This window comes from Cyprinodon tularosa, unplaced genomic scaffold (assembly GCF_016077235.1).
Source record: "Cyprinodon tularosa strain WSP-4 unplaced genomic scaffold, ASM1607723v1 ctg146, whole genome shotgun sequence".
Taxonomy (NCBI): Eukaryota; Metazoa; Chordata; class Actinopteri; order Cyprinodontiformes; family Cyprinodontidae; genus Cyprinodon; species Cyprinodon tularosa.
In genome coordinates, this window is record NW_024038287.1 from 644,989 (window position 1) to 711,628 (window position 66,640).

General features: G+C 37.9%; 5 protein-coding genes across 6 annotated transcripts in view; 2 read left to right on the forward strand and 3 right to left on the reverse strand.

Annotated features, from left to right (window-relative positions):
- psmb3 (proteasome 20S subunit beta 3) overlaps positions 1–502 on the forward strand; it is a 6,021-nt gene extending 5,519 nt beyond the window's left edge. The window contains exon 6 of the mRNA XM_038278971.1: positions 333–502. Coding sequence (XP_038134899.1) covers positions 333–381 — 49 coding nt within the window. The 3' untranslated portion in view covers positions 382–502. The remainder of the gene's footprint in view (positions 1–332) is intronic.
- A 2,788-nt stretch (positions 503–3,290) lies between these two features.
- LOC119779354 (phosphatidylinositol 5-phosphate 4-kinase type-2 beta) lies at positions 3,291–19,810 on the reverse strand. Its single transcript, XM_038278972.1, has 10 exons — positions 19,151–19,810; positions 14,031–14,128; positions 12,540–12,636; positions 12,277–12,429; positions 11,889–12,035; positions 11,083–11,121; positions 10,667–10,780; positions 10,255–10,516; positions 8,258–8,361; positions 3,291–3,469 (listed from the first exon to the last, which is right to left on the reverse strand). The coding sequence occupies exons 1-10, from the start codon at positions 19,292–19,294 to the stop codon at positions 3,389–3,391; spliced, it is 1,239 nt and encodes a 412-aa protein (XP_038134900.1). The 5' UTR covers positions 19,295–19,810; the 3' UTR covers positions 3,291–3,388.
- A 6,377-nt stretch (positions 19,811–26,187) lies between these two features.
- On the forward strand, positions 26,188–45,828 carry LOC119779355 (polycomb group RING finger protein 2-like). Of its 2 annotated transcripts, none has more exons than XM_038278973.1 (9): positions 26,188–26,545; positions 27,117–27,244; positions 34,416–34,512; positions 34,613–34,668; positions 34,754–34,883; positions 35,406–35,445; positions 35,544–35,642; positions 41,636–41,716; positions 44,671–45,828. In XM_038278973.1, the coding sequence occupies exons 2-9, from the start codon at positions 27,127–27,129 to the stop codon at positions 45,043–45,045; spliced, it is 996 nt and encodes a 331-aa protein (XP_038134901.1). In that variant the 5' UTR covers positions 26,188–26,545; positions 27,117–27,126; the 3' UTR covers positions 45,046–45,828. The 2 variants fall into 2 exon arrangements, with proteins under 2 accessions (XP_038134901.1, XP_038134902.1); XM_038278974.1 differs by lacking the exon at positions 26,188–26,545 and adding an exon at positions 26,663–26,932.
- Positions 45,829–49,394: 3,566 nt separating this feature from the next.
- On the reverse strand, positions 49,395–52,283 carry LOC119779370 (CDGSH iron-sulfur domain-containing protein 3, mitochondrial-like). Its single transcript, XM_038279004.1, has 3 exons — positions 52,083–52,283; positions 49,992–50,108; positions 49,395–49,904 (listed from the first exon to the last, which is right to left on the reverse strand). Exons 1-3 carry the CDS (start codon positions 52,167–52,169, stop codon positions 49,722–49,724), a joined length of 387 nt encoding a protein of 128 aa, XP_038134932.1. The 5' UTR covers positions 52,170–52,283; the 3' UTR covers positions 49,395–49,721.
- Positions 52,284–56,859: 4,576 nt separating this feature from the next.
- On the reverse strand, positions 56,860–59,882 carry LOC119779368 (CDGSH iron-sulfur domain-containing protein 3, mitochondrial-like). The gene is made up of 3 exons (XM_038279000.1): positions 59,659–59,882; positions 57,908–58,024; positions 56,860–57,136 (listed from the first exon to the last, which is right to left on the reverse strand). The coding sequence occupies exons 1-3, from the start codon at positions 59,740–59,742 to the stop codon at positions 56,948–56,950; spliced, it is 390 nt and encodes a 129-aa protein (XP_038134928.1). The 5' UTR covers positions 59,743–59,882; the 3' UTR covers positions 56,860–56,947.
- Between the last annotated feature and the right edge of the window lie 6,758 nt (positions 59,883–66,640).

Here is a 66,640-nt window from a genome sequence, read left to right on the forward strand (position 1 = left end):
TGTTTTCAGGTTTAGACAACTGAGTTTTCGTTAAACCTGCCTTGTGAAACGGAGCCCTGGTTGTCAGGAAGGACATTCAGCATTAAAGCTCTGCTGAGTCTGTGAGCAAGTACTAATGACTCACTGTGGCAGCCCCTGAATATTTGAGGAGCTAATAATAAAAAATAAAAAAAACTTTTATATAGAGAAAACAAAGGTGCTTTTTTATTTTTTCCACGATTAAGTTTACAATACCATTAATTACTGCTATGACAGCAAATAGTTTGGTGAAAATGGGAAACAGCAGATCTGATGATTTAATGTTTTGTTTCTGTGTTCTTAATCTTTCACAGAGAGAAAGACAAGATCACCACACGAACCCTGAAAGCCAGGATGGATTAGAGCTTGTTTCTCGCTGCACTTCCTCCATGCAGTTGTTTTGTATAAAACTGATTCAAACACACCTGTTTTGTTTTCTTACTGATGCTGTCCAATAAATAAAAAAATGGGTTTAAACAATCAACATTTGTCATGTGCTCATGCCGTGTCCACTGTGGTCTTGAAGGGGGTTGCTGTTATCCAGAGGATTTTGTTCCACCCCATTCTCTGTACAGCGAACAGAAGAATGCATCAATGCAATTAGTTATTTAGACATCTGCTTATGTGTTGTAGGTAATATCCCAAAAAGGTCAATAGGTTGCTCTACCAATGACTTTTTTTTTTTTGCAGGATAACTTGTTATAGATGGAATGTTTAACAGAAGCATCACTTAACATTATTTCCTGATGCATTGCAATACATCAAGAAAATAACTTCTTTAAACCAATGCATCAAATGTACTTTAGTAACGTATTATGTTAAATAGTAAAACTGCTTTTTAAATGGAATATTTTAACCTGCATGATTAAGTAAATATTAGCTTGCACATCCTGAACTTAATGATCTAATTGAACTAAAAATGGAGGATCTCTTTTCATCAGTGATCATAGGGATTATAAGTGCTGGATTAAGTTAATTTGATCAATCAAATTGGGATTATTCTTTTTAATCTACACAGGACCATTTGTTTAAATACTGTACCTTCCAACAGGCAGCTTTTCAGCACAAACCTGGATTTTAAACAGTTCAGAAATGTCTAATATATTTAGACAGCAAAGTGTTCTTCATTTAGGAAACCTCACCTCAACCACAAACTGGCTTAAATTGGAGGAACATAGTCACCATGACCTGGATGACAGAATTTTCACACTTACCCTTCCATTTATTCTAGCTGGTTTTTTAGGATTTTCCTCCAGAATGTGTTTATCCATGTTGGAAGCTGTGAGGCTGATTTTATTAATAGGTTCTAATCCATGCAGACATCTTAAGAATTTATATTTCACCCATTTATGACTAGCTTAAATAACCAGTCTCCTCCCTTTACGCAGACAAGATCAGGTGGTTAAAACTTTGACACATTTGGTCGGTCCAACTTGATGGATCCAAAACCAGAGGTCAGTAGAGTATCCAAGAACGGTATTTTAGAGTAGCACTACTTCATCGTGCCTTCTTGGTTAAAAAAAAAAAAAAAAAAAGACTACTCAAGTACTGAGTATCTGATCTACTTATAACCCATTACAACAGCTGATTTTATATTTTTTGAGACATCTTATTAATAGTTACAGCATGTTAGAATTGATTAAAGTAACTTTTTACTGTAATTTCCCTCAAATTCCATGAAATATTTTTTTTAACCAAATAGCTTTGTAAAACATGCTTGTATTCATTAAGCAAAGTTATAATGAAGTAGCCAGAAAGTTTACACAAGAGTAGTGATACTTTATTTTACTCAAAAGTAAAAACTACAACACTGTAAAACTACTCCTAAAAATACATTTGAAAAAAAAAAAGCTCCTCAAGTAAATTTAACCATTTACTACCCACCTCTGCCCAAAACAGGCCCCAACCCATTGAACACAGAGGGAGTGTGTTTAAAGGCAGGGCCTGAGCTTGAAAAGGATTTCTAATGAACTCTACTAAATCTGCCAAATAAAGTGGTCAGAGGAAAAGCAGGACAATGTTAACACCAGCAAAGAGGGAACAACGGATCTAAATTAATCTGTGTTTATTCAAGTCTTTCTAATGGGTGCAGGTAAAATTCAGAAAGGCATTGTGCAAATGGGAGCTCTAAAAAACAAGTAACTTTAACCCTAAATGTTTAATTATCTACAAAGTGGTTGACTCGTCTTGCATATTTACTAATTTCCCCAAACTCCACAGTTTGAAGTAACTATGTGGAGATGCAACTCATTAAATAAGGAAGACTATATTTTGTGTTCAATAAGCTTTCAACTTGATCTGTTAAGTATTTGGATAATTCCCTTATGGGATCACACAAAAATTTTAGTGTGATTTATCTCCCAAAGTTTATGAATTTATAAAAACATGCACACAGAGGGCAAGAAAAGAACGAGGACAACAAAAACAAGATAAAACTCCCTTTAATATGCAATGAGTCATTTTTTTCAAGTAACCTTTTTTCCTAATGTCTGTTGGTAACAAAACAATACTGTATACAAACACAAAATTGCTACATTAATGTAAACAAGATATAAAAATGATCATTATGGTAATAAAACAAGTATTTGCTGCAGAATTCCCCTTTTTTTCTTTTGTGAGTTTGTGTTTCCTTATTCCAACCAACCTCCACCCAACTTCTGGGTTAAAATTTTAAAAACATCCAGAGAAATTATGGCAACATAACATTTCAACTTTTTTTTTTTTCCATATTAATCCTTTTAGTCATAACACTCCGATGTTTAGTGGTTTGATGTTACAACTGGTACTGGAGTCTCATGTACATGTCAGCCATGCATTTTTTTTTTTTTGACACTGCATTCGTTTAGTCTATACACTGATATATTAATGTGCTAATCTCCAATTTGTCAGCAGTACATGTAAATCTTAGGAGAAGCCTGGTGGCGACTGTCTGAGAAGTTTGTCATGCAATTTGGTCATTCTGCACCTGTTTGTCTAAAAGAAAAACAGCATGAACAGTGACTGAGGAGACTCTACTGACTGACATAACTGCTGAAGCTGATGCTCTCGTTCAAGGCATTAGTGAGACAGTTTTCGTGCTGGCATGAGGAGCAATTGAAGTGTTAAGGAGTGTAGATTTAAAAAAGAAAATAAAACAGGAGGAGGATACTGGGATTTGATTTCACAAAGTGAAGAAGGGGTGGGTGTTGCGTAACAGGCTCAAAGGATCCCCCAGCAGGACCTCTGCAGCGTTTGGGGATCTTACTGGATGCTTGTTGGATTGTTTATTTTTATTTTTTATTCGAGGGGCGAGAGACCTACACACAGAAGTGAAAGTGTGGCATCTGACTGATCTATGACTGGAGGTGACCGGCTGGACTGGAGGATAATTCTATGATAGGATGTTGGACATAAACTCGTAGAACCTTTTGGAGTACTGCTCCGGGTTCACCGTCGAGATCTCGGCCCCTGCCTGCACAAGAAAAACAGGAGAGCCTTTAAAGTCAGAACAATAACAGAACTGCAGACCAGCGTGAACAAAAGTTGACGTCGCTTTAATTCCTGCAAGATCAGAAGATCCTTAAAAACAGCAGCAATTAAATACATTATACTCAATTAAGAACATTGAAAATGATTTGTATGAAAATGCAGACGTCTTCTTCTGGTCTGCTGATGGAAGCACTTTTCAACCATACGGTTGATTTAGCAGCTGTGCTTAATGCAACAGCAGTGATTGATATTTTAGCAAAGCTTGATCCAATAAAACAATCTTCATAAACAAGACTGGAGAATTTAAGTTACCAATATACCTCATGTTGCTTGTCTTAAATCATACCTAATTATCAAAATCAAGTACATCTTTGATGGTGAAAACTATTTTATTGTAAATAAACCCTGAAAATACATAATCATCCTACAGAAAAAACATGTAGGTATACATGGTGTTTAAAAGCTGTCTCATAGAACAAGTAACATGCTTAAAAACTTTAAAAAGACATGTAGTGTATTAAATATATCAACACAAATATTTATGTAGTGAATAGGATTAATCTACTGTTTACAAACAGCAAGAATATAGATTAATGGGAACCTCTCAAATCAACTAACAATGCAAAGAGGGTGTCGGCAGCGGTGTCCGTTAACCTTTTGATTGAGCCTCTGGTTTGGTTATCAGGGAGGTTTACTGAGGATGTGGAGAACAATATATGCTGATATGCGGATAACGGTCCTCTAGCCGTGGAAAATACTGAATTTTCTATCCTACTGCTTATGAACATTCTGGAAAAGTATGGGATTTTTTTCGTTTATACACTCAATGTACAAAAACCCTAATTTTGACCTAATTTTTCAAGCCATCAAAGCAATAAATGGAATCAAATTGTGTACTTTGTGCTTTTTTAACAAAAAAAAAAAAACTTGCACAGCTCTATGAAAATTCATTTCAAACAAATAAGAAAATCTATGATGATCTGGAGAGGTGGAGCCTATGGACAATGAAGGTAAACGTTCTCCCTAGATTATTATAAATCTTTGCAGCACTCCCAGTAGAGATCCCAACAAAACAATTTAGGGAGTCTGATCTGCAATTTTTTCCATATTTATATGCAGAAATAAAAGATAAAAGACCAAGAGTAAAATACTCAAGCCTTTGACTGGCGAGGGATAGTGGATTATTACATGTGGGCCCAGATTAGACCTTTAGAATGCTGGTGTAATCCAAACTACATAGCAGAACATTCAATGAGCTCACTATATTGAACTTCCCTAAACGATCTATGCTTGGTTGCTCAGACAGGCCTCCGCAAGTATGCAATTTCCAAAACTGAAGTGCAAGTTTTCCTTAAAGAACTGATCTGAGGTGGTTAAAAAGTATAATCTGAAAAAACAGACAGGAGTGTTGAGTTGGTCGGCATACCATCTGTGCTTTCTCATGATATTTCTAATCCCTAAATACAGACTGAATCACTTCCTTCTGTAACATAACAAAAAATGGGCATCTGGAAAATTGCAAGGATTTATGCCAGATTTCTGAGATTGGAGGAGAGATTTTGATTTTGATATGCAGGTGCAGTTTTTTTAGGGGGAAACCATGACCACTGACTTAGTGATGAATCCAGGGATAATGCAAGTCATAATGTATGCAGAAACGCAGGGTTTATACAGGAAATAATAACTCAAATTTAATACTTTTTAATGCTCTTAGAAATAATTTTAATGCCACCAACAAGTACCCGTCAGGCTGCAGCCATGTACCAAATTCCTCGTTTTCCAACCAATTTTGTGGAAACTTGCTTTTTCCCTCCATTCTCTTGCTTTTTCTCCGACTCAAGCTTCTTTTCTGAACATACAGCTTTGCGATCAACCGGAAGCAGTTCCACAAAAATATATCGTGATATAATATGTCTGACGAAATTGTTTTTCTAAACATTTTTTTAATAAAGCATTTTAAATGCCACAATAAAAACATTTAATGAATCTTAATGCCAATTAAGGCCTTAATTTAAAAAATAATAATTTAATGATTTTTAATGACCCGTGGAAACCCTGAAACTGGTAGTTATTAAAAAGGTATAATTGGCAAACTTTACAGAAATTTCACATCTATGAATACGTGGCCAACAGATATCAATTAGCATTGGGTAAAGGAAGCGAAGGATTACATCTCAGTGGAAGTTTCATCTCGACTATGGAAAAGCACCTTTTCTACTATAGAATGGTGAGATTCCTGGAAGAACCTAATCAGGTTTTTTATTGCAGCAGAGCAGAAATCAATGGTTAAGTTGTGCACAGTTGCCATTCTGGAGGAGCTGGTTACTGTAGATTACTTTCATATCTTCTGGTCCAGTGCTAAGTTGAAGATGCTTTGGCATGCTGTTAAGCAAATAATCTGAAAGCCTGGAAAGAGTATTGGACTTTTCTTTCATCTTCTTGTACCTCCTAAAAATCTCTGAAGGCCATGGTTCAAGTGACACATATTTAATGAAGATCTTTTGATTGCAAGCAAGGCGGCAATCACCAAATGCTGGCTCCAGTTAAGCCCCCTGCAATGAGGCCCCCCTAAGCATTATTAACCTGATCCCCGAAATCGAGACCAGGACTTTTTCACTGCAGAAGGAGAAAGGAGAGAGACTCGGGGAAAAATTGAACAGTTACTCAAATACTCTTAACTTAACTTTTGTGAATTGGAAAATATACCTGCCTCTCTTGTCTGTAACCCTCAACTGATGCCCGGGCGCTGCACAGTGGCAGCTCACTGCGCCCCAAAGAGGATGGCTTAGATGCAGAGTTAATTTCTCCATTGGGAGATCAATAAGTTTAATTTATTTATTTTACATTTAGAAAGAATATTTAAAGGCTATTTTTAAAGATTCTGAGTCACCCAGGTCAGTCATTCCAAAAAAGTAAAAAAAACAAACAACAGGACTTTGTTTTCCAAGTTTGAAGACATTTCGCTTCCCATCCGGGCAGCTTTCTCAAATCAAATGTCTGGGTTAACGCTGAGTTTCCGGCTTATAGAGTGGCTCCAAATCTGGAAACTCAAAGCTAATCCGGACATTTTGAATTGAAAAAGTGAAACGTCTTCAAACTTGGAAAACAAATTTCAGCAGTTTGTTTTTGTTTCTTTTTTTTTTTACTTTTTTGGAATGACTGACCTGGGTGACTCAGAATCTTCACCAGCATATTTAAAGGCTCTTAATTTAAAAGTTTCCACAAAGTTAGTTTCTGCATCATTTTGACTGAAACAAACAACTGAACTGCTTCAGGCTATGGAAGCTTTGTTATTTGTTAAGACTATACTACTCCATTAAAGAGAAATTAAGTGCTAACATCAAGCTCAAGGCTAATTAACTTTTGCATCATCTGCAGCCTAAGGTAATGGAGAAGGAATGTTTAATGCATGTAACATTCTGTCTGCATGTTGTGCAGCTAGAAAAATATGTATCTGACCAAAAAAGGGACATAAAATGTCAATAATGCATGGATAAAAAAAACAAACACCAACACAAAAAATCCAAGTTAATGGTCTACACTTATATAGTGTCTTTCAAGTCAGAGGACTTGACCAAAGAGCTTTACACTACATTCACGTGCATACTCACACACAAAGCGTGGCAAAATATATAGTAGCCACAGATGCCCTCGGGCTCGCTGACACCGGGCCCTCTGACCACCATCAGTAGGCAATGCAGGTGAAGTGCATTGTCCAAGGACACAACGACACTGAAAGCCGGAGCTGGGGCTTGAACTAACAACCCTCAAGGCAAACTCCTACATCCAATGTAACAAACGTTTCAGCCCAATGCAAGATGTTTAAAAAAAAAAAAAGATTTCCTCATGGTAAAGTCTTTAAAATAAAATCCTTTCCAGTTTTCCTGAAGCAATAGCCTGACATAATGTCTGACCAAAACAATAAATGGTTTCAGAAAGTGTTCATGCTGTAGGCTAAACTACTTTGCTTTTGGCACATGAACTACATTCAACCCCTTTTATTTCACCATCTTTGGTCCAGGCATGTGACAGAGCTGCACTGCAAGCAGTACCTGCTCATCAGGTTGACATTAACCACTGTGGAGATGGGGAAGTGTTTCCATCCTCTGATTAATCGTCAGACAAACTTTTAATCAGTCCCTTTGGACTGAATTACACAGAGAGACCATAAAATCAACCCTCCAAATAGCTTGAGAAAAGTCATAATCCTCCAATTTACAATCCTTTAACCGTTTTTGTTTCTAACGAGTTTCTAACGTGCCGGCTTCCGTAGCGTCGTGAACGCGCAGGTGTGCGCTTTCAGGAAATCCTATACACTACTGTTTATGCTCTAAAAACATTCTAAATGACTTCGTTTCGAGTAAATTCTGGATGCTACCCACTCAGGACACTTGGAATACATTGGACGAGCAGTATAGAGGAATATTGACATGTTTTTTGTGGACTTTTATGGACCTTTCTGTCTCGGACACCGTAGACCTCCATTATTTGAATGTCAGCAGACAGCAAGAAGCCTCCCAGATCTCCAGATGCATTTGAGATATCAAAAAAGTACTCCAGAGTGTTGTTCAGCATATCATTACCCCTCGGCTAATCATGTTTTGGGTGTACTATTCCTTTAAGGTTGATTTCTTCAGGTTCCCTTCTAATCCACAATGACCTGCGTTTATAACAGCAGATATTTCAAAGAATGATTCCAAGTACAGTAACTCTGTGAAACCCACTGGTCTTATTTCAAAGTCCATAAAAAGAACGAGCATTCAACACTCACCCCATGTTTCACAGTTTTGGCAGCATGTGCAGCTTTTTTCTTAGCATCATAGTGCGTGAGGATGTCAATAATAGCCATAAAGTAAACCTCCTTCTTCACAGCACCTGGAAAAATAAAATAAATAAAATTACTTTACATTACAGCTGATAATACTGGAGACAACCACAAATGTTCCAGTTCTTGGTGCTGACAACCTGATAAGATGATTGACTTGGTTTTACTCAGTAGGTTGGAAAAGTGTTTATATCTTTTGAACTTTCAGATTTTGAGTCATCGCAACCTTAATTTATTTTGTTTGCATTATGTGGTTATTTAAAACTCCTCTGGGTTTAGGTCTGGGCTATAACTCCACCTTCCTAATCATAAGCTGCTCTGTTTTCAGCCCCTCAAATCCTTTAACCTGAGCTCATTCTAGTATAGTTTTCTATCAGTGCTGGATTTCTCCTTGCCTCTATTCTATAAATTTGTGGAGTATAACGCCTGATGAATTCTCCCACCTGAGCGGTGCATCTCTGCAGCTCCTGCAGACCTACCAGAGGCAGGGCTCGATGTTAAGCATCGTCCGATCTCCCGAGGCAAGTAGTTTTTATTGTTGGGAGAGTACAAATTTCATTGCATTTGCAAGTGCAATGATCACAAAAAAAAAATGTATCACTCAAAATTACTTTAAAATCACAGACATTCGATGAAAACGACCCAGAAGTGTTGCCGCCGCCATGTTTGTTGTTTTGTACACATTCTCACGTGATTTGAAAAAGCCGGGCGATTTTCCACCAGATGGTGATTTTTGTCCACCTAGCGGTTATTTTAATGTAGTTACCAAAATGACAAACGGCTGCATTTATTTTGTCACGGAAAACTGCTCCTGAGTCAGTTAAAAGTCAGAGAATTCTGAAATTATATAAGACTGTGGAGACCCTGAATAAAATAGCTATGTATAATGATTCTCTAGAAAAGTCACATATTAATATTATTATCTTGTATAAACATACCGTGACTCTAAAATAAAAGTTATTCATTTGTGACGTTGACTTCTGTCTTGTGATTTATCTTAAGTTTTAAACCTGTCATGTTTTTTTTTTTTTTTTTAACATTACAATTTATATTTTTCCAAGCACACAACAGTTTGAAGCAAATTTTAGTTTGAAAAGAATGTGCAGGAAGGATTGAAAAGCATGTTAGCACGGTAATGTAGGCTTGAGTTCATTATCTGACGCATGCATATACACACCAGGAACATGTAAACTTAAAAAATACTGAATTACAAAAAACATTCAAAAAACAAACATGTCTCATTGATATATATACAAAAATGAATATTAGGAACTATATTTATTAAACATTATACTGGGCAAGTAAAAATTGTTTCTGGGCAAATGAAATGTGAAAGTCACTTGGTGGTAAAAATGGTAAAAATCCTTAACGTCAACCCTGGAGAGGCCTCTTAACTTCCAATGAAGCCATATTTTTTTTATTTCTTGTGATAACAGAACACAGTTCTGTGAGGGTAATGTTCTATACCCAAAACCCAAACCCTGCTCTCAGTGTTTCCACAGCTTCCTCGCAGCTGTTGAGTAGTAAGCATAATAGTGAGGATGTAAAAGGTGCAGGATGGCGGACCTGGAGGAGTTTGAGACTTTTGGTCTATATAGATGCTCTTAGTTCACTTAAAAACCCTTTGACAGCTTCACAGAGCAGCCATGTTTATACTGAGATAAGTTAAGAGTTTCTTTCAGTGAGTCTTAATTAGCTGCACTTAATCTTATTTTGAGGCGTTAGTGTGAAAGTGACTGAGAACCTAATTGTAAAACTCACTTCAAAGTTATTCTTAACTCTGTTCAAGGAAGTTAAAATTAATTGCATGTAAATTTGTCGCTGTAGAAAGACAAAATCAGAATTCAAGCAGCATTAATGTATTTGCAACTTGGACCTTTAGTCAAATTCAATTCTCTTTCATTTGTGTTTTTATTTTTCTAATTTTAAATAAAATTGCTCACTATCATGGCTCTTGATTGCGTAAACATCAACAGAGGGGTCGAACTCCCCGGGGCCGAAGAATCCCCCGTAGTTGAGAGGGTTTCCAGGACTGTCAGGAGGCGTGCCGAAAGAACCAGTCAGCACGCCCCGACCCATTTCATCGTTCTCAAATTCCTCCTCGTCCCCGCCGCCCTCTACGTCCATCTCCTCCTGCTCCGCCCGCTCTATGTCATGGATGCCCACCAGCAGACTGTAGTCCATGATCTTCAGGGTGGCCAAGAACTAAAACACACATACAGAGAGGCCTCATTATTCTATAAAAATAGAATTCAGAGAAAAGTCTTTTGCACTTTAAAGAAATAAAAACTGAATCACGGAGGTAGACTAACAAATAAGCAGAGCTAACGTCCCAATAAACCAAAGTTTCTCTACCTCAACATCCCGTTTTAGCTTCTCCAAAAAGTACTTCTTGTTATCGTCTCCTATCTGCAGCTTGTGCCCTTCATTCAGGAAGTCATTGTCTTTAAAAGTAGGAAGCTCTTTAGCCTGAAGAGAGAGATGCATTATATCAGATTTCTATCAGCCATGCTTACATCACATCAGGTAACTAAACATCTAGAGAAGCTTTGAGCAAACAAACACTTTAAAACAAGCCTCAGGATGTTATGAAAGATATATTTAAATGAGGCCGTTGCACAAGGTACCAACACAGTGTATCTGCTTTCATTCTGCTTAGAACTACTTAATTTAGCTGTCATTTGACAAGTTTGCTGCTGGGGTCATCCGAGGGGGGTTATTTTTGGTCCCTTCGTGACGGCAGCCCGTCAGCACAAAGAAATGAGGCTTACCTTCTCCTTGTCACTGGCTTCCCTTGCAACTGTAGAACCCTAAAAATCAGGATAAAAAAAACAAAAACAAAAACAGAAAAAGAGGATTTAAACAAACAAACTTAATCAGAAGAACCTTTAATAAGACAATCTGTATGTAAGCATAGGAGGTAATGTAAATAAAGGGATATGAGACTGGTGTGGCACTGTTAAGACCATGGCTAGCATTAATGCTCAGCATAAACTGAGATCTAACAGCTTTCAGCAACGACCTAGACTTCTAGTCTCCTGTAAATTGGGTTATCACCAAACTGTGCTGCTGAATTAAAATATCTTCACAAGGCACCATAAAGAAAAGCTCCATAAGGTGAAGGATAAAAAGAGAAAATATCCTGGAGCAGTTAGATTTGGTTCATCGCTTCAAAACAGATACAGTGGTGAGGTGAACATCCTTTTTTTTAAATTACAGTTCTGATTCTCTTTCCACAAGAGGCAAAACAATCCAGTTAATTAGATTAACGTCTTTCGATAGCACAATTTATTTTTACTGCAAATTGCAAGGGTGCAAGTCCCAATTCCTTCTCTATTTAATAAGACTTCTCAAGTTCCTTAAGTGTTTTTTTTTCATATATTGACAGATGGGCTGCTGTAGGGACAAATGACTGGACAACTGATGGAAAAAAACAGGTAATATAATAAATGCTGAAAGTATGGCTGAGCAGACAAGTGGATGGATTAACAAAAAAGCAGGTGGGCGAAAGGATGGATGGATTATAGGCGGACTGAGAAGATGACCATGGTACAGTATATTACACTTTTTATTTTACCTTCAGGTCATATTTGCGGTGCACAGTGAGACGATGGCTGAAAACGTTCCGGGTCACCACCATGTACGTCTCTACGCCGTCCACCGTTAGCCTGTACATTCCCAGGAACTGGGGGAGCAGCGTGTTGCCATGACACTCCACTATGAACTGGAACCAAGGAGAGGAGACGAGCGATGTAACGAGGAGTGTGGGAGTGATAGAAAAAAAAGACGGGAGGCATAAAAAAAATAAAAATCACTTCCAACACTGATTAAAGCTCAGCACAGAGCTGCTTTACTGTCCTTTTAAGTTCCACAGCAGTGCATCATTTACATCAGTGTTTAAAGTCAGCTCAGAAGAAAGGGAGATAAAGGTAAGCCTGTGATTCAAACAAAAACGACAGTTCTACCTGATGATATTTCTTTAGAATGTTGTGCATCTCAGCAATGTCCTCACTGGATACTGTTTTGATTACGAAGCGATGGTCGTAGCTTGTCAGGAAGCGGTTACCGAAGCGGCCCTGGGAGTCACTGTTAAGAGGGGCGCTCCTGGTCAGAGAGTTCTGAGACACACCACAAAAAAAAAAAAAAAAAAGAAATCACTTTTTACCAGCTAATGCAGAATTTAATTTCCTCTACTGGTGTTTGCTGACTTAGTGAAAAAGTGTTTCACCTGGTAGTCCTGGTCGTCGATGGCGAAACGCTCCCTCAGGTTTCGGAACACCATGGGACAGTACTCTTTAAACTTAAAGCGACTCGGTAGATTTTCTCTGACGAGAGACACAGATGAAGGGTGAATGGCACAAAGTTCTGAGCACCATTTGGAGGAAAAATAACAAAACACACTATTTCTATTAGCTTTATCCATCAATAAAACACTGCAGTATTGATGCTAGAATAGTATAAATAACAATAAAACACTCCAAACACTAAACTAGGCATTATCAATCTCAGGTTGAAAGTTTTAAGTTTGATATATAACACATAATAGGACTTTAAAAACTTTGTTTTGTGCAGGTAGCTTACTCTGGTTGTATAAAGGCTTTCTGATTAAATTATGATGCCCTGTTGACACACATTTTATTTAATTTCAGTGTTTTACTCTAGATTTGTAGGTGATGTTAGTAAACCTAAGTGTTTTCAGTAAAGACACATATTGATATATTAGCCGGCCAATACGTGAACACGTTTGCTGATTTGAAATCACATAAACGCCTGCATTGCTGCCACTGTCATTTCCTAACCATTAATAATAAAAGCTTCCTATATAAATGTTCATTTTACTTAAATTGTGACTCGTTTCACATTTTTCATCACTATGTAAATGTAATTATAGTAACAGATGCCTGCCATTTGAGTTGTTGAGTTAGCATAGCATTAGCCCTCCACCAACTTAAATTGCTGCAGCTGAAGTAACAGTTGTCAACAGGACAACAAATGTCTAAATCAATTCAACCAAATATTCTGCAGCAGAATGTCCAGTTTGAACAAAATATCTGTTGCTTTCAAGGAAAAAAACAAAGAGGCTGCAACATCCAAAGTAACTATGATAATATAGATGGTATAGATGCTGATGTGGTGTATTTACACATTTCCATTGTGTTGTTTTTTTTTCTTCTTGTTTAGCATTGAATACCGATTCTGTATGACAACAAACCTAAGGTCAGATTGACATCAGGAATAAAAAAAGATTTTAGAAGTAAGAATTTACTTCCAAAGTGTTTTGGGGTATTTTGAATGGCTAAAAAAAGATTAGTACAAGTATTCACAATATCCAGACCCAGGTATACTGAGAAATTAGGACAAATGCTCGTCAGGGAAGATCTCTTGCCCAGAGAATAAAACAAGGTTCCTATAAAATCCTCTGTGTTACTGTAATTTTAAACCAGATTAAAAGAAGCATTTCCTGCAGTCATTGCAAGAACACGAACAGACAAAACGAAAGTCCAGAATGATTTAACAGGATGTTGAAAAACCACTGATCAGCATCATGAAAGGCTCGACTAAAAACTAATTTAGCAGACTGAGCTAATTATATCAATCATTCTTCAGGATACTTCATCTAGTGCTGTAGACCAAAGGGACGTCTCAATTCAAACAAGTCTTTTATATTTCAGTTTTGCCGTTTTAAAACTTTTCACAGCATGTGAACTGATGTACCTACTTGTTAAATAGGTGGTTGTCCACTTTGATCTTACTGTAGGCTTTAAAGTCGTCTGGCATCAGCATCACGGGTACAGGCACATTACTTAACTCATTAATCTAAAAGGAGGATGAGAAGAAAGACAAAGGAGGTCAGAAAAGTAGAGTTTAAGCAGTAGATGTCTATGCGAACGATGCACAAAGAGGTTACATGATCCAAAGGCCTTGGCAACCATGTATTAGGGTAACTAGTGTGCAAAACGTGTCACCATATCCTTCCTACAATTGTGAGTGTACTGCAGTGATGCCTGTCTGCCCCCTCATCAACCAACAGAAACATGTTTTGTTCTGTCTGGATTAGGTACTACTAACAATGCACTGGAAAAACGACCTAGAATTAAGTCAAAATTTCTTAAATTAAGTGTATTTACCCTTAATTTGAGTAGGTAAATGAGATGATTTGCCGATGGAATTAGTATTTTTACTCTTAAAATAAGATATTTAGATAAAATACACTTGAAATAAGACAATGCAATTGTGTTTTCTTATTTTAAATGTAAATTGTCTTGTTCCATTAGCATAATGTCACTTTTACCTCCTCAATCCAAGAACAAATGTACTTATTTTAAGGAGAAAATTACTTATCTAGATTTTTATTTTTTCCAGTGTGTTTATGTATCTGATGATCAACTCAGCAAGCTATACTCCTCAGAAATCTCACAGTCCTGAATTGTGGTAAAATAACACGAAAGCTGGAAAGTTAGGAACACCATATCTTTTCAGAGAATGACTACAGAGGCTGAGCAGGCAGCCTGATTAATTCAGAAATTAAATGCAACTCCATATACCCAGGCTATAAAGAGCAGGACAGGAGAAAGCTACAGGGTTCTCCCCAAAGCATTTTGACGTCAGCCGTTAAAAGTTATGCTTTAATTTGGGCCTCACCCTGACTCTCAAAGAGCATAATGGCAGCAGAAACTGATTTTGAACACATTTACATGATTATTTGCACAAACCTGTGAGAAACTTGTCTTGGACCACGAATCAGCCCTTTCACATTTACACTAGCACTTGTTTTGCTGATCTAGGTTTAGTGTTTCTCCTACCAATTTACCAGCAAGGCGCCTGCCAATCAGAAGCCTGCTCACTTGGCGTCCTACATACTCTGTGACCAACGCAGATCCTTGCCGAATCCTGCACTCACATGAAGGGGACCATGTATACTCCCACCCACAGACATGAAGGTTTAAAAGGAGTGGTGATGAAAGGGAGGTTAGGAAGGTAGCGGGTGGCTCAGTAAAGTGTAGGTGAATATGAACAGCCCATTGTTAAAGAAATCAATAATCAATTCAATAAAACAAATTTTAACTTCTTTACAGGTTTACTAATTGTAACTACAGTATAGAAGCTCTAGCTAACAGAGCAACCCACTCAGAGCAGTAAATGTACAAAAACTCTAAAAAAACAACAAAACAAAAAAAACATTGAGACATTCTGTCTTAAAGATGAGAAACCATCAATATGCTCTAACCAGAACTCCTCAAGTGAAATAGTTCAAGTTTTACCTTCTTTAAATTCTGTTGGGGAAAAAAATCTTTTGCAATCCGATTGAAAAATGACAGATTAATCGATTTGCAAAATATTTATTAGTTACAGCCCTATTAAAAAGCTTAAACTAAAACATTCTATATTTTTATAACCCTGACTGATATATTTTAGCAGTAGTAGAAATATTTTTTGCTTTTCTTTTTTGTTTACATTTTTTTAATGCAAATATTATTGCTAATGACAACCCATGGCTAACAGTGACAGTTGTTTAAAGATTATTGCTAAGATTTTAACCCAAACAAACAGACAGAACAATGATTAAAGTTTAGCATGGTTTGTAGGAGCTGTCAGCATAATCAGTTAAATGGCCTCTGGGGTTTTGCAGCACTGATTTGATTCTGCCCAAAAAAAAGCATGGCTCAAAACTAATGCTGTTCAAGTGGCGAACTTCGATCCTATCTGCAGAAACACATGGAGGAACTTCAGACAGCCTACAAGATTCCTGCAACAAACAAAAAACAGCATGCTTTCAAACACAAAAAGGACAGCACTAAATGCCAGGGCGGCTGTTTGGCAAATTATCTTGTAGCAGGAAGTAAATAATCAGCACTACCACATTCATTTTACTGTTTTTATTTCTATTCCCCATCCCTGCTAGGCAACAATTATACATGCAGGCAACTTCAGACTGAAAGGGGACAGCTTTGATGAGAAGGCTGCTAGATGTTTTGAATCGGCCCAACACCCACACCTCAAATCATCAGGCCTGTGTGCTGCACCCACACACCCCAAGTTCAACTGCTGAATACTAAAGATGCTGCAGTAATAAACATCCCCTTCACTGCCTCTTTAGTCCCCAAACAGAAAGTTTTATTCCTCTAATTCTTTATCTAAACTTTACAGTCTACAGTTTTTTGGTTTTTTTTTTTTTTGTCCTGGCACAATGAACAGTGAAATGGCAGTCTTAGCAACACTAAAGCACAGCCGACTAAAATAAAAAAAATACTTGCATATGTATTACAATTAAAAAAATAAAAAAATAAATAAACTTGATCCAAGAAACTCATGTAAAAAAACAAAAAACAAAACTGTTGCTTGCTTTCACTAAATCCTCCTTACAATCACAGCACATCTAGATCACTTTAACCATTTATAAGGTATACATTTGACACCAGTTCCTGCTTTCTAGACACTTAAAAGGTTAAATAAATAATGAATACAAAGTAAGCCTAGTGCTTAACAGGATGACATGAAAAGATTTCTCCAAATCAGTGTAGGATGGGCCTAATTAAAAAAACCTATCCTAATTTCTAAAAGGTCCGTCTCTAATCTTTTCATTTAGAAGTATTGAGGAAGATCTTTTATTTTCGGGGTGGATCATCTAAATAAGTGGTCCTCCTAACTGTCAATCATTCTGGTGATATGTTTACGTAAAGCCGTGTTACATGCTCATCCGTTTGCTATCTTTTTCTGTGCATGTGCACTTATCATATATCTGTTATGAGCTACATTTTCAGTGATTGAAGCTCACAGCATTATGGGGGCTGTCGCTACCTGACAGCGACGACTAATAACAAAGATGCTGCAGGCGCTGCATAGTGGAGGAGGAGTTATGTGACCAACGGAGCAAAAAGCAGTGATCATCTGTCCAAACGGTCAGTTAACTGAGTTTGCTATAAAGTCCATAGTATAGAAAATCTTAAACACATTTTCAATGAAAAAAATACATAAAGACAGATAGGGAGTCCTGTTTCGTATATTCAGCACAAATACTGAGCTCTAATTTGGTGACTTGTTTTCATTCAATACAGAAATGTATTGTTTATTACAATGTTTTTAATTGTCAATAAAAATAACATAACTCTGCCATACTGATTAGTACTATATGTTGATATATGGACAGGTAGTCAGGGTGTCTGCTCATCTGAGTTTGCAGTAGTCAGCCTCTTAGCAGACATGTTGTGTGCAGTGTGCCAACTATGGTTTCAAAAATGTGTTATCTTTATAAGAACTAAGGTAGACATGTACTTTAGTTTCCACTTTATAACCGTCTAAGTATTTTACAAGCTAAAATATTTCCTAAAACGTCTAAATGTGCCAGTCTTGCGAGCGTGTGAAAAGTGCAGCAGCCTTTTTTCCAGCCACTTGAAAGGCTGCTCAATATAGACATCGAACTGTAAGAGACAGAACTTTAAAACAAAAAATGTTAACATTTATAACACTGTAAATTGTTAAAAATATTTCTAAAACTTTATACTAACCCACCTCTTCTTGCACTACCTTTGTACTTTATTTTTGCCATTTTTTCTCTCAATTGCACGTCTTTAAGTCATTTTATTTTTAGCTCACCTATTTGTCATGAATCCCACAGCCAATAATTTCTACTTGATGTTTTTTTTTTTTTTTTTTACTTTTTTCTCCTCTGCAGCTGATCTTCAAACACAGATGGCCACTCATACTGAGCCTGTTCCTGTCGGAGCTTTCTTTCCCATCAAATTAAGTTTGTTTTTTAATTCCCACGTTTGTCTAAGATGAATAATGGCTGCATAAAGCTCAATGGGCTTTCCTTAGAGAAACATGTTATATGTAATAAACCTTAAATTTACATTATAATATGTAATCAGAGTTGATTCTTTTTTGTTTAAAAAGATATTTGATGTGAACTGGCACATTTATTTATTCTATTTTATTTAAGGATTGAGATGTACATTGCTCGCTGGTTTTTTTTAGCTCTTGCCAAGTCTCCTCTGTAATCCCTTCAGGTCCAAAAGGCATCTTTTCCATGCATTTATCGAACTGTGGACGACACAAGGGGGTATCCCTTCTGCTTGTGCCACACATCCATCCATCCTTCTGCCACCCCTGGATGGCACAACCTGCCCAGCATTTAATAGCCAAAAGCAGCATCAGCCAAAGGAGAATGGGAAGGATTTTCTGCTCTAATTATAGTCAGATGATGTAATGGAATAAAGCGCAGAGAAGAGAAAGAGTAGAAACCCAGGAGCGGTAAATACGAGCTTAGAACAGGTTTGTTTTGAAATCTGTGTAACCAGCTGCTCCAGCTGCCTGTCCCTGCCCCTCCCACCTCACCATGCCTGCACCACAGCAGCAGCACATCACGACTCTCCAACCAAGAAACAAATACTTTACAATCCAAAATAATCTATGATGACAGAATAATCCCCACTAAGAGAGAGAGAGAGAGAGAGAGAGAGAGAGAGAAAAAAAAACATCTATGGCAGGGATGCAGATTTTTGCAGAAGCCTACTGTGTGTATTTGGAGTTTAATTCTTCTGAACTGGTTGTAATTAATGAGGTTTATGCAATCATGTTTTTTTTTTATAAATAAAACATATGTGGTGAATATGGCCTAAAAAGTCTGCTCATAAGTACACAAATATGAATTGTTGCAAAAAGCACAGCATCCCACCCCAGAACAAGCCTTTCCATTTGACTCCAGTAGAAAATCAGCTGAATTTAAATTTTCGTGCTTTTAAGCGTGAACGCTAGTTTGACAGAAGGGGGCGGCTAGCTGAGAAGGTGCAGCTAAAATAAAAACACAGGGAGGGAGAGAAGCAGCGGTGATGTACTCACCGTGTGATTGACGCCCCACATTAACACGCTCAGAATGGGCTCGCTGGCTCGAAACAGCTTCACTTTCTGTCCTATAAAATGCTTCTTTTTCGTCTTGGTTTTGCTGGCGCTGACGGCCGCCGCGCTGGTGCAGTTGGATGACATGATGATGATGATGCCGTCTCCGGCTGGCTCTTCGATTCACGCAACAACAAAAAAATGAACAAGAAAAAGAAACCCGCAAAAGTCAACGACGTGTAAACTGAAAGCTATAAGTGCATCATGGTGGTCTTCCAACTCCCGTTGAGTCCGTGTTAACGCAGGAGGACAGAGTGTGTGTGTGTGTGTGTGTGTGTTGGTTGGGAGTCAGTCAGCGGCGGAGCATTTTGCGCCGTCACCACCCTTCCTCCTCCCGAGCAGGCCGCGGCGGAGTCCAGCGAGGAGCAAGCTAGCCGGCCATCGGGCTACAGCGCCACCGCAGCCGTTCACAAAAAAAACAGCCAGCAGCGATGAAATGTCGCTGGGCAGCACCTCTTCTTCCTCCCTGGAAGTCTAAAATATGAAACTGTCGCTCTGCTGTATTATTTGACAGTGAATAATCTCCTCATGATGAGCTGGAGACGGTTGTCAACCGCCCTATGCCAAGCAAAGCGATACGTTTGGGGGTGTCCTCAAGATGGCGGCTGCACCCCGCCCCCTGCAGGCCTAGAAGGGAACTGCAGGGGTTCCCATTTTTTTTTCCATCTACAAAACATGACTGGTACGGAAGAGGATTAGGGCCACTGAAAAAATAAAAAAGTTAAGTGATTTTTAAATATTATTTCAGTACAATATGAGAAAAAGTCAGAGATCTAAGTCAGAATTCTAAGATTAAAGTCAGAATTCTGAGAAAAGTCAGAATTCTGAGAAAAAAAGTCAGAATTCTGAGATTAAAGTAAGAATTCTGACTTTTTCCCCATATTAAACTGAAATAAAACTTAAAAATCAGTAATTGTTTTTTTTTCCAGTGGCCCTAATCTTCTTCCGCTCTGGAATCCAACAGAAAATAAAAGGAAAATAAAAGCAAATGAAGATACAAAAAACATGGTCAAGCAGATAGTAAAGAAAATTATACAGCTGGATTGCAATTTTAAACTTATGATACTTTAACAGTTTAACAGGTTTGTGGATTTTAAATTTGACTTCAAAGAACTCGGGTTTCAAGCTCCTTTATAGTCTCCTCGGAGTTTATTTCAGATCAGTGGATGGTAGGAACTAAATGGGGAACTAAATTGGGAGTTGTGGCCTAGTGGTTAGGGCATAGAGCTTGGAATCCTGACAACCTGACAACAGATCTGTTATGTATTGAGGTGCTGATCCATTCGATGATTTATAGTCTAGGATTTTAAGGTCCATTCTCTGAGTTACAGGGAGCCAATTTAAGGACTTCAGAACTGGGGTGATATACTCTACTTTCTTAGTTCTAGACTGAGAACACAGACAGCACCACTTTTGATCAGCTGCAGCTTTCTGACAGACTTTTTAGGCAAATCTATGAAGACACTGTTGCAGCACTCAATTCTACTAAAGATACATTTAGATTTATATTCAGTAATTACCGTTATGTGCCTCTGAGGGTTCAGGTCTGAGTCCATCATAACACCAAGCTTTCAGCCATAATCAATGGTTTCTAGCTGTAGTATCTGAAGCTGTGAGCTAACCCTGGATCACTCCTGCTTTGGTCCAAATGTGCTACTAGCTACTGCGAACCCCTTTGCAAGATCACAAAAACACTTGATGTAAGATTTTAAGAGTTCATTTGATAAAAACGTTTTGCTGTCCCATTTGTTCTGTCAGCGTATATCATCATAATAAATTAATTTTGTTGTACACTGCAAAAACTGATCCAAAATTGTAGCATTTCTTAAACTGTGCAGGAAAATAAGGTGGTCCTCCATAGGATTTTGATTTTGAATATAAATCATCTCATCCGTTGGTAAATTGTCTTACCTACCTGCTGAAATCAGGGAAAATTACAGTTATTTCAAGAAAAAAATAGTTCCATTTTTGTAGTGAATGCTTACAGTATAGGAGCTGTAAGATGGGGCCAGGACCAGTTCTACAGGGGTAGGGGCCCCAGTCTAGAGCTGTCTATGAAATACATTAATTTAGTGGTAGTTACTACACAAATAACAAACAGAAACTTGTTATATCCTCCTGGTGAATGAATTAATTTTTTCATTTGCATGTAGAATACATGCATGCAAGCAAATGAAATGAGTATTTTTAAATAAGTTACCAGTAGCAATATCAAAAGCTATTTCAGCTATTTTAAAAAGAGCTGATATGAAATGGCTCCATTCACACTTCCATTGTTTAAGTTTATTAACAAATCTATCTGGAATATCTCTTTTCTGTTTAAATGTTTCAAAAAAAGGTTGAACAGAGAGGTACTTTTCTCTGAATGTTTAGGTCCCCTCTTTCATCCATTTTGCTGGCTCCTTAACAGAGCCAGCTGTGGAGATAAAATACCATTGCCTTTTCTAACAGAGAGTTTTTATGGATCAGAGCTTCTAAAGTATCTTCTGTCCTCTTAAACTCACAGTCAGTATCGCCAGGCTGCTCACCCTGAGCCTGGTTCTTTACAATTAAAAGGAAGTTTATACTCTCCACTGTTGCTCCATGCATGCTCGGTGTGAGGGATTGTTGTAGAGTCAACAAAAAAAATGCGATTGCATGTCTCCTGTAACCACACCTCATTTAGGACGAGCGAATCCTGCAAGACAATGAATCAATGCAGTCATCTGGCTTTTCTTAGTTAGAAACTTTGAACCAGTCTGATGATATGATCTGATTGAAATGTCTTTGTTAAGTGCCTTAAGATGACAGGTGTTATGAATTGTTTTTATATATGTATATATTAAACAATGACTTGAAATTGTATTTAATAGTCACTATTAAACTTGAGGAACAATTATTGGTTAAGCTTTTCTATATATATAGTAAGAGCAACAATTGAAAAGTTCCGAAACTGAAAATTGAAATAAAAACACCGGAAAAGGAAACCAAGCTTCCCATCATGCGTAATGAACAGGATTGAGGTAAAGAAAAAAAAGTTTGCCATTGAAGAAATGAAGCAAAAGGTGGCATGCTTTTCTATTTTTGAGAACACAAGACCACAATACACTGATATTTATATTTATAGATGTTAGATAGATGCCTTTCAGTGCATTACAAATATAGGGCCCAAAAACATCAATGCATGAAAAAAATAATTAATAAGAGCCGATTCCAATGCCAAAATAGATATATCATGCATCCCTAGAAGTATAATTTCAATTCCATCCAGGAAAAAATGGATATGCTGCATTTTAAATATAGCATAGCATATTTTTTTTCTTGTAAAATTTCTGGTAAACTTGGAGATATATTTTATTGCATGTTGCATATCCAAGTAAATCTGTTTCACCTTTAAATCTGCAGCTCTCCCTGCTTCTCTCTGTTTAAAAAGATTTATTAACCTACTAATTTAATGATGCCAGACACAAAATTTCAAGATATGTAGAAGCTCTGCAGTCTGATTCTGTCTGTTCAATAAAAAAACCTGTTAATTTTAACCTGTAAATGTGCGTCATGGTCCTCTGAGAAGCCAAGATTTTTTGAACTAGTAAAGAAGAACAAACTTTGTTTTCTCAAACTTCTTGCATTATAATACTAACTTGTATAGACTTACAATCTGTTGCAATTTTTAGCTGAAAAAGCTCCGTATGTCTAACGAATATATTTTATTGTGGCATCTCAAATTTTTTTAACCTAACCTAACCTAACTTTTACTTAAACATCGAAGTAGCTACTGGTTAATATTCACTAAGTGCTGCTGTGTGTCTCTCCTCCAACCATGTAGCTACTCTCTAAGCAGTGAAATGTAACTGCAAATCAAATGTCTCAAAGTGACAGATCCGATTATGTTAGACTGAGATGCGGGACACAGGAGCAGCGGGAGAGAGGAAAAAAAAACCCTGACTCAAAATGCTCTGAACACAGATAGCTGCACCCAACCTCTGTTATCTCCGTTGGCTCCAAGAAAATACAGAGGACATGACCTCGGTGTTCTCAATGCTGGTTACGGAGCTGGCAGGTAATAGACATGAGGATTCCACTAGATGACTCTTGGTCATACTTGGTAATCGAAAAGTAATGAGTATATGAGGAACACATGAGCACTAATGTTATATCATTGTTTAAACCCTTAGTGAAATAAAGCTTGGCCAAGCTTCAACAACATCTCAAAACCAGATTACTGTAGCATAGCATAGCATGCAGTGCATCCTGTTAGCTTTGTCTTTACTCATCAGTAAACACATGAAATGATCAAAATCATCAAAAGACATACTGTTTGTTCTTTCCCAATTGTGCCAGACCTGCAAACCCTTTTACCCATGTTCATTTGAGTGTGTGTGTGTGTGTGTGTGTGTGTGGGGGGGGGGGGGGGGGGGGGGGGGGGGGGGGTTGTAGAGGTTTTAGAGCTGTTTATCCGCCAAACTGTATTTTCTTCTCTGGTCATCATGTCAAGATGAAATATGGACACTGGTTCTCAATGTCCAAAAACCAAGATCATGGCATGTGGCCCAACATATATAAATGCTTTGAGCTTCAATATCAATGAGTTTTTAGCACCATTTTAGCACCATGTTTTTCCTCCCACAGTGTTTGCGTTTGATCACTGCTACACTTTATGGAATGGAAATGTTCTTTTACCGTCGGAAAAACTGTACCGCTTGGATGCAAACTTTTGATTTCAAGTACAACACGTGCTTGTAATTCATAGATTAATAAGACATTAAACTATCAAACAGGTTATTATTTTGTTCTTAAGGTTCTGGAAAATGACATTAAGTGAAGTAAATGTGTTTGTAATTGAGAGAGGGCCAGGAAGCGGAGGGGGACCCATAAAGAGGACCAACCCCATGATGCCATTCTAAAAGAAACAGCAGTGCTTGTAGCAGATTGCTGCAAGCAATTCGATTATAATAGATTATACTTGGGGAGACGTTGCTTTGCACCATTTCCAAATGCTTGGAGGAATTGCTGCAAAGTCACTGACTTCTTCTCTCTAATTATGGTAGGTTGCAAATCACTGATAGGTGCCTACTGCCTCCTGCTTTACATTGGTTTGTAGCGTAGCTTTCCCAATCATTTTTGTTTTTTACTAGTTTTGTGTGAAGGTATATGCATATTGCTTTTCTAATTACACAGATTTTCTCTTTCTTCCCTTCAGTTCCTAGTATAACTGTAGGAGTACGTTGTTTTTGTTTGATTTAGACAGGACCTACCCTTAATATCGCCATTATTACTTCCTCTCTTCTTTATTAATATAGCTTTATGTATTTTATATGAATTTCTTCATTTTTTTTATATTTACCCTAAGGCACAATCGTTTTTTTTTGTTTTTGTTTTTTTTATCTCTAAGACCTTCTTCCAGATATAACCAGAGGTGTGTAGTAACTAGTTACCTTTACTCAGTTACATTTACTTAAATAACTTAGAAAATACTATTAGGAGTAGTTTTACAGCATCATACTTCTTACTTTTGAGTAAAAATATGATAAAGTATCACTGCTCCTACTTGAGTATAATTTCTGGCTACTCCATCCATTGTGAGTAACTTTTTTTTTGATAAAAACAAACCTATTCTACATACTGAAACTATTGATTTTGTAAGTTTTATATCTCAAAAATTTATTTTGAATAACTTCATTGCACCTAACTTTTTATTGTGTAATTACTGTGTGATATGTTTGTTTCCATGTTTTCCTTTAAACACAAGAATTTGCCTATGACTTAACATTTTGTTCAATTTTACACTATTTTGTAAAATATGAAAACAGATATTATGATTTCGGATAGTAAGTGGATACTTTGTTACTGTTACTTCAATAGTTATAGGCTACTTTTTACTTTTACTTGGGTAAAAAATATGATGACGTAGTTCTACTCTTGCTGGAGTACAATTTTTGGGCCCTATATCCACATCAGGATATACCAGTGGTGTCAAAAGTGCATACATTTGTTACTTAAGTAGAAGTATAGATACTGCAGTTTAAAAACACTATGGTAAAAGTTGAAGTATCAACTTGACTTTACTCAAGTAAAAGTGAAAAAAGTATGTGCTCCAAAAACTACTTAAAGTATAAAAGTATAAAGTAACCTTTAAAAAAACAAACAGTCAGATGCCACTATATGAATTGAAATCTCAATTTTTCGACTATCTTGAAAAATTCTTTGAGATAAGGCCAAGGATGAGGAAGGTCTCGTTGGTCTCCATCTCCCGATACGCTCTCGCCTGTTTCCAACCTTTCAGTCATTTCAACATCTTTTTCTGAATCCAACATTGTAGCATGGCATAGACAATTCATGTCTGCAGTTTGAAGAACACCTGCTTGCTTCTGATGATTTCCTTTAGCTAACCAATGAATGTCTGCGTTATATGACTCGTCCAATTACACTAGTTTTCACTAGATGTGGATGGTGCCAATGATGGGAAATAAATATTTATTAACATTAAACCGAAGCCAAGAGTAACGAGTAACGTTTGTTTTAAAAATGCAAGGAATAGAAAGTACAGATACTTGTGTGAAAATGTAATGAGCAGAAGTCAGAAGTAGGAAGAAAAATAAGTAAAGGAGTAAAGTATAGATACCTAAAAAGTGTACTTAAGTACAGTAACAAAGTATTTGTACTTCGTTGTCAACTCTGGGATATACCCATGAACCTGAATCTGTAACCAATTCAATTATATATTTTAGGATGCAAATTATTTTTTTGTCAAAAAATAAATTGCAGTATGATTATGTTTGTTGGGAACTTTTGCCATATAATGAACTATTAAAAGACTATTAAAACTGTTTTAATTCTTAAACATGAGACAGACAAAACTGTTTTTTTGTTTGGTTTCAGTGGTGTAGCTTTATTTCTTAATTTATTTATATCTCTGTAAAAATGTAGACAGTTTCCCAAGTGTTTAGGGCCCTTTCTGGGTTGGGGCCCTGGACTGATGAGGCCTGCAGGGCCTCTAGAGCAGACAAATGGTCTTCCTCTCAGGCTGGAGCAAACAGAGGGGGGGTGGAGCACATTCATCCTCATTCGGCGGCAGAAATTCAGGAGAAAAGGCTGATAGGAAACAAGAAGTGCGGAGCTCGGCCTGTGAGGGAGAAAACATCGCAGTCAGTGTTAGCAGGGCCTACAGAGAGGAGAGGACTGTTTAGGCCCGAGCTAAGAGAGCAACGAGGCGACCAAATAAAGTCACGTGATCCAAAATGGGCAGTCCTCTGACGGTGCTGAAAAAAAGCCATTTTCTGGCGCCGCTGCACAATTCTGCTCAAGTGCAAATAATTTCTCCCGGAGTCCGGCTGGGAGCGAACTTTAATGTCTGACCAGGTAGGAATAATAATAATAATAATAAACAACCGCCTCTGTTAGGTTCTCTCTCTCTCTTTTTTTTTTTTTTGTCGGGGGGCTCTTTGAGTCTCTGTCGGCGGAGGCGCACGCAGAGTTGCCCGGTGTCACATTTGAGGAGCCTCTTGTTCCAGATTCAGCTACTGTCAGTAAATTTAAGATGGCTGCTTTGTGTAGCGGTGTGATTCCGCAGCCTATCGGTGTCGGTGTTTTCCCTCTGGATGTGCAGGGCCCCCCTCCTCCGGGCCTCCTGCCTGCTCGGACTGCGGAGCTCCGGGGGAAATGGAGTCGCTCTTTGTTGGCCGAAGGGGAGCTGGGAGCTCGGTGCACAAGCTGAGGCCCCGCAGAGGGAGGGCCATTCAATAGCCTGTGTGTAGCTGTTTATAAATATCGCGGCAGTTTCGACTTGTTTTGATTCTGCTTGTTTTGGTTTTGTCCCAAGGACGAGCTCTAGACATTGTGTGCCTGTGAGCAGCGGTGTGGAGATAACCAAATCAAACGCATTTACATTTACACTGCTTCTGTTCCCCCCTCTCCCTCCCCTTTATTGCAGATCTGCCCTGATGGATAAAATGCAGCCGAACCGGGTCAAAATCACAGATCTGAACCCCCTGCTCACGTGCCCGCTGTGCGACGGCTACCTGATCGATGCTACAACCATCGTAGAGTGTCTGCACTCCTGTAAGTCCCCCCCCTCCCTGATGAAGGCATTGGCAAACATACCTGCATGCTCCACAGGTTCAGGATACCTCACAGCTTCATGCATTCATGCATACCTGCTTTAGGGCTCTATGAGGCTGATGCATCAACAGATGTGGACTTTTTTTTTTGGGTGCAAAACAAAACAAAACAAATTATTGGAAATTTGTTTCCAGTAGCAACATTTCTTAATATATATGAATAGAATTAAACTTTATTGTCATTACACTGTCACAAGTTTAAAGCAAACAAAATTAACTCTCTGCATTTAACCCATCTCCTTGGGGAGTGGGCTGCCACTGTGTGGCGCCTGGGGAGCAGTGTGGGGTTAGGGGTCTTTGCTCAGGGACTCAGAGTGGCAGTCTGTGGAAGTGGGGCTTGAACTCAGGGCCTCTAAGGCTACATTCACACTGCAGCCTAAAGGGACCCAAATCCGATTTTTTTTGCCCATATGTGATCTGGATCTGATCTTTTCATGGCTGTCTGAACAACACAGATATGATTTTTTTCCAATCCGACTCAGGCCACTTGGCTATGTGGTCCTGAATCCGATATGAATCTGATCTTTTCAAATGCAACCTGTGTCTGAACGGCCAGGTCGGATTTATCCTACCTGAACGGCATTAATACCCGACAAAGGTCACTATTCTGCGTCTTGGTACGCAGAAGCAGCAAGAGAAACAACAACCATGGCGGACGATGATGCGGAGAGCAGTATTTATGTTTAAACATCTTGGAAAGATTGAGTTTTTATGGTTTGAAAAGACCGCTAGATGCTATCATCCATGTTTACTTCAGTAAACATAGAGCATGCTGGCCTGTGATGTCATTGCGTCCTCTACTGCGCATGCGAGACACTTGCGTTCTATGACTGCAGTTTACACAGGAGATCACATACAAGGCAACGCAAAAAAAAAAATCGGATTGGATAGAGCATTAAGGCCTGCAGTGTGAAGTAGCCTAAATTCCAAGCCTAATGCCCTAACACTAGGCCACCACTTGCTGCTCTCCAGCATGTTAAAATGCTGGTATCACTAATTTTTTCCAGCGGTAATTCCAACATCAGTGGGTGTCCATTAGGGATGAGTATAGGCATAGATGTTGCGATATGATATGTATTGCGGTAGTTGGATCACGATACAATATTATCGCGATATTGCAATGTTACTATATTGCAATATTTTTTCCATCAATCAAATTTAAATGTATTGATTAAAAAAAAGCAAATGCTGTATATGTTTATCAGAAGATATTGGTCATTTAGTTATTTTTGTATCCATGTTGTTTGGGGTCTGAGTCAGTCCAAGTCTTCCACTGTGACTGCCTCAAGTACGGATATGGTGCTGCGCCGCACAGCAAAAAGGCTGCAAAGCGTCACCTGCCAGAGCAGTGGTGCAGAGGTAGCCCATTTTCCCTCATAGTTTTAGGTAAAAATGTTTTGTTTTTAAAAAATCAATACTAGGAACTGAAAGATCGATATTACATCTGGGAGCCGAAAATCACAATATATCACCAAAGCAATTTTTTTGCCGCACCCCCAGTGTCTTTTTGCATGTCCTATGTCTGTTTTTGTTATTTACCATAAATAAATAAATTACTTCATGAAGGCAGCATAAATGACAAACTTCTTACAAACTTAACGCCCTTTATTGCTAATGTCATGTGTTAGATTATACAGTAAACATATATAGCTCTGCCATTACATATATAGTAATGCTCAGGAAGCTATGTGAGGTTAAGGGTCAGGGAGTCAGCCAGAGTGGCAGGCTGTGGAAGTGGGGCTCGAACTCAGAACCTGAGGAATTCAAGCGCAATGTCCTAACCGCTTGGCTCCTTCTAGTTTCCCATTTAAATGTAGAGAAATTTAAGTTTTTCTTTAAAAAAATTAAAACTTCTCTGTTTATAAATTATTATTTTTCATTACTATAGAATGGACAACGGAGTTGGCCCTGGCATCTACTACAAACACAACAGGATAGAATGTTTAACAGCACAGTACTCATCATTTAGAATCGTTTCACCAAGCTTTTTAACTGTTATTCCACTGTCACAAGTACAGAGCAATGAAATGAAATCTGCATTTATCCCATTCCTTTGGGGAGCAGTGGGCTGCCATCATGGGGCACTCAGGGAGCAGTGTGGGATTAAGCGTCTTTGTTCAGGGACCTTTGGGTCTTTGCTGTGTAAACTGGGGTTCTTACTACATAGAGTTTGCATGTTCTCATCCTGGGACACCTTTAATAAATAAGAATATTTATAAAACCTGGTTTCCTATCAATATGTTTTATTTGATGCTTCTGTTTTATTAGTAAAGAGGTGATCAAGAAAGAAAATAATTTGTAAGAAAAAGACTGTTTATTGTAACAGAAGTTGCATATAAAGGCCAGAACACACAGAATCAGATTTTGCATCTGATCTGACAGAAAATTTTGTCGGATGAGGTTGTGGCATTTAGGGCTCATTGAAAGTCAATGGGGATGATCACAACTGACACGATTTTAAGCAAGGGGGCTTGCGTAGCTCCGACTGAGATATACCCAGGTCTATTTTAGTCAGACTATGCAGCAATTAAGCTGCAATTTCATGGGTCTGACGGGAAGAGAGATGCGTTTACTAAGTAAAACCCACCCGCTTTGGTGGAAAATATAAAATTAAAATCTGTTAATCACACAGGGATAGAGTCAGTTTTGGAGTTGCATAGAGCATACACAGCAAGTGGGATAGACTCGTGCAAAAACAATTAATGAAACATAAAAAAAAAAAGAATACTTTACCTATAACAGGAATTCAGGAGAAAAAGAAAACGTATCCTGCGTGAGCCTCGCATAAACGAGGGACGAAAAGTGTAGGTTATTAATCTCCTTCAAAAAAAAAAATAACTTCAGGAGGACAAAAAAAAAATGGGTAAAATAGTGATCCTCTTTGTGCCTTACAAAAAACAAAGGGCAGACAGAGCAGTTAAGCCTCGCCTGTTTCTCTCAACTCTCTGGGGGGAATAAAATAAAAACTCAGATAAACTTCCCAGATCTCTCTCTAAGAATCACCTCATTGCCTCAGTCAGCATATAAACCATCCCACGGCATTTATTGCTGTGTTTTTCTTTTCTTCAGATGTAGATCTCACTATGTTTTTAATATATGAGCATTCTCTATCTGATCTGGTTGGAGATGCTGCACATACTCAAAGTGGGGTTTTGCTTTTCTTTCTTTTCTTGTAATAACTTTTCATAATCTGTCCAAGTCAAATATGGGGAAATCGTTATAATTTGTGTATACCAGAGAGACAGAAGTGGGAAAAAAATCTGTACAGATCGTATCACCCTGCCTAGTCGTAGTCTCACCGTACGCAGTCGGTGTACCACCGAAAAAAATTGGATCGGAGATTAAAAAGTCGTACGCAATTGGTTGTAGTCTGGCCTTCAAGTGATGCAGCAAACAATGCGTCAACTGTGTCCTATGCACACGGCAATAATGGCACAGATATGTTTACTGTATAATCTAACACATGACATTAGCGACAAAGGGCACTCCGTTTGTGAGAAGTTTGAAATTTTTGCTGCCAAAACAGACATCGAAGATGCAAACGGACACACACTGATGTTGGAATTTCTACTGGAAAAAATTAGTGATACCAGCATTTCAACATGCTGGAGAGCAGCAAGTGGTGGCCTAGTGTTAGGGCAGTAGGCTTGGAATTTAGAGGTTCTGAGTTAAAGCCCCACTCCCACAGACTGCCACTCTGGGTCCCTGAGCAAAGACCCTTAACCCCTCACTGCTCCCTGGGCGCCACACGATGGCAGCCCACTGCTCCCCAAAGGAATGGGTTAAATGCAGAGATTTCATTTCATTGCTCTGTACTTGTGACGGTAAAACGCTGGGGGAAACGATTCGAAATTATGAGTACTGTGCTGTTAAACATTCTCTCCTGTTGTGTTTGTAGCCTACACAATGCTGTCACATATATATTTTAATTAATTTTTATGTCACCTTTTAAACTTATGTTTTCAAAATGACCGTTATTGTTTGATTTTGAGTCAGCCGATGCATTTGATGCATCCTCCTCTTCCTGTAGCAGATGAATTGGGAAGTAGCAGGCCAAACTGACCACACCAAACCAAAACACTGCATATTTGCATAATAGCACCATACGTATTTTAATCCTCTAAACATCCTTTTCAATGCATTTTTTGCATTGATGAGGATGAGTTTTGTTTCTCCCAGACTGTTTACATTTGATCACTGCTGCACTTTAAGAAATGGAAATGTCATGAAAGTTGTACAAACACAGAGTATATATAAAATAACATAAAAGTTGTCTAAGTCTAAGGATAATCTAATGATCCAACATGTTTCTCCTCTCTACCACAACAGAAGCACTTGAACTCAATGCACTGGTAATTTCCACTTTAAAAGTTGAGAGGATCTTCTTTACCATGCCACATGAAGGCAGCATAAGAGTTATTTACATGTATAGTAAATATTAAATAAGAGTGTGCACTAAATGCAAACACTTACTAAAATTCTGAGTTGTTTTTCCTTCTGTTTTCTAAATTTTTAGTTGTGCTACTGCAGTAAAGAATGCTTTTATGTTGGCTTTTTATACATCGTAACCAATAGCAACAAATCACAAAATCAAAACTACAGAACAATAGAATATAGTTAGAATCATAGAATCATTTTTTATTCCACCGACAATAAAAATAAAAATAAAAAACTCCTGAGCATCTTCAAAAATCATGATGAAGAGCTTAAGCTCTGCCTATAAATATCTAGATCTTATCTCAACTTAGAGTTATGGCACATTATGTTAAGTTTTGGGCAGTGTTGTTTTCATCGATGGTGACGAAGTTATTTCATTGACCCTCATGACTATAACGAAGAAACTGGTGAGCTAAAAATGGAACCTTGATGGCGAAAACAGAATGAGTCACTGGTGTGACTTTTTGTTGACGAGTCTAAAAGAAATATATTAGCAGGTGGTCGGTCAGAAGTTTAAAATGAATCGTGTGCTGTAATCTGTTAGTCAAGCTGAGCAGTATCAGCCATGCTGCTGTGTCCTGTTTAGTCATACTAATAGTCTGCATGACCACAGATGGATCATGGCAGCAGCGGCAGGGGATAAAATAACCCTGGATCATCCGGTACTGCGCGCTCGACTCTAACAAATTCTGCTTTTCTAGCTGTGCTTGTGCAGAAATGCATCTTTGCGGCGATTAGCTCAGAGTCTGCGCTTCACGCTCCACACTGATGGTTCGCTCTCAGCAGTATGGCTCTTCATGCCCTCGTTCCTTAATAAACTATATGTGGCTGATCATCCGTCATATCAACATTTTATTGCTTCCAGCTCACAAGAGATGATGCAAAGCCTACCTTTAGACTTTAGACAGATTTTATTTGTCATTTTGTTTACACAAGTGTAAAGCAACAAGAAATTTCATTTGGAAACAGCTCACTGGACAATTTCATCTTTTAAAAGTGCAGCCTTAAAGATAATAAAAATGACTGTAAATTTGCAGTTCTAACAATTTTTATATTTATTTTTAACCTATATGAATCCCTAAAATATATCCAAAGCAAATATTTAATTGCATACTGTTTATTTTTGGATAAAGATAAAAAGGTACATAGATCTTTGAATATTTCTCTCTCAATAGTTCTTGTCTCTATTTGAATATCAACATTTCAGTTAACATGTCATTATAAGGCAATTATGTAACTTCTCTTTGTACTTTTTATTTGATTGTATATCAGACCCCTATGAATTAAAATCTACTTTGACCCTTGAGCAGCAGTAACCAAGGGGTAAATTCTTAGAAATAAATCCAAAATTGCCAAAGTAGGAAGAAGAATGTTTTTGGTTCTTTGCTTTTTTGGAGCACAGAAGATGTTATTGATCTGTGTGTAATGCATGATTCATAGTAGACAAGGGAGTGTCTGCTTTGCCTTGTATGTCTAAAACCATTCCTTTATTGTACATTTTGTTAGCCTGTCTGTCTGCTATATTAACCAATAGATGTGTTGAACTAGATCTGCTATTTTCACAACTTTAGTCAGACACTTTTTTTATGAAGTAGGGCATTAATTCATAAAAAAAAGTTTATTTTAATTCTAGAAATCAGTTTTCTTTCATTGCCCATTACCCATTTTTTCATTGCCCAACAGCAATGATGAACTCCACAGCAGCATTGTATCTCTAGCAAGTCAGGTTCTGTTTTATTTCTGCTGCCTCAAAGGTTTACATTTATTTTCTTTTTCTATTTCTTCTGATTTCTATAGGCTTTGGTTCCACAGAACCAGATTTGTTGTAATTCTCATCTTTGATCAACAGGGAAATCATTCAAAGGATTTGCGGAAAATATATGATTGAAAATCTTTCTCTTAAAAATCCATGAAAACAAAATATAATTTCATAGTGATCAGATATTTATATGTGTATCCAAGAGATTTTGTGACGTTTCACAGCTCTGCAGTAAACCACTTTTTAACTGATATAAACAAAAAAAAACACCCAGGATTATTTTTATGTTTCCAGTTGGAAATGCTAAAAAAACAAGCTGAAGTCTACATTCGGACAGACAAACTACTCAAACAACTCTGAGTTCTGTATCCAATATGGCCACACATGTATAGCATGTTCCCAGTTGAAGCTATAAACAAAATTCTTCTGATTGTGTGTGTCCCAGTAAACCAGTGGCACAAATATCTGTTCTTGAATACGCTGCGTTTCTGTTTAAATGCACGTTATTCTTATTAGGTCATGTTGAGCCGTTACTATTCCAACATCAGTGGGTGTCCGTTTGCATTGATGCAGTCTGTTTTGTTATTTACCTTAAATAAATTAATTACCATTAGCGTGTTAGCCCAGTTAGGGTTACTAAATCTAAACTAACTCCCTGTTAGCGGCCGACTTGCCTCTGCAGAAAATACAGATTTTATTAATGGACATTTTTCTGTCTCTGCAATTCTCTGATTGTCTTTCCTCAACTTTCACACTGAAGAGTGTTGTTGTTCTTCCTGCAGTGGTTGTACTAACGCTGATCCGACATCAAACTGCTCAGTCTTCTTTGAAATACAAGACAGATCATAAACGTGAAGCCTTGTCTATTCTGATTCATTAACGACAAGTTTTTTGTCCTTTTTTCTTTTTTTTTTAGTTTGTAAAACTTGCATTGTTGCCTTTCTTGAGACAAATCAGTTCTGTCCTCGCTGTGAGGTCCAAGTGCACAAGACATGTCCACAGCTCAGCATCAGGTAAACAAGTGTTTTTTTTGCCATTGTTTTTTTTTTTCTCATTTAAACCATAAATATTTATATGACAGAATTATCTGATTGAACTTTATCGTGTTTCCAGAGCGGACAAAACTCTGCAAGATATAGTTTATAAGCTGGTTCCAGGGCTGTTCAAAGGTAAGGCTGTTTAATGTGAAAGCAGATAGCGGACTTGCTCGTCTGTCACGGCTGTTTATAGGTGCGTTTCTTTACTGAAACCCAGATGAGATGAAAAGGAGGAGAGACTTCTACGCGGAGAACCGGGAGCTGGAACCGGGCGAGGTGGTGGAGACGTTTAACATAGCAGAAGACGAAATCATCAGTCTGTCCATACAGTTCTACCAGAGGAACAGGTGAGTGAGAGATTTATACTTTTTGGGTTTTTCTTTTGATTGAAAGATGAGCATAATGATTGGGACTCATGACTTTTAAAGGTGATGATGGGTAAAATGAGTAAACAGTATTATCTGCTTATGCATGAATAGTTGCAGCTCTGTCTGTCTGATTTTATATGTAAAAACATTATTAGGTGCAGGGTTACTAAAGTATGAGATGTATGACTTTCCATGTCTGGTTAGGTGTACAGATAGAATTTATAACGGAAATTGTTTTATTTTTCATATTTTATCCTTCTATTTTCTGAAGGAGGGAAAAATCTAATGTGTAATAAATGCAGTAAGTTTTACATTAAGATCTTTATCAATTTATTCCACCAACCACATCACAGATAATTCCACCTTGTTTGTTTTGGTTTTTAACTTAGTTACTTAGTTACTAAAAACTCATTTAGAAATTGAAAATGATTATTTCCCTTCAAATTATAGTTGTTTATCAATAAAAAATTTATTTTAACCATTATTTCTATTCGTCGACAGGAGCAACGAAAGGCAGCGATCGGAGATCGAAGGAGACAAGGTACAGGTGGTTGCTGGCGCGTAATTAAATCATTTTAATCCAATCTTCTGCTCTTCATCCTGTTAATGTCCCTCGTCTGTACTGCTCTTTGATCCCAGTCCAACGGGAAACGCTTCCTTCAGTGCCCAGCAGCTATGTCCATCACACACTTGGCAAAGTTCCTCCGCAGCAAGATGGACATCCCAAACAATTACCGGGTAACTGGGCACACACACAATAATCTGAACTGTTTTCATTCTGCAGAATCAGAAAAAAGGGGTTAGTGCTTCCATCTCTCTTCTCTTTTTTTCCATCTGTGTGTTTGCAGTATTTTTTCCTATTTGCCTTTTTCAAAAAGAATTTCCCCATTTAAATTAGCATTTCAAGAAGGCAAAGAAACTTTCAGGAGAACAGTGTGAGATTTTCAGTGCTGGATTTGGTAGAAAACACCATAGTTTCCTGATATTTATGTTGAAAAAATGAAAATATTAGAATAGGGCTATGGAATACATTCTCAAATTATTTTTATGGCATTATCACATTTCACAATCTGAATATGGTTAATAAAAAACAACCTGGATTGGAACTGATGTTAGATTATTATTCACGGACCATACGTTAAATTAAATTAAATTAAACCTGTCCAGTTTGTGCTCATTGATCATTGCAGCGCTCCAACTGCTTGTCTAGTGTGAACAACCAGAACTGACAATAGATCCTGGATGTCTCCTGCACAGGTCTGCCCAAAACTATCTATTTATCACCAAAGCCTGAATTAAATGAGAGAGTCTTCTTTTAATAGACGTTCTTAAACCCTCTTTTGAATTCAGAAGTTTGCATGCATTTCCTTTACAAAAGTGTCTGATTCAGGTCAAATCTTGTGGGTCATTCTGCAAGATTCTCACAAAAGTTGATGAATATTTCAATCCGTTTAAGCTGAGCCAGGTTTGATGATTTCCCCCTTTCCCCCCTAGTTTTGTCAGTTGCAAGTTTGGCATATGTGAGAGTATTTGCAAACCGATTTTTGTGATGCTTTTTGAGTAACTGTTCCTTCGATGCTGATGGTCTCTCAGGTAATCTTAGTACACGACTCGTTCACTTTAGCATTCCTATCAGCCCCAAGGAGCATCCTCTCAACAGTGGCTGAAATTCACTTTAGAAATTAAGGGGGAAAATCCCCCTTATATGCTTGAGAGTGGGGGGGTTTATACATTCATACATTCGAGGGATTGGTTAATGAATAAAAGTCATAATGTTGTTGTGCTTAATATGTCTGCTGGTGAAGATTCTCGGTCATCCAGGTCATAGTCATTCCAAAAAAGTGAAAAAACAATCCACTGGACTTTGAGTTTGAAGATGTTTCGCTTCCCATCCAGGAAGCTTTTTCAATTCAAAATGTCAGAAATAGCGTTGAGTTTGAGGCTTTATAGAGTGGACCAAAAACAATATGTCGCTTTCATTTTCCACCCTTCATCTTCTTAGCTGTTGTTTAAGCTGTTCTCTCTTGCCCTTTCCCTTGCTTGATCTTTTTTTCTCACTTAACTGTGGGGTTAAACGAAGAACATATTTTTTAGGATGGAAAACCTTCCAGGATTAAAACTTTTAAGGTTACCTATGCAGCTTAATCGATGCATATAAATGCAAAATTTTGCTTTGGCCATTTTGTTTTCTGCTTTGGCTGGTAAAGGTTACAGGACTGTACATTTTACAGATGGAGCAGCTCATTTCGCCCAGGGATGTCGTTAATTTTCCCATTTGAGCCAGTTAGGCTGAAACGTATCTTTCGGCTGCTCTGTGATATTGACCTGTTGGAGGATCGGCGTTATCTGGGTCCCTGGTCCAGCATCACTTTTGAATTGTGTTGTTTTTTAAGAAGTTTGTTCCTCTGTGATACAACATTATATTTGCGTTTTAGCCAGCGATCCACATTTGGAATATTTTAAAGGTTGAAGAAGAGTGCATACTAGTGAGTAGCGGAGATGTTCTTCATCTAAATCTGAAAACGTCCACATTAGTAGCTACACATCATGTGATTTTTTTTAAAGAGGGAATTTACCACATTATAAGAACCAGCTTTGCAGGGATGGATCACATAATTCGCTAATATCACTATCCTGCAGTGAATTTCAGGCCCTGCTCTCAAGATCCTTTGCTATAGTTATGGACTTGATTCAAGCTTTTAACACACAGAACCTTTATCCTTCCTGAACCATGTAGCTGGACATCTACATTTAGAATTTAGCAAATAGAAATAAATATCGTCTCCAAAACTGACCTAAAACAGAACAAAAATTCAATCTGATTAGAGACCTTTGTGGAAGAAATGTCTCGTTACATATTGATATGCATGTGTGTAAAAACAATTGATTAAATACTGTTGAAATAAACCACTGAAATGAGAAACATGTTTAATATCTGCATTTAAAAACACAATTTCTCGCCGTTATTTTGCCATCATTTTAGAGCTGAAACAATTAATTTCATTAATTGTGATTAATCTATAGTCGTTTATAGCAGCCAAGGGTCTGACGCGGAAAGGGAACCTTGGCAAATAAACTGCGACAGACAACACAGAGCGGTGAAGAAGTGGACTATTTCAGTCACTATCAGAGATCAACAAAGCAGAGTCTGATGAAGAACGTCAGCTGTCATCAGATAGCAGAGAACAGGTTTAGGGCGCAGCTCTGTACGCGTTGGAGCCACTGGCAGAGCAGCATGTAGGAGTAGCAGAAGAAACGACGAATGATCTTTTAGGCTTAAAGACACATTTATTTCAGAATCTGCAGTGATGCATGTGATTCAATGTGCCCTAAACATTTATGTTTCAGTCCTGTGTGGTTTAATGCAGGCTATGAACAGAACTCATTTCCTTCTGAGTTTCTATCATTTTGTAATAAAACAAACATGATTGGTGTTAAGAACTGATCTCTTATTTTCATCATACTTAGTTCAGAATTTTCTATCAATTAGTACCGATTTTTAAGATTACTCTCTGCTCTGCCTGATCTGTCTGGTGATAGCCTTTTATTCACATTAGATGATACTAGATGCATGGAAATAGCATCTCTCTTTAAGGTCCCATCAGCCTTTCCGGGACCAGCCCAGCTGTGGACTGCCCTGTCAGTTTTACAGCTACGTTCCAGGCAGCTCCAATTCTCTCCACTCCACAAATATAGTTTTTTTGTGCAACCTGCTTTCCACCTCAACTGTGTATGAATGATGTTGGTACACTGATTGACTCTTGTCTTCCCTTTGTGTGCCACTTCCTGTCGACTTTTGACTGTCAAATGAAAATAGGCCCATTTTGGGTCATAATTGTCTTTTATTACATCTTTTATTACATCTCAAGTCGGATGCTGCCCAGCTTTGCAACATTAATATCCCTTTCTTCCATTTTTCTTCTCACAACTTTAACTGCTTGAAAATGGAGCAGTTTTACAGCACTAAATATTTCCCTGTGTGCATTGAATTACCTGGCCCTACTTCTGGTAGAGCTGAAGGATTGTTCCTTCATGCAGCTGTTCACAGGTATGCTAGCCTGGCTAGATGGATTGACTTAAGCTGTAAACATGGCGTATCAGTCTGGACCAGGGGGGGTTGGAACAAACCGGACTACTACTAACTACTGCTGTGACTCAAATGTCTTTTTCCATAAACCAGTTGTTGAGGTTTTAAAGATGTATTCAATTCATCTAGGACATAATGAAGGGCATAGATAAAACGTTGCTACGCTGCGATGGAGTGTAGGAGTGTACTGAATACACATAGCTTCAGTTGGCTGTCTTCAGCATTAGGTGGGGAAAGGGCAAATTGGCCGATACAGATATTGAACCAGTACGTATTAGCAGTAATCATTGCTCCTTTTATTATATGTTTTACACTGTAGAATGTTAGATAAGACTTCATAAAGCCATATTACTGAAACGGGGAACAAAAGTCAACAACAAAAGGTATGAAAACAACTGACCCATGTCAAATTAAGGAGTAGCAGAAACCTTTAATAGAAACAGAGTGATTCTTTCAGCATTAAAATATCGGATACTCTGCAGATACTCTATCACTTTTTTGGCTAATGTCCAAATGTTATCCCTACTTGCAGCTAAAGTGTTTTAGGTTCTCCCACTTTCCATTTAAATTCTGATCAAAGTATTTTACTCTCATTGTATTTGGATGAGGATTTGCTTGCTGTCTAAATAGTCTGATTGGCGGTGAGATCAACTGGTAAGGACAGATACTTCAGACTGTTAAAGCCCTTGTCACACCATGACGATTCAGCTAGCGTATGCCTGATGTATGAAAAATCGGGCAAAAACGCTGGCACACGTTGGAAAAGTTAGGGGTACGTTTTGTATAAGTTATGAGCACGCTGAAACGCGCCGGCACACGTCGACATACGGCAAGTATGTACGCTATGTATGCTCGTTCGTGGGCAATAAGTAACAGGTAAGTTATTTGATTGTTGACATACGTTTAGCAAAATTACTCATAAGTCGTGGCGTCTAGCTTATCCAAAACCTATGAGTAACTTATGCGTAACTTATCAAGAACTAATCTCCAACGCATATCAACGTATTTGATGTGTTCCAGACGACGGCTGAACGTGTTTCTAACTTGCAGCTACCGTATAATGGCGTATTGCAAGCATTTTGGGATAAAAGGGAGTTCTCAGTAGGGAAACAGTCAGTACTCCTCCAGACTTCATCCACATCATAGGGTGAGGTGAGTGTGATGGAACCTCCCTTCATCCACGACCAACAAACGTCCTAGCAGACATGACGCTGAATCTGCTGTGACTGCAAACTCTCTTTCTTTCTTTTTATTTACTTTTTTTTTTTGGGTGAGCGGTAAACAGCAGCTAGGTTAATATTGCGATCAAATAAATCTTTTTATGCAGGCCGAGCGCCTCCAGGCGCATTGCTGCCCCCCTCAGGACACTGGATTGTGACATTTCATGGGGATGGCGCTTCTGTGCGTTATGCATAAATTACCCTGTTGATGGACAGGAGTTCTGGACTTGTTATGAATACGCTATGCATGCATTCAGCGTATGCCACCGTTTTAGGAGTTTCTGGGGCGTCAGGCACGCGCTGGGTAAATTGTCAAGGTGTGACAGGGCCCTAAGGACCTGTGCTGCGGGGAGATTCGGATTAATGTGCAGCAAAGTGACCAAGTCCAAGCAGATTCAGATTTGGTTTTCTCTGAACTGGCAACAGCCTTGCAGGAGGTGCATATTTCTTTCCTAAGGAGAAAACAACCATATTCTTATCTAATCAGCACATTATAAACTATCATACATTAATTAGTTAGTGGAATATTTCAAGCATTAATTTTATTGTCATTAGGAAGATTTTTTTTTTTCTTATGCATGAGCATAAGAAAAAAAAAATCAGTGTCTCAGATAAATGAAAACATTTTAAGAAAGAGCTTTTCAACTATTGGAAACTGATGGTGTCACACCCCGATTAACTAATTACTCAAATAAATGTGCCTAGACCTCAAAAGGGAATACATACTTTTGTCCACAAAACTCTTATGTATTTATAATAAATTTGATGTTAGCAGAGCCCACAGAGCACTGACCTAGCCCTACTGTGAGTGCCTATCAGAAAGCTGACTTCAGCAACTTGTTTTATGACCAACACACATTGAAATGGTAGTTGGCTCGGAGCTCGTCTGCCTGGCTGTGTGTTTCCCGGATGGGGCCGCCTTTTACAGCTGCTTTTTCTATCTCTGCTTCTGTCTCCTTGAACTCTAGTCGGCCTCGGCAGATGGTCGCTCACACTGAGCCTGGTTCTGCTGGAGGTTTCTTCCTGTTAAAAGGGAGTTGTTCCTCTCCACTGTCACTACAAGCATGCTTGGTGTGAGGGATTGCTTTCGAGTCGATGAGTCGATGCAATTAACTGGTTTTCCTTAGATAGAAAACTTTGAATCAATTGGACTTTATGATCTGGTTGAACTGCAAAGGGCCTTGAGATGACGTGTTGTGAATTGGTGCTATATGAAGTTGAATTGAATAGAATTTTCCTACATTTTTTCATAAACTTCTGTGAAAGAAAAAGAAAATCTAGAAATGTGTGTCTTGATAAGTATTGAGTTTTGAAAGGGAGAATTTTTTTGTCAGTTTATAAAAAATAAAAAAAACCCAGCCTGTTTTGTACTATTAAGCTCTGTTAGTGTTGAGATTGTTATGTTGCACCACTGTGTGTTACAGGTGGAGGTGTTGTATGGGGACGAGCCATTAAAGGACTATTACACACTAATGGACATCGCCTACTTCTACGAGTGGAGAAGAGTAAGTGACATGGTGCCCTTAAGACGCAGCTGAGGATTGTTCCAAATGTGAACATCTGCTAAATTAATATCGATATATACTGTGATCAAAAAACCTGATCAACATCATTCTAAATTATGTGGGATAAAAATTTCAGTAGTTTCATTCAAGTCTGACCCAGAAACAAATGGTTTTTCAGGAGTTTAGTCAGTGGAGACGAAGAAGCTCTTACTGCCAACCTAAGCAAGGTCTGTGGTAGTGCTGAGCTCTCCTTAGGGTTACAGGTTATGTTTAAATATCTTTAGGGTTATATCTAAAGGGGTCATAGAATGATTATATAGGGTATTTGGTGCTGGGTGTGTAACATTGGTTGGGCTGAAAATGGCATATTTGAAGTTCTATGAGCTGCCGGCGTCGGCAGACCCTTTACACAGGGGCACGTGCCCCGTTGTGGATCTGTGGTGCCTGGGTATGCCTGGGGCACTGATCTTTTAATTCATTAATTTATTTACGCCTTTAAAAAAGTAATAGTTTAAGTCTGACTCTCTGGCATATCGGGGAAATCTACAGAATGCAGGCTTGCATTTTTTTTCTTAAAATAGGCCTATAGACACTTTAGTTAGGATTTAAGTCTGACAGAACGGTCAGATTCCACCAGCCAGTATCGGCCACTCGGAGCAATTAGCAGCCCGAGAGTCGCCTGTAACACAGAGCCAGGAGTTGGTCATATTTTAATCATTAAGAAACGGTAGTCCTAGTAAAGACACACCGATTAAAACATTGATTGCATAACCTAAATGATAACCGGATGGGAAAAAATGCCAGATGAGGCAAGAGAAAAATCCTCAGGAGAGATTAGAAGTGAGCAATGGATGCAGAAACTATGCCATGTAACGCCAGGTCCGCTCAGACTTTAAAATACGCAGCACAGGTGGATGAGCTGCCCTGCCTCACCAGTTCAACAGTCGCTCGTCCAGCTCTGTGCTGAGAGGAGAGAGAGGAGAGCCGAGGAGAAACAGGGCGGATAACGCCCTCTTCTTGACAGAAATGAATTAAAAACTGCTCAAATAAGACCTTTGTGAGTTTATCATTATTCCCGATTACTATTTAGTAAACAATGTATGAATCCTGTTGGGCAGAAACTTAATTAAGATCATAATTCAGGTAATCAGACTCAGCATCTGATTACCTGAATTATGAGGAGCACAATGGGACAAGACACTCTTCACCATATTGCCATAATGTCGGTTGAGAGAGGAGAACTCTCCAAATTAACCCTTTAAAGCCTGATCCAAGAATGAAACAAAACAGAAAATTACTTTTTTTTTGGTTTGAAGTCCTTATTTGGCCTTTTAACAAAATATGTAAAAAGCAAAAACAGAAATACATTTTTGATATTAATAATTTATTACTATGCGATAAGTCAAGATTATTTTTTGTGTAGTCTTCTGCCCTCTGTTATCAGGTATATCTGATGGTGTACAATAGGATTTTGAGAAGTTTTTACCATTAAATTATGCAAAAGTTGTCAGACGCAAAACATTTCAGAAACCGTATGTATCAAATATGATACATTTGGCATTACAGGGTTAAACCAGCCACGATTGATCGACAGCTTCGCAAAAATGAAGCTGAGATGCTACCATTTACTGTTAAAAAAAAAATGAACATCCAGCTCTCCCATCTTTGTGGCCATGATATACACGCCTCATAGGATCAGCACCATCACACCATGATAGGATGGGCCCAAATAGACATGATAAACACAGACATGTATCTATGTAGAGGCATTTTTTTTGTTTTTCCTTTTACAGTTGCACATTTCAAGTTCATGTTTGCTGACAGATATTTAATGAAGATAAATTGTGCCCTCATCAGTAGTAAATTAGATATATACGGTTAAGTTCACAAGTGGGCCAATTCAATTCCATTTTGTTCAGGTAGATATTTAATGATTCAGAAAATAACAATCTGATTGTACAATTTATTTATGACGCTTTCTAATAATACATAAGTTCTATAAAATATTTGCTCGGTGCTTGCATTAATTACCTGTGCCCATGCTTTTTAAAAATAAATAATTGCACAAAAAATGTTTTACTGGCACGCTTTCTGCGCTCGTATTTTCTTTAGTGCCGTATTGTGCCCTAGTATAGTATTTGGTCAACTGATGCCCCTGCAATGAGCCCTAATGCAAGCCTGGTTAAAAGCCCTAGAATGAAACGACAAGTTTTCTTCCTTTTATGGTATAGTCATGAATATTTAGATGAACTGTGCACTGTGCACTTCCATAGAGAACAAACTGCAGAGACAAAGTGGGTCAGGAGGTAGAGGTTTGTCCTCAGCACTGCCTGTCCTAAATGTTTTAGATGCGTTTTCTGTATTATTGGATTGCATTACCTCCTCCAGGCCATTGAGGGCTATAAACGCCTGATAATCACCCATTTATACCAGCAGGGAAATGTAAAAAAAAAAAAAAATCAGGATAGGTGGTCCTAAGAATATGGTTGACTTATGGTTTACATTACTTTTTTCTTTTTTTTCCTTGGGGGGGTTGTCCAGTCAAAGTGCCAAGCCTTATATTACTGAGAATTGTTTGGGAGGCTAAAATGTTGTGAATAATTATTCTCTGAATGTATAAGGTGTTTTAATACCTCAAATAATGTCCAGCTGCAGTTTTAGCATAAACTGGTTCTGAATCAAGGTGGATAAATTTGGACTCATCCTGCAATTCTTTAACAAAAAAATTTGAATAAAATATGAAAACTATGTTTTCCCTTTTCTATTTTGAGAGGAAAGTGACAGAAAATCCCATTGATAGCTTCTTATTTATGAAATTCTGGTAATGAGACCAGTTTGCATAAAATTTGCTAACTGTTGCAAGAGACCAAGATTTGTGCCCTTTTAAATTTGGTTTTGAGTCTTATTATTATCATAATTATCAACTGTATCTTCTTGTACATATTTCCACACAGACCGGACCCATTCCCTTGCAGTACCTGGTCAAACCCGCCCGGAAACGCAGGAGGCCTTCGCAGACCGCCGCCCAAGCCAAATCTGATGGTACCAGCCCCGCGTCGGAAAGTGACTCTCATAGCGACAAACTCCACAATCCTGCAGCACCACAGCCTCCCAGAGCCCCTTCCCAGACAAGCCCCTCCTCCCACAACGTTTCCGCCGCCCTCCAAAGCCCCAACGGCACCGCTGCGCCCAGCAGCACTCAGCGACATGCCCTCGCCCCCAAGCAGGCCTCCGGCAGCCGGAAAGTGACTGTCAACGGCACGAGCTCCACCGCCGGCAAAGAGGAGGCGCGGGGAGGCGACAAAAGCGGTGCGCCCCCGACGACCTAACACCTACAGGGGTAACGCAGGGGAGGACAGTGATCTTTAAACTGCTCCCTTTAATTTCCTCATGGAGCCGACGGAGGCTCCAGCTTTTATCCCTCCGGACGGGCAGGAGGCGGATCAGCGGGAAAGACCGAGACGTGCAGCCAAATAGACTCTCGTATGTATGTGCGTGTTTTTGTGGTAGACTAGAGCCGTGCACACATACAAACTGTACAGTATGTATCTAATGTCAGCATGTGTGCATACATATGTATAAACTTATCTTTTATACAAGATATCGTAACCGTTTTTGTATTGTAAACGCAGTGGGTCCGTTTCATTTCAACTTCTGCCGCAGAATCATCAACGCTTCTTGTGGTGCCAGTCGCCGCGTTCAGTTGAATGTCGAAGGAAGAAAATAAAAATAAAAAACGGTTAAAAGAGTTTCTCTGAAAGCGTCCGAATAATAAGCAGCACCTCTTCAGGTTGCATGTACATTTATGGAAAACAGTTGATGCACTTTTTATGTGAAGGTCCCCCGCCGGTTATTCCTCTCAGCTGGAGAGATTTTCAGCTGTATTATCACACTCGAGTCCAAGCACTACCAAGCTGGCGGGTGAGGTGTCCGTCAGCCTTTGTCTATAGAACCGGGAGAATAAGAAGGGATTTTGGAAATGTTTTGCCATGTATGTTGTTCCGTACATTTCAGCATTCCCGTTCCGTTGCTTTTCAACAGATTCGTTTTTGAAATCAGCCATATGTGCATGTTGTAGGTCAATAAAATGTTTACTTACTAGGTTTTCCTGACCTGAGCCTCCTGTTTTCTAAATATCTCTTTTCATCCAGAGGAAATATCTGACTTAGCTGGTTCATATATGTTACATACTTTTCATCCACTCCTATTGGGTATTTTTTATTTATTTTATAGGTTTTGTTTTGTGTTTCCAGAGTCGGGGGGGTTGTGTAACAAAACTAAAATTGAGCTACTTTTGTTTAACCCTCTATGGCATGAATTTTTATTTTATGAGGAAAAAAATATTTCACCCTAGTTTTGGGAGCTTGAGGGGGTCTTTATAAAATATCAATCAGAAAATGTGCTCCACCCTGCCCCCCCCACCAGATTTTGGTTTGTTGTCTCAGGGCAACAATATGCTATGAGGGTACTAAAACGCCAAGGTTTTCTTTAAGTGGAATGATGAACAAACAAGCAATAAATACATTAGAAGAAGTTTTATTTCAATTTCAACAAGTTTCCTTTCAACAAACGGCCACAAATGGTTTATTAATTAGTGCATTAGAGATTAGCTGCAGTGTGTTTATGTTTCTAAATACATGTTCCTGTGGGGTACTGAATGGCTCTGTGTTTCTCTTTTTTACAAAGTACAGTTTGTATTATTCTGTATGGAACCTCATGAAGCAGTTGCTGTTGGATGTGAAACAAAGGTGGGCGTCACATTTTTGGCACTTGGCTTTAGGTGTACCTGTGCATCTTGGTACCTTGCATCTCCCTTTCTTTTCATCCACAGACTCATTGTCATCAGGCAGGTCATCTGTTTAAAAAAAAAACCAGTAAGCATAAAATTAGAATAGGTCATATATACCTCTCTTTACTCACTGATGTACAAACGCACATACATGCTCATTCCATACAGTATGTTACTCTACTGACTGAACCATGATCTCCCAACTCTCCCTCAAACCTGATTTTGGAGTCCACTCTTCGTCACTGTCACTCTCTTCAAGCTCACTGTCAGAAGGAATGTGTGAATCTTATATCATCCACACAGTAAAATTTAACTCATTTATGCACATTTCTGTAGCACGTTGCTTTTTGAACACACTTCTTGTCAGAAAGGTGGAAATAAATGATAAATATCTTGGATTTGTAGCAAATAACAAGGTTTGAGAATCCCCATGTATTTCAGAAGGTTAACTCATAAACCAGGTTTTACTCAGTCTAATATAATTGAAACCAGTCTTACCGACACACCCTGATGTGTACAAGTTTCACACGTTGAACTGTTTTCAAACAAGGGTGTAGAGTTCAGAGGAAATCCTCCTTCATTCCATCCAGTTTATGTCATACGTCCGGCCTAACGTCAGCGAAAGAATCCCACAGAACAATCCTGCCACCACCATGACTAATAGTTGGTTCAGTGTTCTCTGATCCTAAAGGCTGAGTCACTGCAGCCAAACAGGTCAACCTCGATTTTGTCCAATCATCGTTTTAACTCGGAAAGCATTTGGATCTCTTTACTGAGTATAGATACCAGTGTGTTTCCTGCCTCTGAAGATCTTTCATCTTTGAAATAAACAGTTTTGCTCAGGAAGAGTTTTCATCTTGTGCCACTTTAAGGCCCACAGCATGATTCTTCGTAGCATCATCTTTCCTGGCTCCAAAACACCTCAGCAGCCTGTGTCAATCTGCAAATCCTCATCATTGACTTTCCAAATTTGACAGCACAAATCTAAAGTTTGCTTCCAAACTATTTTTTTAAATGCAACCTAAGAGGAACTATTAAAGGTATAGTGGAGGATTCTCGCAAATTTTTGAAAAGAAATGCCTTCTCCAATTAAAAAAAAATAATAATAATTCATCGCTCATACAAGCTTACTTCCCATGCATATAGCCATGCTTTAACCTGTTTGTGTGATGCTAACCATGTGTGGATGAGACACGCCTGTAAATAAACATTTCTGCATCTAATTGTTGTTTTTCTTTTTAGAGATAACTGTGTGCTATATATAGTGAGAATTTCCAATTTTAAATGGTATAAATTAAAATATATTTTTTTCTGAAGCTTAAATCATTTGGTTGAGAGACATTAGATGATTTCCAGCTGTGATTTCTTTTGCTAATTAAAAGCACCTCGAAATCTAATCAAGACAGACAGTAGCCCACTTTAAAGAGCCTCCTTTTTAGTCCTGCTTGTCACCAAAGCATTTATTCCACACAATGGATATGAAACAGAAAGACACTGACTCTATTATCTAAAATGCACTACCTAGGTGGGGGATAGTTTAATAGTTCTACACCGAGGTTTTCCCCTGCTTTGATTGGGACAGCTTATTTAGAAATCCTGCAGTATGGTAATGTCCATTTCTGTTGCTATGGTTTCCTATTTTCCTCGCTCCTCTTATTCTCATGCAGCTTAATGATGTTTTCGAGTCTGTCATTACCTTTGGCATCTTGGGCTCTGTCATCTGCCTCACATATGAACTTCTGCTAGAGTATGACTCCATCAAACAGCCTGAAAATGGCATTGAAATGCAAAGTGGGAATTTATGACTCCTGGAATATCCTAATAACCTTCCTTCCAGCCCTTTAGGATCAAACAATATTGAGCCCAGAGATACTGGGTTACATATTTATTCCTAGTTTTAATGGATCATGAGGTGATTTGAAGGTTTCTGTACTTTTCTACACTCCTACATGATTTTGTCATAGTATTCTCTCAAGATGCCCTTAAATGACTTCCTGTTCTGAATCCCTATACCTGAATGAGATTCTGCTTATCCTCTGCAGCCATAACAGCTTCAGCTCTTCTGTCAGCCCTTAATACAACTTTATTTACTGAAATTCTTTAAACAAGTTTACAGAAGTGGACAGAAATTTCCTGTTTTTGAGATCAATAAATATTTTTTTGATTTGAAGGGTTTTAGTGAGGTCAGGTGCAGATGATGGACTTCTGAAGGTGTTTTGTTTGTATTTAGCTCAGTCAGCTGTGTTTATGAGCCACTCATATTTTTCTATACCAAATTCCCTCATCTATGATGTTATATGCTATGCTTTGTGTAATCGTGCTCAGTCATGTTAACCAAAACTGAAATAACCTGAAATTTAAATGCTTAATGCTTCTATTATGAAGCATTAAGAGTTCATTTCAATGGAGGAAATCGGCCGAACTCACCTCCTGAAAGCAGCCCCACAGCATGAACCCATCTGCAGCCCCGGGAGTCAAGTGCTGCTCTACCAGCAACCACCAAGGCTGCATAATGTCAGCCTTCTATGCAACAGATCAGACACGGGACCCCATCTGTTTTAGCTGTCTACGCGGCTTCTTAAGGTGGTCTGAAAGCCACAAAGTGAGATCTGTAGCTACGGGCTGAACGTGAAGTCGGTGACCTCTGTGCATGATGAGTTGCTGTCGCCCCCAGTAACTTTCAATACAACTAATGCATTGGAGCCTCTAGTAATGAGATGATTTCATGACAACAGTGACCTTCGGTTCATTGTTGTCTATTAAAAATATATCCCCATCACTTATACTGATTTTTTTTTTTTTTTGCCAAAACTATATTCAGTCTGTTAGTTGTGCATTTTTGAGAGCAGAAAAGCAACGATTCACCAACAGCTTTAAGAAAACAACAGATTTTAGAGGTATGGTAACTTTATTTATGTTGGATTTATTTTATTATTCCCCTATTTTCATCATAATTAGGCGTAAAATCACACCATCATCAAAAAATTTAAAGGCCCCCCTTGCTGGGGTTTTTCCGGTCCTGTTCGGTCTCACTTTTCAGCGGTAGCAGATTGCCTTTTAGTAAACAGGCAACATGTCCCAATGATTGTGGTGTTTGGCTGAAACTGATGTCCTCCTGAGTTTAAAAAAATAATCGCATAAACAGGAAAGCCCCTCGGGGCAGTTTTCCCTGCATGCGTCTCCCACTGAGTCAGTTCTCAGGGCGGACCACCTTCATCAGTCTGTGTATTCATGCAGCGGAGCAGATGCAATGAAGTCCTGCTTGTGTGTGCCATCACAGTAAGGTGGGTTGTTGGTGTGCTTGCATCCACACAGCCAGACTGTGGAGTCTTTCTCTGGAACAAAGCGGATTGGAGTCATTCCTTGTCCTCTGGTTTTGTGGGATCCATCACAGAACGGCTTGAAAACAAGGAGATTAAGAAAAAAGTTCAAAAACTTTGATCATTTTTGGAGGGTTTGCACTTTTTTTAAAAGTCATTCTCTCACCTGTTTTCTGCTGTGTCCACAGCTGCACCATGAGTACCGTTTTCCTCCAACAAGCTCCACTTTTAAGGGCTTCTTAGATGGAATGACTGGTTCAGGAGGGGCGGTAGAGAGGCCAAACTGACAATCCAAAGAAAGGAAATAAATACACAACGAAAAAAATCAATATTGGATTGTAAAAGCGTCTTCTGTTTGCAGAAGTCAGTTCCCACTTTATCCCCTTCTAAAATATCTGCCCTGCAGGATGCCTGAAATGAGTCTTATTTTTCATTATTTTAAACTTTGGCGTATTATTCTTTTTTTTTTTGCAATAAATGCTTTAGTTATTAAATCATCAAAAAACAAAAATCACAAACAGGATGTGCATAGAAAGCAAAACTTAAATGTCATGAAATGTTTTCCATGTCTTACTTTTTCAAACTGAAAAGAAATCTGATTGGATCCCATCTTCCTTCGATGTTTGTTTGGTTTTAAAAAAAATCCTTCTTCAGATATTTGACCTTTCTGTATTACTTTTATCCAAGTTTAAACCCTTTTAATAGGGAAAAAAGGTTGTTGACGATGAAAAAAATATTTCAGTGACAACACACCAGTTTGCTATTTAACCTTGAGAAAAGAATACAATGAGATATAAACCATTTGATTGCACCTCTGACTGTCTGCGACCCTGTCCTGCTGGAGGGTGGACCTCATTCCTATTAAAACCTTTAACAGGTTCCAGAATTGCCTATTTTGCTTCTTTATCTTCCCATCACTTCTGAGCATTTCCTTGTCTCTGCTGAAGATAATCATCCTGACAGCATGATCTATCGATCTATCTATCTATCTATCTATCTATCTATCTATCTATCTATCTATCTATCTATCTATCTATCTATCTATCTATCTATCTATCTATCTATATACACACAAACACACACACACACACACACACACACACACATATATATATACACACACACACACACACACACACGTTCTGTACTTGTGTTAGTGTAATGACAATAAAAACAGCTTACAAAAAAAAAAACTGTAAACGTTTTTTTTATTCTTTGTCCACAGGATAGACAGCGCGCTCTGCTGGTGGAAAGTAAAAATACAGTAATCTGTTTTCTGCCTTTCTGCCTTCTTTTTGATTCAATAGCAAAAAGCTAGTTTATAGTTTTTACGTTTAGTAATTTTTTAAATCAAATTCAGCTGAGGACCAAATCTGTAGAAGGAAGAGAAAACAAGTGTATGTTCCTCCATCCATCCATCCATCCATCCATCCATCCATCCATCCATCCATCCATCCATCCATCCATCCATCCATATTTGAAGACATGTAGCTGTAGTATAAATTGAAATGAATATAATTACTTTGGAATCATAAGGGTGACATCTTCAAATACACTTGTTTTATTTCTCAGATACAAAAAATATGCTCAGAACATTTTGCCTTTTTTATACCAGTAAAATGAAAGCTTTATTAAACTTTATCTTCCATGGACTATTTCTAAAATTATTTTGATAGAGGCGGCTTGCAACGTTCAAATATGTATACAATAACTAAACTTTATCTCAAATGCTTTCCTTGTAAAATAGTAAAAATATGATGTTTTTCATTATGCTTTTATTGTAAATCTGTAAAAATATTATTTGTTCTTGCTTTTGTTATCTAAAGGCATTTAAAATGTCTGATTACATTTTTTAAACAATCAAAACAAACAAGCAAACAAAAATTAAACTGAACTATTATTTATTTTTCCATAACTGTAGTGCTGTTTTCACGAAACTTATTTTTTTGTTGTTCTTGTTTCTCTAAAGGACAACTAATATTCCCACTCTTGAATAAAATCCTGCTCCACCCAACTTTAGTAATTAAAGCTTGAAAAAAAGCTTTAAACTCACAGAATGATTCTGCCTTACACAAAGATAATATACAGGAAACTAATGATTTGATTGGTTATTGGTATTGTGTAGTTCACTGACATCATTGACCATCATCAAGTACTAATAAGAACACTCGCAGGAAGCATTATCTTAGCTATTTTGTCATTTAGGACAGCAGTCTTTATACAAAAAAAAAAGCAAAGCCGAATTATGTAATTGTACCTTTGGAGCCGCCGTAGCTCCTGTCCGCGGCTGTCTGAAGGTTAGACTTATCCACGTGGGCTGGAACTTGGTGAGAAGGCCGATCATGTTGTCAGAAAAAGCTCATGAGTCAGATAAAAAGCAATCACCATCGGACAAGAAGGGCAAAATCAAAACAGCGTCGATTAAACGTCGTGTAGAAAGCACTGAGCTGATTGGAGGAGAGTGGAGCTCGGGAATCACGTGTCACTTTCTCAACCAATCAGAAGCCAGGTGTCAGGTGAGCGTCTTGCCTTTAAAGAAACATGTTTGTTATTGAAACCTCTGCAACCTGTATTGAATAATCGGATTATTATGAAAAAAAATCCTTCTCTTTCAAGGCTTTAAGGTGTGTAAGATACTTAAAGTACTGATAACTGAAAAAAAATATATATATAAAATACAAATATATATATTATATATGTATATATACTCACCGACCACTTTATTAGGTACACCTGTCCAACTGCTCGTTAACACTTAATTTCTAAGCAGCCAATCACATGGCGGCAACTCAGTGCATTTAGGCATGTAGACATGGTCAAGACAATCTCCTGCAGTTCAAACCGAGCATCAGTATGGGGAAGAAAGGTGATTTGAGTGACTTTGAACGTGGCATGATTGTTGGTGCCAGAAGGGCTGGTCTGAGTATTTCAGAAACTGCTGATCTACTGGGATTTTCACGCACAACCATCTCTAGGGTTTACAGAGAATGGTCCGAAAAAGAAAAAACATCCAGTGAGCGGTAATGCTGTGGGCGGAAATGCCTTGTTGATGCCAGAGGTCAGAGGAGAATGGCCAGACTGGTTCGAGCTGATAGAAGGGCAACAGTTACTCAAATAACCACCCGTTACAACCAAGGTGGGCAGAAGAGCATCTCTGAACGCACAGTACGTGGAACTTTGAGGCAGATGGGCTACAGCAGCAGCTACACACCGGGTGCCACTCCTTTCAGCTAAGAACAGGAAACTGAGGCTACAATTTGCACAAGCTCATCGAAATTGGACAATAGAAGATTGGAAAAACGTTGCCTGGTCTGATGAGTCTCGATTTCTGCTGCGACATTCAGATGGTAGGGTCAGAATTTGGCGTCTACAACATGAAAGCATGGATCCATCCTGCCTTGTATCAACGGTTCAGGCTGGTGGTGGTGGTGTCATGGTGTGGGGAATATTTTCTTGGCACTCTTTGGGCCCCTTGGTACCAATTGAGCATCGTTGCAACGCCACAGCCTACCTGAGTATTGTTGCTGACCATGTCCATCCCTTTATGACCACAGTGTACCCAACTTCTGATGGCTACTTTCAGCAGGATAATGCGCCATGTCATAAAGCTGGAATCATCTCAGACTGGTTTCTTGAACATGACAATGAGTTCACTGTACTCAAATGGCCTCCACAGTCACCAGATCTCAATCCAATAGAGCATCTTTGGGATGTGGTGGAACGGGAGATTCGCATCATGGATGTGCAGCCGACAAATCTGCGGCAACTGTGTGATGCCATCATGTCAATATGGACCAAACTCCCTGAGGAATGCTTCCAGCACCTTGTTGAATCTATGCCACGAAGAATTGAGGCAGTTCTGAAGGCAAAAGGGGGTCCAACCCGTTACTAGCATGGGGTACCTAATAAAGTGGCCGGTGAGTGTGTGTGTGTATATATATATATATATATATATATATATATATATATATATATATATATATTAGACATCTTGATTATCTTGAATATTACAATGATGAGTGTGATGACTGTATTTAACCTGTCCAGGGTCTAGCAGGCCTCTCACCAGTGCTGGAGATAAGCACCAGAACCACCGTGCCCCTGGCGGATAGATGGTATTTTAAAAATAATGAATAGAGGGCTACACTGGAACATATAGCCAATATATAAAACTCAATATATCAATACAGCATGAACCTCCTGTGTGTACAATATATTAACTTTTTGCATGATGCAAAGTTTAATTATTTTGGCATGATGAATTTCTCTTCGAAAGAAAGCTGGATGTTTGAAGAAACCTTCATGAGGAATCTCAAATCTGGTTACAGCTCATGTAGATTATGTTAGAGTTTGTTTAAATAAATGACTCATGAGAGGCAGGGTAGGGCCATGCAGAAGTTTACATTCTATTTAAAGCTGATTTAATATTCCATATTTTCAGAGATTGATCACATAATTCTTATATCTTATAGTGAAGTGCTTCCTATTTGTTTCCAACCATTTCATGTTCATCTGCTATGTCTTATTAGATAGATTGATTGTTCCTTAAGTGTCCAACTTTATATTGTGTAATATTCTCTAATGTCTTGTAATAGTAGGATGTGAGTTCATTATTATATCTCATAATTCCTCATATTCCTCTATTAGTGACAGTATTTCTGATCCCGCTGTATCATTTTGACCGGGAGATGTAGCATTATATAAACAACTAGCCGGAGGCGAGAGCTGACAGTTCTTCTGCAACTTGATAAATGTTTTATGTATGTAGATATGTACTGGTGTCAAATGTCTAGATCTAATCGGTAACATATGGGGAAAAAAATCTTAAAGAAAGTTATTTCCATGAAGAGAGTTCACAGGATGGAAGCACTGAAGTGCACAGACATTAAAATTCAGAAAGCATCATTGATGCGGACATATTTTCTATTATTCATGTTTACCAGAAAAACAATTAAAGAAAATCTTACCAAGTTCATTTGGATGTTTTCTATATTCTAACTGCTTAGACCCTTATATTTTAATGAAAAGGAGGAATCAGAAACTAAATTGTTTATTCCAACACCTTTTCCACCCCAAACCTTTAATATATCTGAAAGAAAATATTATTACATATTTGCTATAAATATAATTAGGTCTTATTTAACTTTTTTCTTTCTGTCAAGAATTTTTTTATATGATTAAACTCTTAGACAGATGGAAATAAATGCAACCCTTGCATGAACATTTTTAGATTTTCTGTCTAATTAGCGCTCAGGTTTAGTTCTACACAACTGAACTTCCCGGGTAACATGAGAAAACACAAAAACTTACACTTGCTGTACCCTTTTCAAAGATAAAATCATGAATTCTGGAAAAAAAAAAAAAAAAACACAGGTTTCAAAAGTATTCATGTTTATTATTCAAGTAGAAGTATAAATCTTCTGTTTGAAAAGTTTTTTAGTATCAACTTAAGCTTTTTACTCAAGTAAAAGTGTAAAAGCACCAATTTTAAAACTACCTAATGTATAAAAGTAAAAGTAAGTCTGAAAAAAAAATGTTAAAATGCTTTACTCCATTACCCTGTTAGAAGAACATTTTACTACAATTCTGGAAGATAACTTTTATAACTAATCTTAACAGTTTCAAATCTAACTTTGCATCTTGAAAATGTATTTATCTGTATGTGGCGAACAACAAGTTGGTGCAGTACCGAATCCAAACACATAGAATTAATTGTCTGTAAGAAACAAATTATTTTGATGTTTTTTTTATTGTTTTTTTTTTTTTATACCAACTGGCCATTATAAAAATTAGCTTAAATGTAATAAAACTAACAAGTCTATATTTAAGAATGTAAGAAGTAGAAAGAAGAGATAAATGCAAAAAAAAAAAAAAAAAAAATGAATAGAATAGAATAGAAGTAAAGGGATGTCTTAAAAAATTATTACTCCAGTAAAGTATAGATAGTTAAAATTTCTATGTAAGTAAGGACACCTCTGGAAAAAACAGATGAGATACCAGCAGCTACTCTTACATCCTCCAGTGCTTCCTTTGTTGTTATGGATCGACTGTGGGGCTCAACAGTTTTTGGATTTGCCACAGCTATGTGTCCCTGCTTAAACCATAATACTGCAATCAGATGGTTTAAGACGAAGTGCTGCTAGTTAAATTCCAGCCCATTTTTGGACTGACCCATTGCTGTAATAATATAATCAAAAATCTATTCATCATTAAAGATTCAGTATGTTAAATGTTCAATTTACCAAATGATAATCTAATCAGAGGATTTAGGTCAAAATTTCCAGAATTTCCCAACAATTTTATGGTTGTTTGATTTAATATTTCTTTTGAAAAAAAAAATCAGTTTATAATGAATTACTTAAAGGTATAGTGGAGGATTTTTGCGAATAAAAAAAAAAAAGCACAACCCTGTACCCGCTCCTGGGAGGGAACACCTATTAAATATCTGTGAGAGCATGCACAAACAAAATGACAAATAAATCTTTCTAAATTTAAGTCTTTTCCTGCATATTTATTTCTTGAATCTTGCACATATCTGGTATGCTACTTGTTTCTCCATAAAATATAAATCAAAAGTTGCCCTGGCCGTTTTTTGGGACTCAAGGTTGAAATAATCTGCCAATGGAATTAGTATTTTGGCCCTCAATAAGGGAATTAGATATACCGCACTTCAAATAAGATAATGGATATATTTTCTTATTTTAATTTAAAGAACATGTATTCCACTGGCGGTTTGTTTTACTGAGCTACAAAATCAAGTGCAAATACACTTATTTAAAGAAAATGTTACTCATTTGTTTGCTTTTTGCAGTGTTTTACTTACAACAGCATAATAAACGACAATGTATTTCATGTATTGATTATTCTTTGAATTGAATTGAACATTTATATAAATGTACAATTCCTCATACTCTGCTTTTCTGGTGAATATAAGACGTCCCTTGGTGCCCAGCAAGAACAGATAAAATATTTTAAACTTATTATCCTTTTTTATGTTCTGTAGAACGAGGCTATGGGGGGGAAAAATAACTGAATAAAGACAGGCAGCATTTTTTATTTTATCAAATATTATTTACCAGTGACACAATGTCAGACAGCATGATTGTGCTGAGGTAAAGCAGATCATTTAAACAGACGTTTTACATACTTCACCGTATCCCTAATGATAACCTTGAAGTGCGATCCATCGCAGTACGGGGAGCTTTTGGTTTGCTTACAGGCACAGAGCATCACCGCCTTGTCTTTGTCGGAGGTAAAAAGGAGAGGAGATATATTTGGTGCTTTTGATCGGTGAGCTCCGTCGCAGAAAGGCTGAAAAGCAAGATAATAAAAAAAGGCTAAATTAATGTATTTTCCTTGCCAGGGCTGTGTATTCTTCAGCTACTACATAGAAATTCCCATACATGCAGTGGAAAAGCTATCTACTAGTGTGCAGAATTTACAAGCATGAAATATAGATTCATACAAAAAAACTAAAGTGCTTGAAGAACTGGAAATAATCCTATTGATGCCACTTTAACCAAGAAAAGAGGATTTTTTTTGTCTTTTGTTGAAATGCGTTTTTGTAGAGTTCAGTTTGACAGACATCAGCATGAACAGGCTTTCATAAACCACCACCAGCAAACCATGAACCAAAAATGCTCCTGATATATGAAATAAATTCAGAATAAATATGCAAATCCCTTTGTGTGTTGTGGCCTGTGGCTTACTGAAGGGTGCATATTCACCCCTGATTAGATGACTTAAAGATAATTCAAAAGAATTCCAGGCATACGTTTTAAACCTGCAGTCTTAGTGGGATTGAATGTTCATGTCTCAGACTGTATTATTGTTAGTGATATGGAACGCTGCATACTTTGTTAGTTCATAGCTCAAATCCTTCCCTAAATGCATTTTTTAAAGACACCGGGACTTGAAAGAGCAGAGCAAGAACCAGCTCTAGGGACAGTGGTTCAACTTCAGAGCTAGATAGATGTAGAGCACATCGATGTGTGATAGAGTTGATTTTATAAAGGTGGGGGAGCTGAGAGCTCTGGAAGTGCTTCGGCCTAAAAAGAACCAAGCTCAGCGTTCCTGTCTCACCTGTCTCTTGCTGTGCCCACAAGCACACCAGGCATAGCGTTTCCCAGCAGACAGCTTCACCCTGTATGGGAGCCTGGCAGCGGGGACAGGCTGAGTGGACTGTAGGCTCCTCTGGACCTGGAGGAAAAGACAGCAGATATCCTGGTCACAATTCCTTTTAAAACCTCTAAATCTGTGTTCCAGTGCGGAGCCATGAGGAGGAGCTATGATGGTGGGAGCATTGATTACCCTGACTGTTCATGGTTGGACACTTTCTTTATGTCACACTAAAGGGGACAGGTAGGTTATGATTTGGAGGAGGAGAGATAGGTGACAAAAACACAGTCATAATGAGAAATGTAAAACACTATTTCGGATTCACTTCATTTAATTTGATTCTACAGAGAGAATTAGAGCCAATGAAAAAGTTAAAAGATTTAAAAAATCTATTTCAGTTTATTATGGGAAAAAAGTCAGAATTCTGACTTTTTTTGACATATACAGAAGCAGACAGCGGTTGTGTCCCTCAGATACTTTTTCACTGTGGTTTTCCCGAGAAAACTAGTACATTTTCTCATTATCTAAATATAACGAATGCCATTTCTTTTTTGTTATAATGAGATGATTGGTGTGGGTTAAGACTGATTACATCCTTCAATAACAGCGGAGAGGATTTATAGGTATAAATCATGGCAGTCTGTGTGTTATTCTGTAAATAATCCTGTGTTTAACATTTAGGTAATGAGACAACGTCATTGGTTTGAGGATTTGCTTCCACTTCTGATTCATAAGCAATTAGACCTATGCTCCAGGTGTTTTCTAAAAAAAAAAGCCCTGGTGTTACAACTAAGTCCAGATTAAAGATTTTCATTGAAAAACAGTCAAATTTGTTTCTACTGTATTCCATGCAAGCCAATCATCCACCATGACTTGATAATGAGTGAAAAGAAAAAGGAAATTTAAAAAAATGATTGTTTGTGCACGTGCATTGTGGGAATCTAGGGCTGTTGGTCAGCCTCATTTATTACTCATACAGGTTAATCATCTCGTTATTTGAGAGATCAATAACTGTTTTCTCGTGATAACGAGACGATGATCTTGTTATCTTGAGAAAACAATGGTTTAATTGTTAAGATATGGTAGTTATGTCGTTATCTTGAGAAGGCCAAGGGAAAAAAAAAACTTGACTACAACCGCTCTGGGCTTCCGTAATATTATACTGAAATAACATAAAAAAATTAGTTAACATTTTTTCACTTTTTCAGTGACCCTAATCCTTTCCCGTAGTTTTCCAATATGTTCTGCAGTAAAAAGACATATTTCTCTGTTTGTTTCAGTTGATTTTTGTTGTATATAGTCTGGATTCAAATGTTTCCATGAAAAAGAGAACAACATATAAAATGTTTTCATGTTTCAAATGACAATTACCAGACCTTTAAACATGGGAGGGTGTTATACAAAAAGCCACTGTTTAATAATGTAGTTTTATTTGCATAAGACTTGCAAACATTAATATATCTAAAGTTTTTTTTTTCTCAGGAAACACCTGGATGTCAAAGTTTCCCTGCAGGATTGACTCCCGCACATGTTCAGCAGGTTTTTATCTAAAGTGGTGCCAAAGGTGAAGGGAGAGAGGAAGGGAGCGCCCTTTTCATAGAAAAAACAAACCGTGTTAACACCAAAAAGACAGCATTTAACTGTAATTTACACGAATAATGATTCTGACACAGAGGGTCACAGAAAACCCAGAGACGTGCTGTAGAAGGACTCACTGAGAAGGAAGAGGAAACAGATGAAGGCAGAGGAGGAGGTCGTCTCAAGGTCCCCGCTACACAGATCAGCCGGGCTGTGTTCATCCTGGCGAACTTATCAGCTGGTAAAAATCTCCTTTTTGATCTTGTTTTTCAGTAGCAGAGAGACGCTTTGTTGAAACTGAGAGCTCTTGGGTAGAAGTTCAGGTCAGACTCCTCCTCCTCTGCCTTCCTGCTCCTCCTCTTCCTCCACTGCCTCATTCATTTCATTGACAGCCTTATTGTGCGGTTTACACCCACTAAAAACGATTGCATGGAGTGATCTGATTTTTTAAATCATTACTTGGTATTCATTGGTTCTTGCTTAGCAGATGACTGACTACTAATCTGGCAATACTATTTTATTAGTTTCTCCATGGATTTAAAATCAATTTTATTTATTTAGCACCAACACATGTCTTCACAAGACAGTTAAATCACATCATACAGTCAGATGGGTTTAAAGATTGAGTCTATGATTGCATAGACTCATTGACTGACAGCAATCCCTCACATGTGGCATACATGCAGCGATAGTGGACAGGAATAACTCACTTTTAACAGGAAGAAACCTCCATTAAAACCAGGCTTAGTGTGAGCAGCTTCTGCCAGGCAGACTGGGGGTTTAAGGAGAGAGAGAAATAGACAAACCAAGTAAACACAGAATGAAGATGAATGATGGAAAGTGGTATTTATATCCTCCAGCAGTTTAAGCACATAGCATCATTACTAGAGATAACATACTATAACCTGAGCCATTCTAACTGCAAGCTTCCTAAAAAGTAGACAAGGTGTCTGGCTTATAAACACATTGGTTTAAGGTTCTGTTGTCTAGCCACTTTTATTTTGCTTTAAGTATACTGATTCACTCTCTAATCTAACCTCAAGTTTAAAACACTAAGTGAAACCTTGTTTTCAGAGGGAAATCTTTTTTAATTTTATTTTGTAGATTTAATAGTCCAAGGCAGCAGAGACAAAAATCCATCCATCCATCCATCCATCCATCCATCCATCCATCCATCCATCCATCCATCCATCCATCCATCCATCCATCCATCCATCCATCCATCCATCCATCCATCCTGCTTATCCCAAACGGGGTCGCAAGGGGTAGAAGCAAAAAATCCAAAATACTGAGAAATAAAAAAATCAGATCACGTGGGGATCCAGAGACGAGGAAGCAACAAATCAACAAACAAACCAGCACTGACTGACTGCAGAGGTGGTGTATATATGGGGAACAGAACAAAGGATGGGCTAATGAGCTGAATATGGAGCAGGTGTGAGTAGAACTAACTAGAGGGAAGCCAAGGGGAAAAGAAACAAGCACAAGGGGGCGACAGAGAGTAACTCAAGAACTAAACACTGCTAGAAAACAACTACAAATACAAGGAAACTAAAAATAAACTTAAACAGAGGGCAGAACCCTGACAGTCAGATTTCAAATCCCATTTCCAATTATCATATTTATGAGCTCAGGGTGGATCCTTTCCAAAATGCAATCTTACTCAGGGGAGGATATTCATTTATTGATTTTGATGGTAGTTTTCTTTTGTTATTGCCATGAAAGGTAAGGTTCCTCTTCTGAATCAGTTTTCTTGGAGAAGCATAAGGGTTTTAAGCCAGCAATAACACATATTTGGAACTGTTCATTATTCCCCCAACTTGATTAAGGCTGCTTTGGGTAAAGAGTTACAGTCCCAGGGCATAATGCTGCCACTGTCATGCCTTGTGAGTTTTCTGCCAAACTGGTGATGTGCAGCGTTGCATTTGAACCAAACATACAAGTTAGGAGTTATGTATTATTATTATTTTAGTCCAAATTCCTTAAAATTTTTTGTACTCCTGTCTGGTATCTTTGGACACAGATTTCTCAGATGCTTTGGAAGCTCTATAGGTACCATCTATTTTGCTGTGAGGTGGAACCTACAAAAATACCTAAATTTTGTTTTGAGGTAAATTAATCTGATGTGCCTTAAATGATCTAACTAAATACTGATTTGTTTGCTTTTAAACATGATTTTTATCATTCTTCATTCTGAACTCATAAGTGGGTGTGACATTTATATATAACCACTGGTATTTGGTTTTTCCTCCTCACAGATTTTAGTTTGAATTTAAAGTTACCTGTGCAGATTTTATGTCACATTAAGGGTGAAAAAAGCTGTGATGAGTTCATTTTAATATAAATATATATTTTACATAACTTCCAATATGCATACTTACTGTATACTGGCTATTAGAGGGGGATTTTTTTTTAACCCTTTTTGCACTTCATGGTCAGTTTTCATCCTTTTATGGTGGTTTTTTAATCTCAGAAAAAGTCACATTGTTACCCTCATCTCATTTTGTTCATTTCAGGACATGTCTTTAGAAAAATAGGGAAGCAGCTTTTCACCTACTGAAATGAACAGTTAACCATTGTCCTTTAACCACATTAATAACTGTGTAATATAAGAAACTAAAAACTCAAGAAGACAAAGAGCTGAACATTTGGTTGTAAAATTCAAATTCCAAACAGTATTTTGATAACCGTCACTAAAAATGATCAGGTTCTTATGCATTAATTGTTTACAGTTATTCAGTGATGCTTGTAGAACAGTATAAAACAATAGGTTTGATTAAGTTTCTTTCAGTAACATGCAGAATATTTTAAATGTATTTCTGTTAACTATGTTTGCATAAAAAGAAACAAACACGGGTTGCTTGATAATTAGAAAAATACAGAGGGACGATGAACAGAATGTTTACCGTGATGTCTATCTATGGTGCTGTATGTGCACCCAATAATTGTTTAGATCTTCTTTTACATGGATTACTGCATCAGAAACGTGGCGTAGATCCGCCTAAGGTGAGATGAAGGCCCAGGAAGTGCTAAGTAGCCATATAGATTTTATTTTTCTTCTTACCTCACCATCTAACCCTAACCAAATAGGGGTTTTCATAACTTGTATTACTTGAAATTAACATAATATTGCAATATGTGGATGATTCTTTAAAGCTCTCATTTTCTAACATTGATTGTTTATATTCATAATGATGCATCTGTATGACATCAGTTTGTGTTAAATGTGAACTAAAACTAGTGTTAGAATATAACTAAATATCTTGTTTAAACAGATATTTAAAAAAAATCAATAAAATAAAGACTTGTGTTTCCTTCAAATCTACTGGTTGTAAGTGAAGCAGATTTTCTGACATCATAGCAAATTGAAAGAAATAATCAACATCGGTACACAGCATGAAACAACTCAGTAAAATACATTTATTGACAAAAAAAGGTTGTCTTTTAATTTTACACACAAAAATATCAAAATACTTTACAGGGCTTTGAAATATTGTCAATTTGTTTCTTTCAGTTCTGTCCAACAAATTCACTGTACAACGACGTCGACGTGCTTTGCTTCCTATAATTCAGTGCTCATTTCATTTTTTTTCCTTTCTTAATTCAGGGAACAATGCATTTTATATGATGCATAGTTATCACTTGGTATTTAGCTATACGTTTGAAGAGACATTTCTGAATTTCATGCAATTCATATCCTAATAGCTGAAGTCTCATCTAGAGCCAGGTGCTTAAATGTTGCAATACATAAAAGATACACAGTACGACATTCATAACATGAATATGTTACCAATACCTCAAAGCTTAAAAGGAATGAATGTGTTCTTACACAAACATATCGAACTTTACAAGTCTTACCCCAACGGCATTTAAAATAATAATAAAACAAATGTAAAAAAAAAAACAATTTACATTTGGGCTCAAAAGGCCCCAGTGCAACATGACAGAGAAACCGCTCCAGGAAACCTTTGCTCCACTCTTTGAGTCCAAACATTTTCAAGGCTCAGAGGAAGATCATTTAAATGACAGACCTCCATCTTGCAGTCATCATAATCAACATCTGTAACTGCTACAGGTACACAAAGTGTCTGGCAAAAGTATTCAGATCCTTAAACGTTTTTACGTTTCATTGTACAGACCTTCATGTTTTAATGAAGATTTCAATGCCACTGACCAACACAAAGCTGCATTTTATTAAATGGAAAGAATATGAGTCAGTTTATAATTTTGTTTTGCACAAAAAAAAAAAAAAACAGCTGAAAAGTGTGGCATGCAATTATTTTCCCTGCTGATTAATAGGAAAAAAACTTACTCAAAGTAAACATATTGGTAGATAGGTGCTGGTCTATAGGTGAGCAGTTTTGAGAAGGTCTCTGAGGGTTTTTCAAAGAACATAGAAAAAAAAAAAAACTTACTGAAGACCGAGGAGCACAGCTTAAATTTAAAACTCGGTTAAGGCTTGATGCGGCAGCGAAGTCCGTACAGCCAGATTGTCGTTTTGGGCCTTGTGCAGACAGAATTCCCACACGGAGCACCTAGGTAAGTTTGTAACTATGTGGAGAGGGTTTGCAAATGTAAACGTCTAGAGACATCCTGTGATTTAGCTCATAAATATCATCACTATTAACAGATTGTGGAAAAACTCCAGGGCAGAAATCGCCAAGGCTCTAAAACAGCACAGAGAAGCTTTGATAAAGTTGCAAAAAGCTGTACTTACTACCTCCTCCAGTAGTGGTGTGGTCCTTTAGGGGGGGGAAGTTTTGAAGAGATTTTAGTTCTAAATAAAATATTCAAAGCTTTGAAAATCTCACAGACCTTTGTTCAATCCATTATCTGAAGAGGGCCCTTATCCACATAAACTTACAGGAGGGGGCAGCTGAGAGGTTCAAGCTAACGCTGGGAGAGCTGCAGAGATTTACAGCTCAGGCAGGGCAGGCAGTTCCAACTAATATTCACAAAAAAGCCAAAACTTTGATGCTCCAAATGAAAAGAAAATATTTTAAAAAGAAAAATGGACAAGAATGTTTGTCTTTAGATGAACAAAACAGGTTTTCTCCAAAAAACACCAGTCGATTTAACCGGAAGAAAAGCAGGTTCTACACAGCATTAACTCAAAGGGTCAGAATAGAAATGCATGCCAGACATTTTTCAGATTGCTTAATGAGTAATTAAATAAATTAAACAATTAATTCTTTCCGTCTACATTACACTGGTGCAATACTTTGTGTTGATCTATCAAAAAAACAAACAAAAAAATTAGTTTTGCTAGTGAATTCAGATAATCTGATAAAGTTCAAGAGGAAAGAATATTTTTACAAGGCACTGTCTCTCTAAGTAGAAAGCTGCTTGATTCTTTGAAATAAGCCAAACTATAACAGTTTGCAAACAGAACCATTAGGAAACTAAATACAAAGGAAACAGGATCTTTTGGTAAAACGAAAAACAGGCTACACTTGAAGAATCAAGAGTGGAGGGAGAAGGTCGGCCCCTAAGTCGGGGTTTCACTGTCATCTCAGTGCTGATAACAGTCACATTACGCATCAAACTCTGCTGTATTGAGAGCTCAACTCTTTCCTATGACTGCAACATGTGCTACAAATCATCGTTTCTCAGTCTTCTGAAGCACAACAATAAACTTAAGAGCTCTGAATCTGAACACAAAAGTCACAATAGAAAAATGATTTGACACTTTAACGTTATTCACACATTTAAAGTAGAAATGAGTCTAAGAAGTTTATTTAGAAACAATCCATTAAAAAAAAAACCTTTCCATGTGCCAGAGATAAAAACAAAACCCATCAAAGACGAGAGGATGGGGCAGGGCCTGTGGGCCCCTCCCCGTAGATCTACCCCTTACTCATTAAGGCATTATCTATCCAGTATTGCTAAAAGAAGAGCTAGTTAAGAGTTATCCATGTGGGAAGGTAACACAAAGAACTTCAGGACAAGAGTGCAAAATACAAGTCATAAACCTCTTCAGTCTGTGGTGGCCTACTAAACGTCCTTAAGTCCGAACATGCAAAGTGCACATTCGTTCAGGAAAAACGACTTCCGTTCCAAATGTTTGGTTTCATCTGCTTAATCTCGACAGCAACTAGAATTATATAAAAGATGGCAGGAACTCTAATGGGATGGAACAAAAGCCGTTACCACCTACGATTGACGGCCAGTCTTTTTACATTAAAATGAGTGAACAGCGCAGCTTTTTTAGGGAGGCCGTTCCTATCCACTAAAGGCTGCTGCACAAAATCAAACAACCGGAGGACAGCGGGCGGAAAGTTTGAGGTAATAACTAGCTTCATGGAGAAACACCACAGACGACACACCAACTTGACTACATCTTATACTTTATAAGTGCCAGCGAGATGCTGAAAGGTTCAAAGGATGCAGAAGAAACTGAAAAAGAAAAAAAAAACAGGAAGACGAAATATATATGGAGGAAGACAGCTGAGGTTCCTAGAAGTGTCAGAAGTCTGTTTTCCTCGCAGGCTGGAGAAGTCAGAGCCAGTCTCTAGACCTTCAGATCAAACGTCACAAAAAGGAGCTCATCCAGCTCCTGCAGCCATGAGCTTCATAAGCAGCCCCCATTGGTTGAGCTAACAAATTAGTGCAATTTAAAGAAGAGACCACCATAATCATGCTCTCTAAAAGCTGCCTAAATAAAGAAAAGAAAAAAGAAAAAAAACATTGAACCCTTTGATATTAAAAGGCTTCGACACACAAAACTTCACCTTATTGTCACGTTTTACATTCATATAAGTTTGTCAGAAGACGATGACAGAAGACGGAGAGTCTAGTAAGTCCAGATCTTCACAGAAATCCGCGACTGCGGCAGGATGTTGTCATCCGAACTGGACAAGAAGCTACGGGATCATCCATTCTTGTCTCCTGGCTTCTCTCCTGTCTGAGGGGGAAAAAAAACATCAGGATGTTGTTACATATGTCTCTTTTTTCTGCCACAATTTCCCCATTGTGGGACAATAAAGGGATTTTCTATTCTATTTTTAATTCTAAAGTGCTTCTTTTTGGAGTGGAACAAGTCTAAAGTCTGATAAAACACCTAAAACTGCTGTTTAACCTTTTAATTTCTATTTGTGAACATTAGACAAGGTATTGATA

Bases quoted from the DNA above. Each gene is read 5' to 3' on its own strand.
- LOC119779354 (XM_038278972.1), bottom strand. From the start codon at position 19,294: ATGTCATCCAACTGCACCAGCGCGGCGGCCGTCAGCGCCAGCAAAACC. The intron at 11,122-11,888 runs GTAAAATAAAAA...CCTGATTTTTAG, and splicing joins ACCGCAAATATGACCTGAAG to GGTTCTACAGTTGCAAGGGA. The intron at 10,517-10,666 runs GTAGAGAAACTT...TGTGTGTTTTAG, and splicing joins AGCTAAAACGGGATGTTGAG to TTCTTGGCCACCCTGAAGAT.
- LOC119779355 (XM_038278973.1), top strand. From the start codon at position 27,127: ATGGATAAAATGCAGCCGAACCGGGTCAAAATCACAGATCTGAACCCC. The intron at 27,245-34,415 runs GTAAGTCCCCCC...TTTTTTTTTTAG, and splicing joins CGTAGAGTGTCTGCACTCCT to TTTGTAAAACTTGCATTGTT. The intron at 34,513-34,612 runs GTAAACAAGTGT...TCGTGTTTCCAG, and splicing joins TGTCCACAGCTCAGCATCAG to AGCGGACAAAACTCTGCAAG.
- LOC119779370 (XM_038279004.1), bottom strand. From the start codon at position 52,169: ATGATCGGCCTTCTCACCAAGTTCCAGCCCACGTGGATAAGTCTAACC. The intron at 50,109-52,082 runs GTACAATTACAT...TTGGATTGTCAG, and splicing joins GAGCTACGGCGGCTCCAAAG to TTTGGCCTCTCTACCGCCCC. The intron at 49,905-49,991 runs GTGAGAGAATGA...CTTGTTTTCAAG, and splicing joins GTGGACACAGCAGAAAACAG to CCGTTCTGTGATGGATCCCA.
- LOC119779368 (XM_038279000.1), bottom strand. From the start codon at position 59,742: ATGAACACAGCCCGGCTGATCTGTGTAGCGGGGACCTTGAGACGACCT. The intron at 58,025-59,658 runs GTGAGTCCTTCT...CTTTTCCTCCAG, and splicing joins CTGTTTCCTCTTCCTTCTCA to GTCCAGAGGAGCCTACAGTC. The intron at 57,137-57,907 runs GTGAGACAGGAA...CTTGCTTTTCAG, and splicing joins GTGGGCACAGCAAGAGACAG to CCTTTCTGCGACGGAGCTCA.